Source organism: Octopus sinensis, linkage group LG1, assembly GCF_006345805.1.
Source record: "Octopus sinensis linkage group LG1, ASM634580v1, whole genome shotgun sequence".
Classification (NCBI taxonomy): Eukaryota; Metazoa; Mollusca; class Cephalopoda; order Octopoda; family Octopodidae; genus Octopus; species Octopus sinensis.
The window spans coordinates 200,804,223-200,876,311 of NC_042997.1; the positions used below are offsets into that span (position 1 = coordinate 200,804,223).

At 38.3% G+C, this 72,089-nt stretch overlaps 1 long non-coding RNA gene across 1 annotated transcript; it reads left to right on the forward strand.

Moving 5' to 3' along the window:
* Positions 1-25,737: 25,737 nt before the first annotated feature.
* LOC118766503 lies at positions 25,738-42,639 on the forward strand. Its single transcript, XR_005002442.1, has 3 exons — positions 25,738-25,859; positions 29,590-29,592; positions 42,615-42,639. It is a non-coding gene; the product is annotated as an uncharacterized LOC118766503 (long non-coding RNA).
* The last annotated feature ends 29,450 nt before the right edge of the window (positions 42,640-72,089 follow it).

Below are 72,089 nucleotides of genomic sequence, written 5' to 3' on the forward strand. Positions count from 1 at the left end.
TTATTTTACTTTCTCTTCCCCCTCTTCCCCTTTCTCTCTCATAAACTGCCATTGATCAGACTTGCAGACAGATGGGCCCCCATCCAGTTTAAATTTCCGAGTCAGCTCTATGTTATGGCGGTGTTCCTACAACTCCGTTAGGAGTTGAGAGTCCAAGACAAAGCAATTGCGAAAGGATTTTCTGGTCGCAGACGTGAACAGCTATCGCCGATTTTGCTATCTGTCTGTAAAAATGAGCGGGGCTTTTTTGAGGTGCCATGTGTAGCATTTACCATTTTTGTTTACCGAATTCTAATGATGGTTCATTGCTTCTTTGTTAGAAACAAACATCTTCCTTAAGTGAAGGATTCAAGTAATAAAAAGAAAAACAAATGAATAAAAGAAAGAAAATGGAACAGACGTATGTACATCCCTACTTAGTTGATATCACTTAAATTCCGTTGAAGGAGCTGTTTCTAAATTAGAAATAATATTCATTCTGTTTATTGGAGAGAAATTTGAGACATAAAGTCCCCAAAACATGCATGAATACACAGATGCACACCTACATACAGGCAAAGCATTCCAATATTTAACCTGCTACGCATATATACACGTATCCAGAATCCAGATATAGATATACGGATACAGATTTATATATTGTCATGCATTGCAAATATATGCACACATATACACATGTATATGCATACAAACATACAATAAATACGTATTACATGCGCAGATACGAACATGCCACAACTTACTGGAAGCACACCGCACGTTCAACAAATTCTGGTGGGTTGGCACTGAATTGAATTTGGATTGTGTAGAATTAGCAGAAAATTTGTGAAAAATTCGACAATTTAATAACGTAGACTGACCTACATTAACTTGTATTTCCAGGGAAATAAAAAGTAATGTTTAATTTAACTTGTAATAAATTCAGAAAAAATTATCAAAAATGAATGAAATTTTCTCTCAGTACTTTGTAGGTTCTCCTTGGAGTAAAAATTATGGCTTTCAACCAATTATGTACGAATTTGGTTAAATTACCAATGACAGATTTTTTTTCAGCACTGTAATTGGAGTGATTTTTGATGATCTTGCTAGCAACCTTCTAACGAAATGTTCTCAGATCTGTTGTATTGGATAAAGATCAGGACTTTGAGCAACCGGTTTCAAATGTTTGATTCCATGAGTTCTTTTCCTTTCTTGTAGGATATGGACCTTCATCTTAAAAAAAAAAGACTGGCCTTCTTACCAATTATTACATTGAAATAAACTAGTAATACACTTCTCAAATATTTAACAGTATTCTGAGCCAGTTTAATGATTTTTTCAAGAAGAAAATGAGTTTGATCTGCCTGTAACCCAAACTTGTTCCCTATAACCCATAACCCCAGTTTTACCATGTTTAGCTGTTCCTTACAAGCAACCAGATTCTCATTTTCAGTTGAATTGGAAAATTGGCAGCATTTAATTTACTTTCAACAGATTGTATTATTGACGATCAAAACTTGTTTTTCTAACTGGAGAATACGTTAGCCCAGTCCAACCTTTTGACCTTAATCTCTTTTGAAATCTGACTCCATTCTTACAACTCTTCGTTCATAACCAAAAGGCTTCAATACCAATCTTAAATAACATGGCAGCATATCCATAACATTTACAACGTCTCTAACATTTGCAAGTCAATGTTCAGTAACAAATTTTCTTCAGCATCCCAGATCTTCTCATCACTCAGTAATTAACTTCTTTAATCACCTTCTCCTATTTTAATCACTGGTTGATTGATGATTAACACCAAAAGATTGATCGATTTTTCAATTAAACACTCCCCGTTAATACCAGCCGATGGCTTCTCCAAGTGTAAATTCATCATCACTATCTTTTTCTCATTTGTTTTTATTGTTGGGATTTATCAAATCAAAGTTACGATAAATCCAAAAACACCGCTAGACACTAAATGTATCTGTACAAAAGTGAAACCATATCTATCTATCTATCTATCTATCTATCTATCTATCTATCTATCTATCTATCTATCTATCTATCTATCTATCTATCTATCTATCTATCTATCTACCTATCTATCTATCTTTTTTTTTTTCTTCCTCTCCCCCTTTTTTTTTAACCCCCCTTTTTTTGTCCTCTTTCTCTCCTTTTACGATCCCTTTTGATCGAAACTCCCCTTCCTTTTTTTTCTTTTTTTTTTTTTTTAAACCTTCAAAAGAAAAGCTCTACCTTGTAATTTGTTCTATCTGTGTGCAGCCCTGTGTGGCTAATAAAGAAACATATCTGTCTGTCTGTCTGTCTGTCTGTCTGTCTGTCTGTCTGTCTGTCTATCTATCTATCTCTCTCTCTCTCTCTCTCTCCTCTCTCTCTCTATATATATATATATATTATATATATTATTATATATTGTCATATTCTGTTAGAGGCTGAATCTCCCTGTGAAGTACATTATGGCATGCATATCTGTGGTGTACTCAGCGACTTTTATGAGCAGACTGTTCTGTTAATCAGATAAACAAGAACCTTGTCGTCATAACCGACGGAGTGCCATTTTTTAAACAGAGTGAAAGTAAAGGAAATGTTCCATATCGTAAGGCAAAAATGTCAGGTGTTTAGTATAAGCAGTTAAAGCTAAGACGAAATAATTGCTATTCCGTTGTGTATTTGCCCTCGACTCACACTCAGTTTGATAACAACAACCTGCACATCGGTGTTTATGTGGAAGCTTGGCCTCCAGATATGTGAGACCCACAAATGTCGCTGTTAGGACCAGATTAACACCCATAGTGACCCTAACAACTAAAAAGATTTTCCTGCCCCTATATAGGATCCTTTTTCGTTTTCTTTCGACCACTTGAAGGTTTATCTTGCTCCAGTCCACCCAGCTGGTCAAAATGAGTTGTAGCTGTAATTCAAAGGGGCCTGTCTTGTCATGTTGTATGTGAGGCTGAATCTCCCTGAGAACTACGTTAACGGTATGCATGTCTGTGGAGAACTCAGCCACTTGCGAGTTAATTTTATCTTTGCGTGGTAATAAAAAGTGAAAGTGACCTCCAATATTTGCTGTAGTTATTTGTCTTTGATTTAAAAATGTGTCTAAATATCTATGCATCAACTTCTCTTTTGATCCATGTATCTACTGTCTCTCTCACTTTCTCTCTTTCTCTCTCACTTCCTCTGTGTCCCTCCTCTCTTACGCTTTTAACTTAACAATGTCTGTATATATCTATGTATCAACTTTTCTTTCGATCTATGTATCTACCTAGCTTGCGATGTGATAAACATACAAAGACACAAAATGAATGCCCTCACCACACACTGTCTCATCCACTCTCTCTCTCTTTCGCTCTTTCTCTCCATCTCTCTCTCCCTTCATCTCTCCCTCTCTCTCCCTTAGTCTCTCTTACTTTCTCTCTGTCTTCCTCTCTCTCTCTCTCTCTCACTTTGCCATTCACTTCTTCTTTTGAAGTAATGTGACAGGTACGTACAAAAACAAACAAAACTAAGCGTATTAATATTACTGATAGTAATAGTAATAATAATAATAATAATAATAATAATAATAATAATAATAATAATAATAATAATAATAAGAGAGGAAGACACCGGGGACGTTTAAGAAGGAAGACACCGGGGACGTTTAAGATGTAAGAAGGAAAATACAGAGCTCCGAAATCTATCCACAAACATCGAAAACAAGGACACCCTATGGAGGCAAAGATTTACTAACAAAGAATTGGACTATATCCGAGTAAGTAATGCTAATTGAAATTTATTACTATTTCCGAAACGAAATGATGTATTTTGACTCGATATTATCTCCACCTCTAACACAACACATGTAAACATGCGTGGAACAACACGATCATCCCCGACCTCAAACACCATGTACAAAGGAACTACGAAGAAATTAAATGCCACCGATACTATTCAACCCAAGAATAACAATCGAGCGGTACTTACATTAAACCTACAACAAAAAATGTACGAAAAACTACACGTGCGAAATAATGTGACAACAGAAATAAACGGACCGGTACCCTACGAAAATGACGACCGTCAAAATAATGGGCCGGACGTTGTACCTCATGTCCCGCAAATAAAACCTAAAAGACGTAAATGGACACGTGAGGAATACATTTCTATCTTACACGCATACTTCACAGCAATGCTCTACCCACAAAATGAAAATACAACAACACATACATATAAAATATGGAAGGAAAATAATAGAGATATAGACTTGAATACAGCAATGAACCCTAATAAATTAACTAACGTACGAAGATACATTCTCCAAGCCAAAAAAAATCAGAAATAGAAATAGAACATTTAAAAGAAAAAATACACCAGGAAAATGTAGATAGAAGCCACACAACAATACCCAATAATATAAACACTGAAACTGTAAAACACGAAGACAAACGCAACATTCCCAACAAACACGATGTAAACAACGAAGGGGAGCCTAATGATTATGATAATATAAAAAATAAAATAATCAAAGAACTGAAAACCACAGAGCCCAAAATGGACCACCGACCATACCTCCCAAGAATAAAAATACGCAACAACACACCAATTATAAACAACATAAACCTAGCCGTCACTGAACTAGCCACTGAAACAAAAAAAGTGATATCACTGAACTAAATGACTTGATATATGCAGCAGCCACTGCAGCCACAAAAAGAGCTGGATACTCACCCAAACCCGCCCAAACAGGAGTACCACCACCCAAACAAACCTGTGGATAAATAACATCCAAAACAAAATAAAAAAAATTAGAAAAGACCTTTCGATTCTTAATGAAATCAGCAAACAAGCAACGCTACTAAGCAACAAAAAGAGAACAAAATGCTCCGTAATATACATCACAGAAAAATATTGCCGGAGATAAAAGAAAAGCTGAAGCAAGATATCCTTACCAAAGCTCAAAGGATCCGCCGGTACGAGAAACGCCAACGCTTCTTTGAACAGAACAAAAAGTTCAACTCCACCCCAAAAAGTTCTACCAAGAACTGGGCAAAAATAAAATAAAGTCACTGCAGCACCAACGGCAGAAGAATTGGAAGAATTCTGGAGAGAAATATGGTCGGCGAACGAACAGCCCAAAAAAGGAGTATGAAAATAACAAACTCGGCATCTGAACAACTTTGGACCCCCATAACAACTGAAGAGGTCACCCAGGCACTGCAAAAACTAAGCAACTGGAAGGCACCTGGGCATGACAAGATCCCCAACTTCTGGTTGAAATATCTAACAGGAATGCACAAAAAGCTGGCTGAAAACTTTAACAGCATACTAGCAGAGCCAGAGACAATGCCTGAATGGCTCACGAAGGGGAAAACCATCTTAATTCCTAAATCAAATGAAACAACAAAACCAGAAAACTACAGACCAATAACCTGCCTCCCTACTATGTTCAAGGCATTTACTGCAGTGATATCGCAAAGGCTGAACAAGCACCTGGACGAAAACAAACTGTTCCCAGAAGAGCAGAAAGGATGCCGCAAGGGCTCATATGGCTGTAAAGATCAACTAATGATTAATAAAGCCGTAACTGAAGACAGCCACAGAAAGAAGAAAGGCCTCAGTATGGCCTGGATTGACTACAAAAAGGCGTTTGATAGCATCCCCCCCCACATGGATCCTCGAAACACTAGCCATTAACAAAGTAGCACCAACAATCATAAAATTCATAGAGCACTCTATGAATAAATGGCAAACAGTCCTACACCTCCAAACAAAAGAGGGACTCATGAAAACCAAAGACATCCCCATTAGAAGAGGAATATTCCAGGGAGACACACTCTCTCCACTCCTTTTCTGCTTGGCACTGTCACCTCTATCTGATATGCTAAATAGAACTGGATGCGGATATAAATGTTACGGCAAAACGATCAGCCACCTTTTATATATGGATGACCTAAAACTATACGCTGCAAATGACAAACAGCTGGAAACACTATTAAAGACAGTTCATGGATTTACCACCAAGAAATAGATATGAAATTTGGATTAGAAAAATGCGCCAAAGTAACCATGAAAAGAGGAAAACTAGTTAAGAGTAACAACATCACACTAGATAAAACCAATGAAATAAAAGAATTAGACCAAAGCCAAACTTACAAATACTTAGGAATCCATGAACTAGATAAGACACAACACACACAAATGAAAGAGAAAATAAAAAAAGAATATTATAGACGAGTTAGATCAATACTAAAAACAGAGCTCAATGCTAAAACAAGATAATAGGTATCAACACTTTAGCTGTCCCAGTTATAAGTTACAGCTACAATATCCTTAACTGGACACGAAATGAACTGTCCAAAATAGATAGGAAAACAAGAAAAATACTGACAGGATCTAGGATGCATCACCCAAAATCTGACATAGAAAGACTATATATACAACGTATAGAAGGTGGTAGAGGCCTTATACAGCTGGAAACTACTATAAAATAACACCATAGGACTGCAAAAATACCTACTTCAGAAGGAAGGAAAACTGATCCAGATAGCAGCAAAACACGAGCAAAACAAAAATCTGTTCTCAGTATTTAAGGAAGCTGACAAATACAAACAAGAAATCATACCACCTAATAAACACAAAGAAGAAGAAGAAGATGATGAAGAAACAACAAAAGCTATAAAACAAATGAAATCCAAACTAAAAATAGAACAGCAACGAGCCATGATAAAACGATGGCAAGAAAAGCCCCTTCATGGTAAATACTGCACTAAACTAAACGCAAAAGAATAGACAAAGAAAAATCCCAGCAATGGTTGAGAAGCTCAGGACTCAAAGCAGAAACAGAGGGATTTTTAATTGCAGCACAAGACCAAAGCCTCCCCACCAGAAATTACCAAAAACATGTAATGAAAAGAAATATTACAAGTAACTGCAGAATATGTGGAGATGGACAAGAAACAATAAATCATATTATCTCTAGCTGCCCAGTCCTGGCTAAGAAGGAATATATTCACAGACATGACAGAGTTGGAACCTACATACATTGGAAGCTATGCCAACATTATGGAATAACAACAGAAAAAAATATGGTATAGGCACACACCAGAAAAGGTCACAGAAAACGAGAAGCAACCATACTCTGGGATATGCCGATACACACAGATAGAGAAATTAAGGCCAACAGACCAGATATAGTTGTCAGAGATCATGAAGAAAAAAAATGCTTTCTAATTGATGTATCAATACCGGCAGATGACAACGTGTCTCTAAAAGAAATGGAGAAACTCTCAAAATACAAAGACCTGGAAATAGAGATAACTAGAATGTGGAACCTGAAAACAGAAACAATTCCTATTAGGCATGATAAAAAAATATTCAGACAAATACATAACAAAAACACCAGGACTTACAAACACATATAACATACAGAAAATTGCACTACTAGGCACTGCACACATCCTACGCAGAACACTTTCCATACAATAACCATCAGAGCATCACAACAAATCACAGCGCATACCCAAGGCACACAGAGCTGCGCTCGGTAGTGAATTGAAAGCACGCTATAAAAATAAAACTACTGAATAATAATAATAATAATATAATAATAATAATAATAATAATAATAGTTTGCATGGGAGGCTGAGGGAACAACTTCAGGATTGTCTTAATGTAGGAATAATACCAGATTGGATGCTTTATGTGAGATAAGAGCAAGTGTAATAAAGCTAGCAATTATAGACCAATCACTTGCTTACCATTAGTGTAGAAGCTGTTAACAGGAATGCTTTCAGAATGCGTTTCTGATCACCTTGACAACCAGAATTTATTGCCAGAAGTACAGAAAGGTTGCAGGAAAAGGGTTAGCGGAATGCATGATCTATTATATATAGACAAAGCAGTTCTAAATGAAGTAAAATCTAGAAAGAAAAATCAAACAATAGCAAAAATCTAACAAAAGCTTATGACACGATCCCACACTCATGGATAAGTGAATGTTTGAGTATATTCAATATAGCAGACAATATAAGAGAATTAATTAGCTTTAGCATGAAGAAATGGAAAGTAGATCTCTGTTCAGGTGACACACTGTTAGGGAAAGTTAATATCAAAAGAATTTTCCAATGGGATTCGTTGTCCCCTTTAATATTTGTCTAACGTTTGATCCCTCTCAGTTTAGTATTTAGGAGAGCAAAGGCAGGGATCCATTCAGAAATAGTAAGGAAAAAATTAACCATTTGTTCCACATGGATAAATCTGAATCTTTCTAATAAGAATGAAAAAGAGATAGATTCCTTAATGCAGACTGTAAGACACTTCGGAAAAGATATAGGCATGGAATTAAGCATAGATAAGTGTACGATATTAGTCATGAGAAGGGGACAGGTAGTCAACAGCGAAGGCATCCAATTACCAGATGGCCAGACATTAAAATAATTGAAAGGAGGAGAGAGTTATAAGTGTCTATGAATATTAGAATCTGACAGTGTACTAACTACGGAAATGAAAATGAAAATTGAGAAGGAGTATATCAGAAGGGTGAGGAAACTAATGAACTCAAAGCTAAATGTTTCGAATCTAGTGACGACTGTAAATACATGGGTAGTATCATTACTTAGATACTCAGCAGCTTTTGTAGATTGGACAAAAACTAAATTATCAAAGCTAGATGGAAGAAATATGAGGGAATGCAATGTAAATCGAGGGCTCCACCCAAGTGCAGGAGTAGCAAGATTATACTTACTAGAAAGGAAGGTGGAAGAGGGTTAATATCAGTAAAAGACTGGGTGGTGTTAGCTATAGTAGATATAGGCTCCTATGTAGGTAATAGTGAAGAAAGTTTATTAAAAGCTGCTAGAGTCACAGCAAGACATAGGGAAACCAAAACCCCAAACGAAGTTAAAAACCAGAAAAAAGAACAGAAGTTATCTGACTGGCAGGAGAAGGCATTGCATGGAAGATTCTTAAAGATAGTTGCAGCAAATAGTTGTAGTGAGGCATTGCTATGGTTGCAGAAAGGAATGCTGAAAAGGGAGACAGAGAGTCTGTTAGTAGCAGCACAAGATCAAGAATTAAGGACTAATTGGATAAAAGCCAAGATAGACAAAAATCAAGTGGATTCCCAATGTAGGCTATGCAAATCAAATTAGGAATGAGTAACTAATACAGTAAGTATGCTGGCATAGAAAGAATACAAGAAAAGACATTACAACTTAGGGAGAGCAATCCACTGGGAGCTATGTAGAAAGATAGGATTTGAACATACTGATAAATGGTATGTACATGAACCTAGTAAAGTACTAGAAAGTAAGAAATGCAAGATGATGTAGGTCTTTAACTTTCAGACTGACAGGGCCTGATTTGTTAGTAGTAGATAAAGACAATAGAAAGTGCCAAATAATTGACAGTCCCAAATGATGAAAAAATCAATATGAGAAGTATAGAAAAATAGCAAAGTACCAAGACCTAGCCATTGAATTACAGAGACTATGGGAAGTGGAGGTAAAATGTATCCCAGTAGTTATAGGTGCATTGGGGAACTATCCTTAAAGACCTGAATAGACGGATAGGGGAAATAGGCGTAAAACTCAGTTTAGTACAGCTACAGAAAACAGTATTATTAAGGACCACTAGATACTTAGGAGGGTTCTTGGCATCTAAGGCTACTTGTTGCAGTCTGGTGTCAGGATTTTTTTTTTTTTCCAACAGTCTAGTCTGTTGAGTGTATATGAACAACAACAACAACAAATGCTCTGATGTAATATCAGGCATTGGCTCCCATGGCTTCTGAACTTAACTGATTGGATTATTGTTGAGAGGAATTCTTTGGAGTTTGAATAATTCACCTCTCGAACCATGGGTGTTTTTTGTTCAACATTCTTAAACAACCCTTATCTGTCAAGGTCCTTTTAAGAGGGATGGGCTACTTGAGCTGAAGAAAATTCTAACAGGTCCCCACCTGCAAGGTTAGGTGCTGCTTATCTTGATATGAAATCACCATGATATGAGTTCATACACATATGCTTGTGATGCATGTGCCTGGTGTACCCTTATCAGACAGGCAGTAATGATGAGTATACTAGGCTACGTATATTTTACCCCCAGTGACACTTTGATGGCATGCACTGCTCTCTCACTCAATAATAATAATAATAATAATAATGATAATAATAATAATAATAATAATAATAATAATAAATGCCCTGATGAAGTACCAGGCAGTGGCTCTCATGGCTTCTGATCTTAACTGATTGGAAGTGTTATCATGTACATTGTTTTGTCTTGGTATAAAAGATGGGCTACAGCAAATATTCTGCTCAATACCACAGATTTGCTTGTCAGTTGTTTGACCTTAACCAGTTGAGCATGTTCCTTAGTGGCTGACGATATGTGCATCTCTGATCACGAGCAGAAGTAGTGGGGGAGCATCATAGCCATGTGTTGAGAGGGATTCTTTGGAGTTTGAATAGTTCACCTCTGGAAACATGGGTGGTTCTTTCAACATCCTTAAACAACCCTTATTCAGGGGCCGTTTGAGCGGGATGGGCTACTCAACCTGAAGAAAATTCTAACTGGGCCCCACCTGCAAGGTCATGTGCTGTTTATCTTGATATGAGATCACCATGTCGCGCACATATGGTTGTGATGCATGTGCCTGGTGTACCTTTATCAGACGGGTAGTCATGATGGGTATATTGGGCTTCGTATATTTTACCCCAGTGTCACTTTGATGGCATGAACTGCTCTCTCACTCAATAATAATAATAATAACGAAAAATTTACTGGTGTCTTAAAATTTTTTGTAGGTCACTGTATTTAGAGTAGAGAATACATGAAGTTGATTGCAGTTGTGCTGTAGTCTAAATATAGAGTGAGATAAAGTGGTGAGGAAGAGTCTATTGTATGCACAGATATTTTATTATCTATAAGTGAATGCAAAGTGAAAATACTTATACTGAAGACAAGTGACAATGTTAAACACAAATGACAAATAATCAACGAAATCACTCTTGCAATGGAAAACACAAATTTAATAGAAAGCATCCATGAACATTTTCAATATAAATCTCGTCACTCGGAATGTCGGTATCATTTAGTGAGATGGAAGCACGAGTTTCATATCTTATTCTTGATTGCCTACAGAGATTAAATATAAACTGTCGCTATTTCAGCTTTCCTATTACAGTTAAGTTCAGCTTTTTTTTTCTCTTCCTGTTATAATACGCTTTTGATATCCGGAGATAGCTGGAACCAGAGTGTCATGCCAAAATTTTGTTGGTTACACACAGCTCTTAGCTGTCAATTTGAAGTAATAATTCACTGTGAAAGAAGAGTTCTCTGATGTCATGCCTTCCAGAGAAACGTTGAGACGGGTTAGTTTGGGAATGGTTGAAACAGCAGATAAGCTCTACCTCCAAAAAAAAATAATAAAAAATAAAAAATTAAAACTGGGAAAGATTGTTCAAAATGTTTAAGTCTGTGGTTCTCAACCAATTTTTTATTATTTTTTTTTAAGGGATCACTTTGATTTCTATTTTACTGAGGTGGATATTTAAAAATTCCTGTTATATTTTTAAAATTAAATATTATAAGAAATTGTATTTTAAAATTGTTAAAAAATTTGTGTATTGCAGAAGTATAACCAGTTTATTGCAGATAAATTTTAATGAAAAAAAATCTTATATGGGACCCCAAGGGTTATATGAACCCTAATTGAGAACCACTGTTTTAACCCTTTTGTTACTGCATTTATTTTGAGATGCTCTGTGTTTCTTTCAATTATTTTAAATATAATAAAGAATTTAGTAAAATAACTTAGATATCATTCAGCTAGTGTTAGGAACATAATTTGTAACAAAAGGTTTGGTGGAAGATTTTAATACAAAACTTTTGAAAACAAGACATTTGTACACATAGCCAGAGCCAGTTTCAGCTGGGTTGGTAACAAAAGGGTTAAGTGAGAGAAAACAAGGTGGGAAGAGTGGACTCGGTACAGATTTCAGTCTTTGAATTGCAAATAAATGGATGAATTATGTCTAGATTCCTTAGATGGAATAATGCTAAGATTCAAGGCTAAACAAGCAAAGGACTGTTTTAAGCTGCAATGGAACTTTAAAGAAAAAGAGAGAGAAATAAAGAATATAAAGACAAGCAGTCTGACTATGTTTTTATTTTCTATAAAAACCTGGCACGAAAGAGTTATGTATGGTCTCATATATGAACGCATTGTGTCTTTCCATAAATAATGTGGGTTTTTTTAGATTTCTTTTATTTTTCAAAATTAAGATAAACAAAGAACTTTTTTGATCTAAAATATACTCACCTTCGTTTTCTACAATTTTCTTTCATCTATCCAGTAGACTTGTAAGGCCTCTCTTCCAAAATTCACTTGTCTGTGATGAAAAATACTCCTTCAGTACTGTTCTGACCTTGTCTATAGAATTCATAATTTTTTGTCCATTTTTCGGAATAAATGATAATCAGATGGGGTAATGGTGGGTGGGGCATCATTACCCATTCAAACTGCTCCAGCCTTTGGAATGTCATCCTTGTTGTACGTGGCCAAGTATTATCCTAATGGAAGAAAATCTTTCGTTTTGAAGCCAAAGATGGTCATTTTCTGATGGCATGCAGGTGCTGATGACAGGCTGAATGGGTAAATCCAAGCTTCTCTGCTAGTTTCTCAACAGATACGATATGATTTTGTCCCACCAGGGTTTGCAGGACGTCCTCATCGAGCTCTGCAGATCTTCCAGGATGAGACTCATCTTCTAGGCTGTAGTTTCCGGCTCAGAATTTGTGGCACCACCATTGACACTGGCTTATGCCTATTACCCAATCTCCGTAGACTGCATTAATATTCCTCACACTTATTTCCTTTATTGAACTCACAAAGCAAAATATGCCAAATATGCTCCTTTGTCACTTCCATTATAACTTTAAAAGAATAGCTGTTAAAATCGAACTGCACTCTTCAAAACTTGCACTAAGAATAAGTACAAGGTAAAATCACTACCTACTTTTATAGCAAGTTGATGCAGGTAGTTTATCCCATCTCCCTCCGAATTTTAGTTCATGCGATTGAAAAAACCGCATTATTTATGGGATGAACCAATATTTTATGTCTTTTCGCTTGTTAGAATATAATGATAAATGAATATATTGTTATGGAAAATAATGTTCACCAATTTAACTTTTAATGTGTACTTCTAGTGTGTTGTAAGCACCAAAGGCTTAAAAGGACCAAGTTTAATTTTTATTAGTTTAAAAGCCTAAAAACAATCAATTTTCCAAACAACACATTTTATTCACTGTTTGTTTTTCCTTCTTAATGTAACAACAACAATGCTGTACCTATTTCTTTTTTGCTATGTTTGAAAGGAAAAGTAAGTTTGTTAATTAAACAAAGACACCAAAGAATGCGATTCCGCATCCCGTAATGGAGAATCAATAACGGTTCATGACATACCCCAATTTATAATTAGTACGGTATTACATCTTTTTCATGTCTTTACATCAAACTCAACCAAATAAGATGTCTAAAAGTTAAATTAAGAAACCCTAGATATTTCGTTCTTACTATGATGAATAGTAAAAACAAAACGGGAAATTTCTAGATGCAAAAATTGATACAATTCCTTATTCAAATATCTCTGGCTTTCTCTCTGTCTGTGTGTGTGTGGTGTGTGTGTGTGTGTGTGTGGTGTGTGTGTGTGTGTGTGAATGCGTGTGTGAGTGTGTGTGTGTGTGTGAGTGTCTTTCTCATTCACCCTCTATCTATCTATCTATCTATCTATCTATCTATCTATCTATCTATCTATATATATCTATCTATCTATCTATCTATCTATCTATTTAACTATCTATTTAACTATCTATCTATCTATCTATTTGTCTATCTATCTATCTATCTATCTATCTATCTATCTACCTATTTGTCTATCTATCTATCTATCTATTTATCTATCTATTTAACTATCTATCTATCTATCTATTTGTCTATCTATCTATCTATCTATCTATCTATCTATCTATCTACCTATCTATCTATCTATCTATCTATCTATTTGTCTATCTATCTATCTTCTATCTATCTATCTATTTATCTATCTATCTGTCTACCTTCTATCTATCTATCTATCTATCTATATATATCTATCTATCTATCTATCTATCTATCTATTTAACTATCTATTTAACTATCTATCTATCTATCTATTTGTCTATCTATCTATCTATCTATCTATCTATCTATCTACCTATTTGTCTATCTATCTATCTATCTATTTATCTATCTATTTATCTATCTATCTATCTATCTATTTGTCTATCTATTCTATCTATCTATCTATCTATCTATCTACCTATCTATCTATCTATCTATCTATCTATTTGTCTATCTATCTATCTATCTATCTATCTATCTATTTATCTATCTATCTGTCTACCTTCTATCTATCTATCTATCTATCTATCTATCTATCTATCTATCTATCTATATATATATATATATAATATATATATATATTATATATATATATATATATATTATATATATATATCTTTGTGTAATTAGTTATTAGCCTTAAACATTGAGTTACACACAAACAATGTAAATGAAACGAAATAAATTGCATTAGATAACTGTGTGTGTATGTGTGTGTACTTATATGTATATATATATATACACACACACATAAATACATACACACGTTTATATATACATTTATCTATGTATATATGTATACATATATATGTATGTATGTATGTATGTATGTATGTATGTATGAATGTATGTATGTATGTATGTATGTATGTATGTATGTATGTATGTATGTATGTATGTATGTATGTATGTATGTATGTATGTATGTATGTATGTATGTATGTATGAATGTATGTATGTATGTATGTATGTATGTATGTATGTATGTATGTATGTATGTATGTATGTGTGTGTGTGTGTTGTGTGTGTGTGTGTGTGTATGTATGTATGTATGTGTGTGTGTGTGTGTGTGTGTGTGTGTGTGTGTGTGTATGTATGTATGTATGTATGTATGTATGTATGTATGTATGTATGTATGTATGTATGTATGAATGTATGTATGTATGTATGTATGAATGTATATCTATGTTTGTACATGTGTGTGTGTTTGTACCATAGAAATCTGTCAATTTCATAAAAGTTTTGTGTTTTCTGTTGCCAAGAAATGTTTTTCTTTCCTTCTTCTTCATTTCTCACCATACAACCATTTCAATGGATGTAACTTGTCCATATGAACAATATTTACAACAATGCCATTTTAATTTATGCATTTCCACCATTGTACCAAGTGAGAAACATTTTATTACTAAGTAGACACAGAAAAATGACCAACAAAACAGCTAATACTCTGTATTAGTGCCTGGTTAAGTTGGAAAATATCAGATACAAGAATAGATAATGTTTTGAACTCTAGATTTATAAATGTTGCCATGTAACGTTAATTAAATATTGATTTGTCTCAAAATGCACAGGGCCAAAAATGATTGAATATCGAGCACCATACGATCGTGATCGTTGACAGAGCGGCTAACCGGCTTCCATGCCAGTGGCACATAAAAGGGTGCCATTTGAGCATGATCGTTACCAACATCGCCTTACTGGTACCTGTGCTGGTGGCATGTGTAAAAAGATTCGAGCGAAGTCGTTGCCAGTTCCGCCTGACTGGCCCCTGTGCCAGTGGCACGTAAAAAGCCCCCACTACACTCTCGGAGTGGTTGGCATTAGGAATGGTATCCAGCTGTAGAAACTCTGCCAGATCAAGATTGAAACCTGGTGCAGCCTCCTTGTTTGCCAGTCCTCAGTCAAATCGTCCAACCCATGCTAGCATGGAAAGCGGACGTTAAACGATGATGATGATGATGATGATGATGATCTACCAGTATACAAGGACTTGCTGAAAAGTTCCTGGATTTTGGTAAAAGAAAATACATAGAATAAGTACTAGGCTTGCAAAGAATAAGTCCTGGGGTCGATATGGTCGACTAAAGGTGGTGCTCCAGCATGGCCACAGTCAAATGACTGAAACAAGAAAAAGAGTAAAAAAAGATACAGAATGATCAGTTAACTATGATTTTATTCAACATATTCAAATTTCAAATTTCACACTCTTATCGCAGCGGTCCTTCAGTTTTTCTAATCCCTGTAAACGAACTCCGAAGGTTAGGTCTCCAACCAGGCCCTTCACGTTACCCTTAAAGCCAGGAAACTTTTCAGTACAACCTCGTATGTTTAGTACTCATTAGTCAAGTGGGTTTTGCATTTTACCAGGCAGGTAACCAGGAAGATGGTTAAGACAGATGGCATAGATAGGTGACAGGAACCTCTGTTGCCACAAATATAGCACAATTGTTTCCACTTATGTTGGACAGACTACCTGTTGTAGCAATAGTTTGCCATAAACTCCAAATAGTATCTCTTTCCCAGTATGTAATTATTGTTATTTTTTACCTGTGAAAGGCCAACACAGTTTGTCTTTATGTGCGATAATAAAATCTGTTAAATGCTCGTGAGTGTTGTTCAGTTAATTCTACATGCAACCCAAGAAACGTGTTTGCATCTATAAACTCAGCCAGTCACCACCACAACAGATCAACGACCATAGGCCACAACATTCAAAGTGGTTTTGGTAACTTGGTCTTGGCAAGTTCCAATGAAAAAGGAACCACGTGTGGTGTTTAATCACCTAGAGTTTTGATTCATTTCTTGTGCTTCTGATTCACTGGGTTAGTGCATCATTCATCATCATCATCATCATCGTCGTCGTCATCTTTTAACGTCCACTTTCCATGCTGGCATGGGTTGTATGGTTTGACTGAGGACTGGTGAGCCAGAAGGCTACACCAGATTCCAATCTGATCTGGCAAAGTTTCTACAGCTGGATGTCCTTCTTAATGCCAACCACCTCGAGAGTGTAGCAGGTGCTTTTTACGTGCCACTGGCGTGAGGGCCAGTCAAATAAACCACTACTTGGCTCTCCTGTCAATTGTCTTCTCACCTTATCTTGTTGAAAAATGTTCAGCATATCAGTTTTGTCTTGTAAAACAATTATCAACATTCTGAGTGTCTTGAAAGAGACAGAGTCAACATTTGCATCCGGAATGGATGGCCTGCTTGATAATAAAGAAATACCACGTCTCCAAAGACCTATGAGGGCTGCCAAAACGGTTTGGAAAAATCACTTATGGTGGTGCCAAAAAAAAGCACCCAGTACACCCTGCAAAATAGTTGGTATTAGGAAGAACATCCAGTCATAGAAACAGACGATGAAACCAAGAGCAGCTTCTTGGCCTTGCCAGCACCTCCTGCCAAACTGTCTAACTTGAGCCAGCATGGAAAGCAGATGTTAAATGATGATGATGACGAAGATGATGATGATGATGATGATGATGATGATGATGGCGGTGATGATGATGATGATGATGATGATGATGATGATGACGGTGATGATGATGATGATGATGATGACGGTAATGATGATGATGATGATGATGATGATGACGGTGATAATGATGATGATGATGATGATGATGACGGTGATGATGATGATGATGATGCTGATGATGATGGCGGTGATGATGATGATGATGATGATGATGATGATAACGACTTTTGAAAACAGCTATGACGCAAACTAAAAATGTGAAGAATACCAGCAGCACTCATAAACGCGAATCTACAACCCCGAGAACTATGTAACCTTGTGAACAGAGACTGACTCGGACGAGTTGAATCAGAATCCATGAAGGATATATGGGAAATAAACTTACTCGGGTTTGATGCTTTGAGAGAAGCCAACTCCGTCATAAAGAGATTGTCACATGGGTATGATGATAATTATGATGTTGATGGTGATGGTGATGATGATGGTGATGATGATGATGATGGTGATGATAATAATGATGGTGATAATGATGATGAGGATGATAATGATGAGATTGGTGGTGGTGGGGGTAATGAAGAAAAAAAAAAATAATAATAATAATAATAAAAGTTTGCTACCAAAACAATAAAGTTTGCTTATTGATCGACATGAGCATCCCCTGTGATCATAATATCTCAGCGAAAGAGTTTGACAAGCTCAGAAAATATAAAGACCTACTCATTGAAATTGAGAAAATGTGGCATCTCAAGGCGGTTACAATACCAGTGATCGTAGGAGCACTAGGAATGATCAAGAAGGGAACCGAAAATTATATGAGAATGATCCCTGGCTTACCATCCCTGCAAGAAGTGCAAAAGATTGTCTTATCTGGTACATCACACGTACTCAAGCTTCTTCTCCTTATCTCCTCAAAGACATACAGCACCTCGAAAGAGTCCAGAGGCTGGCTACCCGCATGGTTCATGGTCTCAAAAATTTGTCCTACGAAGTAAGGCTGAGGACGCTCGACCTTTATTCTCTTGAAAAACGCCGCCGCTGTGGTGATCTCATTCTCGCCCACACATCATAAGCGGGAAGTGTAACCTCTCGAAAGAGCTGTTCTTCACTCCTGCTCCGGAGCGTCGGCTGCGGGGTCATTCCGAAAAGCTCTACCTGCGACGATTTCATCTCAATCGAAGGAGAGGAGCTTTCTCCGTCCGGGTTGCGGATCCGTGGAACAAGCTGCCAGACGAGATGGTGAAGATGCCGACGACCGCTTTGTTCAAAGCCTCCCTGGACCTCAAGTGGCCTGAACTCTTTACATGAACACCACCCTGTACTTAACTCCATGTCCCCCTACATGGCCTTGCTATTTGCTTTTGAGCCAAATTAACTAACTAACTAACTATTGAGAAGAGCATTGTCGATGTGAGAATTGTTGCTGCTCATGTATTTTAATTTAACTTAAAAAAAAAAAATTAAAAAAATGAACGAACTATTGAGTTTGGTGTAATGGCCTACCAATGTATACTATGAGTTTCTTTGCCCTAGGAGTCGGGAAGACACTCGGCAAGAAATGGAAGCAAATTTGAAAGAAGAAAGAAAAAAAAAAAATAATAATAATAATAATAATAATAATAATAATAAGAAGAAGAAGAAAAGAAGAAGAAGAAGAAGAAGAGGAAGGAGAAGCAGAAGCAGAAGAAGAAGAAGAAGAAGAAGAAGAAAACGATGTGGTAGATGGATAGATGTACAGTTGAAATGTGTGTTATTCTACATACATATTTATATTTATATAAACACATACATTTATACATACATATACATACATACATATATATAAGTATATATATATATATAATATATATACATCCTTGCTTATATACATACATACATTCATACATGCATATATAAGTATCCATATACACACACACATGTATGTATATATGTGTGTGTGTGTATATACATATATATATATATACATATATATATGTGTGTGTATATACATATATATATATATAAGTATATGCGTGTGTATATATGTGTGTGTGTGTATATGTATATGCAATTTATATGTATATATATATATATATACATACATACATACATATAGGTATAAGCATATACATTATACAAACATATATGTATAACATACACACGCACACACATATATTAGCATGGAAAATGGACATTAAATGATGATGATGATGATGATATATATATATATATATATATATATATATATATATATATATATATATATATATATATATATATGCATATATATATATACAGACACACATACGCACATATACATACATGCACACCTAACACACACACAGCTGCATGCAAGCGAAAATCGTCGTTCCCTCGCCGTGCACGCATTTCTTCTTTCGATTCCAGGCGTGAGGTATAAATCTATTCAGCAGTGTCAATTAGTGGATGCATTGTGAAATGATTCGTTTGCAACCCAAGCTGCATGAAATACTTGACAGCTGAAGTTTTCACGAAAATCTCTAATTATATTCCTATATTACTTTTCAATGCGAAATAGCAGGGAGATATAAGATATATCTAGAATTACCTCATTCTATCTGGGAACCTGTGATTACTTGGAATATTTTTAAATTAGGAAGGAATTTTCGCTTTGAGAAGGATAGATTAAATATTTAGGGAAGTGGTTTGCATATGTCAAGTATAAGAAATTTCTCGATGTTTATAAAAGTTCTAGGAAGATAAATTCATTTTGTTGACCGCTAATGATGAGTTAGAGGATAAAATGTATCTAGAAAGAGTTGAATTTGCTCAATTAGAAATATATAGACGTTTTGGCATGTCATGTTGGGTGCATTAGCTGTTACATTATCAAGAATATTTAAAAAGAATTATCGAATGTTTTAACAATAGATGAACCAAAAGTGGTTGTACATCACGGTTAGCGAAGATTCAAAGAGATCTTTGAAGGCTTTGATGATACAATAAGATTCAGTTCCTGTTAAGAGTTTAAGAATTTGTAATCATCACGAAGGCAGTTACATAAAAAGAACGTTTTATCTTTTTACCAAATTTACCGTGTTACAAAGATATACTTTGTAATTAACTTTGCAGAATGGTTTTTAGAGAAAAATCTTCAGCTTTGATATACATTTTCTAAGTTTGCATTGTTTTTTAGTTATTGTAGTAATACTGGGTTGTCCGGAAAGTTCGTGCCGATTTTTAAAGGAAAGAAAAAGGTCAATAAATACTTGCCATTACATTTTTAATCAACCAAATATGAACCATGCGTCTCCATCTTTTCTTTTACTTGAAAATACTCTCTTCTCAGAATTGAGGTGGTTTCATGGCAAAGAATTCATCAAGATATCTTTTTACGTCATCCAAGGAATTGAAATTTTTACTATTAAGACTATTTTGCAGAGACCTGAATAAGTGGAAATTCGAAGGAGGAGCAACATCTGGTGAATATGGAGGGTGGGGTAACACAACACAGCCGAGCTGCAGCAATTTTGGTCTGGTTCCCAAAGCATCAAGTGCCGAAAATGAACTTTCTTATCTTCCATTTTAAAGGTTTACAGAATTAACACAGTTTAAAGGAACATACACCTTCTTCCACGAAAAGATAGCTTAAACTGTGAGCTAACTGGAGGTGTAGTCAAATCCTATTTTATGGACTCAACCATGTTCTAAAAATAAGTCGAAAGGTAAGCTACTATAAATTGGCACGAACTTTCCGGACAACCCAATACATACCAGTTTACTAATTGCTGGGAGGGACACCGTATTTCGTTGTTCAATCACAATATGCTAGAAGTATATTAAAGGCTTATCAGTCACTGTGTCCTACCTGCATTAGCAGTACAATTCAATCACTTTTAAAGTTATCTACATATTATCAATAGAAACTAGAGTTAGCACTGAATGCTATGTTTTCTATACAAGTACATCATGAGGACAGGAAGTAAGCCACAGATCGGAACAAGTGATAATCCAAGGGAGATATTCTTCTGAAATCCTAACGTGCGGAAACAGTGGATAAAAAAGGGCCAGCTTCCAGAATCTTTTGCCAAACAGGGACACTTTAGACACAACATGATGTTGCATGTCTGATGGAACTATGAGGGGATAATTCACTAGTTCGTTCTGGATGGTCGAACCATTGATGCCAACCTCTACTCCGAACAGTTGGAGCAGATGCATGCCACTGTGTGGCGAAAATATCCGGCATTGGATAAGAGAAAGCGAGCTCTTCAGCAGCAAGACATTGCAAGACCTCACACTGCTCGAACGACCCAGAAAAAATTCCAGGAACTTGAGGGAATTGAACCGATGCCACACCCAACATATAGTCGGGACCTAGCTCCCTCAGATTATTACTTGTTACGATCCATGGCTGGCTTTTTGCGCTCACTATGTTTCATCAAGAGGAACTGCAAGCTTCAGTGAAGGAGTTAATCGCCTTGAAAAAAGACAAGAACTGGTATGAGTATGGAATCAAAGAACAGGCAGAAAGATGGCTTCAGACCATACAACATGGTGGCCCCTACTTTGAATACTAGGTACCATTTATTGTAGCATCACGGATAAAGTAAATAAGTTACCAGAACATTATTTACAGTTGACAGATATTTGTCCTCATCTTATTTGTTGTTAACACAACGTTTCGGCTGATATACCCTCCAGCCTTCATCAGGTGTCTTGGGAAAATTTCGAACCTGGGTTCTCATTCCTAAGGTATTTTTCGATGTAATTATTATTAATTTGCCTTTTATCCTTTCGGGGTCGATAAATTAAGTACCAGTTGCATACTAGGGTCGAACTAATCGACTGCCCCCCTCCTCCAAAATTTCGAGTCTTGTGCCTAGAAGAGAAACGAATAAGTAAAATGATGATGAAGTCAGTCTTCAAAGCAGTGTTTTTTTGTGTTTTTCTCTTAATCTTCAATATATCTAAGTGACTTTTTACTACGACTTTTAAGATCAGATAAGCCTAAGACGATATACTTTATTTATTTATAAATTATCTGTCAATAATTATCAAGATATAAGATAAAGACATACAGCGTATTAGAAATTATTTCACCACAACTTTCTTCCTACTTCTGCCACAAAGCAGAGGAACCATGGGTGTAACCCACTATGGTGTGGTAAACTTTCAGACCCTAGTTTAGATTGCGAATCCTCTGTACACCAGGATGGTTCGGCTCTCCACCCATTAAAAAGCCACTGTTAATGGAATGAAGCTAACAACGTAGCTTTCGCACCCGTGCAACTGCCAGTCTATCGCGTGTGGTGGGTGGATCTTCAAGTTGCCACACACATTCTTAGTAGCTTAGAGTAGGCTCGAATTAGAGATTATTCTTTGTAGGTAATGGCATGAGTCCTGATTGGAAGAAGAACAACAACAACCAGCAACATCGACAACCATAGGAGAGGTGACAGTAGCACTTCAAGTAACAGCGACAACAATACCAGCAGTTACAGCGGTAGAAGCAACACCAAATTTGCAGCCAGAAAGACCAGAATTCCCAGAATCATGCCTAGGAATATCAGCATCAGCAGCGGCACCAGCAACAACAACAGCACCATCAGACCCGGAGTTAACGAAAGCTACATTGGCGGTGGTAGCACATCCATTATACAGATACGAAAATGTCGGTTCAACCGTGTCCTTGTTTAAGTGATGTCTGAACAAGCACAAGTCCTCTTTTAGGATGTCGGAAAAGCACAACATCACGTCCCTGGGCAGCCACGTATGGCACTGGAAAGAAGAAGAAACCTCATACACAATGAAATGGAAGCTCCTTGCACACCCAGAGTCTTCTATAAATGGGTGCCAATGATGTAAATTTTGCCTGGCTGTGAAGACAGGAATCCTAAAAAACTCGCTTGACGTGGGGATCTTTCTCAACTCCAGGAAAGAAGAATTCCATCAATGCCCTCACATAAAACGGTTCCTACTTCAGACTTATTGTTGAAGATTTATGTATCACTATGGCTGGAGTCGAGGTAAGTGGGATAACCCCGTCCTGCTCATCCATGGCATGGACAATTATTCTTTGTTTACAAAACCAACTAACTGCTACGTATATCTTCTTCCAGTTGTAGAGAGGTTGTTCACCTTCAGCCATTTAAGTCTGATGAGCTGGCAATACTATTAAGTACTTTATGGGTCAATGTACGACCTGTCAATCTATTTCTGGTCATAAATTTTAACTTTCCAAAATCTATACACACACACACACCACACACACACACACACACACACACACACACACACACACACACACACACACACACACACACACACATTCATACACAAATCATAAAAACTCCCTAATAAAATAATGTCATGTCATTACTTTTTCCATCATTGTAGAAATATTCAAGAGATTTTCAGATAACACATATTTCTGTTAGAAGCTGTGACAATGCAATCAAAATCAAAGAACAAAATTGGAAATTTGCAACTTTTGAATATTTTGGCAAGGATTTCTGTTGTTTAATAAGATATCTTTGAATATATATTTTTTCTTATTTCAGTTTTCCTTCCTAATTATAATTTTAAATTTCCATTGATTTTCCTCGATTGAAGTTTGGTAGAGAATTAATACCAAAAGTAGAATGAATTGTGATAGGAAGAACTATAAGACAATTATAATAGCAAGGAATCAAAACCAAATACACAAAAATACAGTTAAAACAAACCAAAAAAAAAAACACTAAGAAATTGTCAATAAATAAAAGAAAATGATTGAAAAGACATTAAGATTCTGAACTCTAAAGAAAAATGATTTAATTTGAATTTTTATTAGAATCATGTTATAGGGATTGATAAAATTTAAGACATTGTCAAAAAAATATTGTTTATTTGAAAAAAATTAAAAATGTTTCAATTTGGTAAAATATAACCTGAAGCTTATTGTTCACTATTTTCACCAAGCTGGGGTAATTGTCAGGAATAAGCTTGATGGTTATGAATATTTAATTCTATGTCTGAAATAATGGTAATGATATCAGGTGATATTGCTCTAAAAAAAAAGATATTTTGTGAAAAACCTCATGTATTAAAACCTTTAATAATACTAAACAATACTTGTCTCAACCACAAACATTAAAATTATGGACCCTTTTTTAAACTTCTTTCCGTTGAAACTCACTTTGTGGAAGAAGGCAGCGAGCTGGCAGAATCATAAGCACATTGGATAGAATGCTTAACAGAAATTCTTCCAGCCCTTTACATTCTGGGTTCAATTACTACTGAAGTCAAATTTGCCTCTCACAAGTTTCAAAATGAGATAACTATTTTACTGAATTCTTAATCATTTTTATTTTTTATCTTTTACTTGTTTCAGTCATTAGACTGCGGCCATGCTGGGGCACCATCTTGTGGAATTTTAATTGAATGAATCATCCCCAATACTTAGTTGCTTTTTAAACTTGGTACTTATTCTATCGGCCTCACTTGCTGAACTGCTAAGTTACATGGCTGTAAACACACCATCAAGTAACAGTGGGAGGATAAAAACAGACACAAGGTCACACACATATAATATATACGTGTACACACATATATTATCCTAAGGTGGTGAGCTGGCAGAAATATTAGCATGTCGGATGAAATGCTTAGCAGTATTTCGTCTGCTGTTACGTTCTGAGTTCAAATTCCGCCGAGGTCAACTTTGCCTTTCATCCTTTCAGGGTCGATAAATTATGTACCAGTCATGCACTGGGGTCGATCTAATCGACATAATCCATTTGTCTGTCCTTGTTTGTCCTTTCTGTTTTTAGTCCCTTGTGGGCAATAAAGAAATAAGAAGTTTGCTTCCCAACCACATGGTTCTGGGTTCAGTTCCACTGCATGGCAATTTGGGTGCTTTCTACAATAGCCACAGGCCAATCAAAGCCTTGTGAGTGGATCTGGTAGATAGAAACTAAAAAAAAAGCCCATTGTATATGTGTACACATATATATTTTTTTCTACTCTAGGCACAAGGCCCGAAATTTTGGGGGAGGGGACCAGTTGATTAGATCGACCCCAGTTCACAATTGGTAGGTAATTCATCGATCCTGAAAGGATGAAAAGCAGAGTTGACCTTGGTGGAATTTGAACTCAGAACACAAAGACAGACGAAATACTGCTAAGTGTTTCACCCGGCGTGCTAACGTTTCTGCCAGCTCGCCACCTTAGGACAATATATGTATGTACACGTATATATTATATGTGTGTGTGATCTGGTGTCTGTGTTTATCCTCCCTCTGTTACTTGATGGTGTGCTTACAGCCATGTAACTTAGCAGTTCAGCAAGTCAGACCGATAGAATAAGTACCAAGTTTAAAAGACAAATGACCGAGACCATTGGCATTATGTTGTGCTTGAGAAGAAAACCCATGAAGCTGAACAAAATTGCAGTCATAACAGACACTGGTGTCACGCAAATGGCACCCATGCCAGTGTCACATAAAAGCATCCATTACACTCTTGGTGTTAGGAAGGGCATCTAGCCATAGAAACAATGCTAAGTCAGACTGAAGTCTGGCGCAACTTTCCAGCTTACCAGCCTCAGTCAAACCATCCAACACATGCCAGCATGGACAATGGACATTAAATGATGATGATGATGACGTATATCGAGCTGATAAGCTTAGAATATTGGAAATAATTACCATGAAATGTGATGTTTCAGAAATCAAAACATGAATTTTTTTAAGGAGTAGTCTCTGAAATATACGTCATCATCATCATCATCATTTAATGTCCATACACATGTCATCTTCAGTATTACTTTGACATTACATATTCCCAACTTATTAAATATTGATCTATAGGCACAGGTGCAGCTGTATGGTCAAAGAGCTTGGTTCCTAATCATGTAGTCTTGGGGTAAATCTCACTGATTTATATATCACCGTGACTGACCAGACTATCAGATGTTGCTACACATCGCTGGTCACAATGCGCTTTGCATTGTTTTAGCCTTCAGATGACGCTAAATATACATGTGATGTCTGTAAATATACATCAAATGGTATTGTTTGTTTCCAGTCCTCCATGAAAAGCATGTCTGACCATGGGTAGATTCTGCCTTGTCTGGAAAGCTGTTAGGGTTGGTGACAGGAAGGGCGTCCAGCTGTAGGAAATCTGCCTCAACAAATTGCATCTGACCCATGCAAACGTGAGAAAGTGGATGTTAAATGATTATGATGATGATGATGATGGTGATGATGATGATGATGAGGAGGAGGAGGAGGAGGAGGAGGAGTTGGAGGGGCAGCAGCAAGAGGAGGCGGTGGTTTCTGTTGTGCTTTTTATTTCTGCAACACACAGACATGTCTCCTACTTTGGCAAAACAATTTTTTTTTTCTCTGGAAATATAATAAAACAGTTCTACGAAACGCCTTTTTTTAATTTTTAGCTCCAGTGTATTTCATTCCACATGAAATCAAATACGAGATGAGTTAAACATGCTATGTTTCAAAATGATATTTAAAAGCAGCAGTGCATTGAAATCGAAATACAAGCGATAATCATATATTTAAGAATGAGGACAAACTAATTGGCAACTTGAGACAATTGAAGAACGCAAAGATAAAACGAATGAAAAACAGAATTGTTTTTCTTAATAATTGGAGGATTTCACTTATTCTAAGATAGCCAAGTGATCAAAGGAAAAGGATAACATTTTTTTTAATGTGATTTAAGAAGAACAAGCTTTCAAGAAAGCTTTTGATTTCAGCATGCTGTCTTTTATGGAAGACTAGAAAATTCTAGAATTAAAAGAAAAATAAAAACACTTCAAAAGCTAACATCCTCTTTTTATTTTGTTGTTATTTCACATTGTTATATTTTGTTGTTTTATCTTATATTTCTAAGGCCAACTACAGTTGATTGGAAATTATTTAATTCTCATGTTAGATGAGACAAAATGGCCAAGTTAGTTTATTTGTTTAAGCTTGTTTTTTTTGAATATTTTCTTTCCCATTTCAAGTATCAAAGATAATTTTCCAAACTGAAATGCTGCCTGAACATGAATATACAAAGACACGTATATGAGCATAAAAATCTGTAGTCATGATACGTGCACACATTCAGAAAATTCAAAATGCACATTCTGATGCAAATGGTATTGTTTTTGATGAATACAAAATATGATAAAATACATAAAGAAAACCAACAAAAAAATTTTCTCGAGATCCAGAAAATGCACAAAACTTTTGATTGAATATCTTGGAATTTCTTGTATTTTTAATTCAATTGTTGATATTGCATTTTGCCCTTTACACTTCAAGAACCTTCCTCACACACAGACCTTATCTATAACCTTCATTTGGAATGGAACGGCACCTTTGATAATTTCTTGATACTAATTTCATAAACCTTGAAATGAATATCTAGAGATGATGAGCCTATCACTTAACAGTAACTGAAACAATAGCCCCTAGTCTCAAATAATCAATACTATTGATTATTGGTGAAATGGACATCAAAGACGTTTTGCCCCGTGCCAAAACCGCAGGTGCTGCTTTTTTGTTTGTTTGTTTGTTCAGCGAGGCGGTCTTCGTTCCAGAGGTTGCAAGATTGTGCCTTGGGAGAAGTCCGAAACATGGTCCTTTGCTATTCGTAAGACCCGCAGAAGAGAAAGCAGGTCAACCCCCGAAACCGAGAACATCGACAGATGGATGAATGCGCATCCAGGCTCAGCGGTTGCGTAGGAAGTCGGGGACAAGAAACAGGAAGAAAGAGAGAAAGTTGGAGTGAAAGAGTACAACAGGGGTCGCCCCCCCCCCCTGCCGGAGCCTCATGGAGCTTTAGGTGTTTTTCGCTCAATAAACACACACAACACCTGGTCTGGGAATTGAAACCGTGATCCTCCAACTGCGAGTCCGCTGCCCTAACCACTGGGCCATTGCGCCTCCTGCAGGTGCTGTTCAGTAGCATTATAGGCTCTTTGTCTGAAGTTCCCCACAATATGAGAAACCCTTCTGTATCATCAACAGATATCTTGAGGGTCACAAGCATTTTTGCTTCAAAGCCTGTCTGCTTCACCTAAGTTGGGAAGCAAAGATTGAGGCAGTCTTCATCTTCAGAAGAGTACCACTTGTAGCCTCTTGTCAGCCCACCACCCCTATTTCTTGAGCTGGTTTCAGTTGCCATGTCTACAGTCTTGATGGCTTTCTTCAGCTGTCTGGGTTCCAGACCCAGACCCAGACCAGCTTTCTGCAGCAAATAGCATACAGACCTTGCTGAAAAGCTGCATTTAATCAGCACCAAATTTTCTTTACAATTTTATATCTTCAATATATGGAAATAGCTTTTAACTTCTATTCTATGTATGAATTTATTTTATTTCCTATCAAAAATATTTTGCCAAGATTTACACCAGATATCAAATACTATTTAGTTTGCAGGATTTTGAAAGATTTTGTTTAACCATCTTCTCTCCAAAATATTTTAAAGCTTTTGTCTTTTATCATATATTTAACCTGCTATAATTTTGTTGCCATTAGGTTGTCAAGAAAGTTCTTGTTAATTTTTAATTTTGGTTTTAAATGATGTATTTTCAAATGAATTTTCATTAAATTACTTCAACTTTATATATCATTTTAAAGCCCGCTTTTTGCTCTATCTAATCGTGTTACGCTTTTTCATTTTGAATAATTAGGCCATTTTGTCTGGAACATTGAATACAACATGGACAAAAAGCAAATTCGCACAATTTTCTTATTCCAGTTCAAGCTAGGCCAAAAAGCTGCTGAAACAGCTTGTGATATCAACGATGCATTTGGCCCAGGAACCACTAATGAACGAACAACACAATCGTGGTTCTTGAAGATGATAAACATAGTGGTCGTCCTTTGGATGTTGGCAACAATCAACTAAGAGCCTTAGTCGAAGCCAATCCACTCACAGCTGTTTGAGAGCTTGCTTCTGAATTAGACATAATGTATATGACAATTTCCAACCACTTGAAAGAAATTGGAAAAACAAAAATACTTGAGAAATGGGTGTCACACAAATTGAACGACAACCAAAAATAACGCCATTTTGAAGTGTCGTCTTCCCTTCTTTTATGCAACAAGAATGACACATTTTTCGACTGGATTGTGACCTACAATGAAAAGTGGATTCTTTATGACAACCAGCAATGCTCAGCTCAGTGGTTGGATGCCGACGAAGCTCCACGACCTTCCCGAAGCCAAAGTTGCACCAAAAGAAGGTCATCGCACAACTTACCCTGCAGAAGTTGAATGAATTGGGCTACAAAACTCTGCCTCATCCGCCATATTCACCAGACCTCGCGCCTACCGACTACCACTTTTTCAAGCATCTTGACAACTGCCTGCATGAGAAATGCTTCAAAAACCAAGACAATTCCAAACATGCCTTCAAGGATTTCATTGCCACCAGAATTTTTATGCTACTGGCATAAATAAACTTGTTTCACACTGACAAAAGTGATTCTGATGGTGTTTATTTCGATTAATAAAGTTTTGTTTGAGCCGAAATATGTGCAGCTGAATTTAAAGGTTAAAAACCGCAAGAACCTTCTTGCAACCTAATATAGCTCAAATAGACTGCCTGGCATTAAAACCCAAGATATTAAGTTGAGAAAACCATATGATATGTTTATGATTCTTTTTAAAAGCCAAAAAACTTGAAGTAAAACAGTTGCAGATAACAACTAAGGTGATCCATCCATTCAACTCTTTATGAACATGTTTGCTAATCCACAGTGCATGACAACTGCTGCCATATTAAAAATTTATATTCTGAAAATGAAGTTGAGTTTAAATCTTCTAAGAAATGCAACAATCTTTGCATTTGTTGTAATCTGCAATTTTTTTGTAATTATCACTTTGCCTCTGCCATTGTCATTTCAGATGACTAAACTCAATAATTTTAGAATTATTTTTCGGCATATTAAAGCTGATTCTATTACACCTGGTATTGCATTTCCTGCTACTTGTGTCATGTCAGCATGTCTGATTTAGTCATCAAGACGTTTTACTATTCCAAACTATTTGGTTGTGCCTGTCTCACTGTCAGATACCATCCAATCCATAAAAGATTTTCAAGAACTGAATAACCAAACAGGTTGGACTTTGGCAAAACAGTAAACCAGTGAAATAGTGTCATCTTCCTCTGATTCCTTGATGGTCCCCAACAAGTTAAAGATGCTCTGTGTTGAAATGGTTACTATTTTACTCCTTTATTTGTTTCAGTCATTTGGGTGTGGCTATGCTGGAGCAGTGCCTTTATTCGAACAAATCGACCCCAGGACTTATTGTTTGTTAGCCTAGTACTTATTCTGTCGTGTCTCTTTTGCCAACCCACAAAGTTACGGGGATATAAACACACCAGCAACAGTTGTCAAGCAATGTTGGGGGGACAAAAACACACACACACATAACACACACATATATTTATATATATATATTTATATATATATATATATATATGTATGTAAAATATATATATATATATATATATATATATATATATATATATATAACGGGAAGCTTTATGAAAATAGACAAAAGACGAAGGCAGGTGGAAAACAAACAAACAGTTGTATTAGTATGGCGCTCAGGAAATATAAATAAAACAAGTCTTTAACGTTTCGAGCCTACGCTCTTCAACAGAAAGATACACAGAGAGAAAAAAAACACAGAAAGAGGAGAGAAAAAAATGCGTGCAGTAACTAACGAATCAACATGGCGATCTGATTTCGGCCAGAAGTCAAGTTCAAACATGAGACGCGAGAGCGAAATAAGGGAGATAATAGGGTTGAATGACCACCTATTAGTGCGTAGGAGGGGTCTGGACGTGTGTATGTATAGGGTTGGTGTATATATTAGTATGTATTAGTATGTATAAGGGTGTGTGTGTGTGTGTGTGTATGAGAGAGTATTAGTGCGTAGGATAGGTCTGGACAGGCGTATGTATGGGGTTGGTGTATGTATTAGTATGTATTAGTATGTATTAGTACGTATTGGTATGTATAAGTGTGTGTGTATGAGAGAGTATAAGTGCGTATGAGGGGTCTGGACGTGTGTATGTATAGGGTTGGTGTATGTATTAGTATGTATTAGTATGTTTAGTACGTATTAGTATGTATTAGTATGGCACATCATATATGATGTGATGTGTAAAGTCGTGTGGTGTAGTGAGGAGAAGAGGGGGAGGGGGAGAGGGGGGAGGGGAAGGAGAGGGGAGGAGAGGGGGGAAGAGGAGAGGAGGGGAAGGGGGGAGGAGAGGGGGAAGGGGGGAGGGGGAGGAAGGAGGAAAGAGGGGGAGGGGGAGAGAGAGGGTAGTTGAGGGAGCAGAGGGAAGGAGGGAGGGAGAAAGAGGGAAGAAGGAAGGGGAGTAGGGGTGAAAGGATGAAGGACTGAAGAAGTATGGGTCGGGGGGGAAGGATAGGTGAGGGGGGGGGAGAGGGGGGTTAGATGAGGAGGGGGGGGAGAGTTGAGACCAAATGGCGTATAAGAGCGAAGAGAGAAGATTAATTCCTGTTCACGGCGCAAACGGGAATCCGGATGGCCTCTGTAATATATATATACAGTTAATCCAAACAAGAAAGCACAAAAAAAAACAGAACAACGCGAGGATGTGGAACAAATATAGTATTATTGGATGCTCATCGGAAAATAGGAGAAGGAAAGATCCAGAGAAGGAAAAAAAATTGCCAACGGTACAGACGTGGTCATATATATATATATATATACACACACACACACATATAATATATATATATATATATATATATATATATATATATATATGGGTAAAGACCCCCTTTGGTCATGAATGACCATGGGATTGCACCTAGAAAGTTACCCTCCTAGACACAAGTCCGGGCAAGGTGTTTATGGAAGACCAGCAGTCGCCCATGCATACCAGCCTCCCCTCTCCACGCCACCAGTGGTATCCAAGGGAAAGACAAAGGCCGATACAGCTTGGCACCAGTGACGTCGCAACTCATTTCTACAGCTGAGTGAACTGGAGCAACGTGAAATAAAGTGCCTTGCTCAAGAACACAACACGCAGCCCGGACCGGGATTCAAGTTCACAACCTCACGATCGTAAGCTCGACGCTCTAACCACTGAGCCATATATATATATATTTATATATATATATGACAGGCATCTTTCTGTTTCTATCTACCAAATCCACTCACAAGGCTTTAGTCGGCCCGAGGCTATAGTAGAACACACTTGCCCAAGGTGCCACACAGTGGGACTGAATCCAGAACCATGTGGTTGGTAAGCAAGCTACTTACCACACAGCCACCCTTCTAAAAATAGTTATGACCCATCAAAACACTTCATAACCCTGTGATACTTTCCACCTTTTGTGAAATTTCAACACCTCCTAAGAGGTGTTGCTTCTACCCAGTTCCAGAATAACTGTCTCATATTCTCATCCTTATCTCCCGTTTCCATCTCTATCAGGAAAAACATCTGTTCACTCTCTCTCTCTCTCTCTCTTTCTCTCTCTCTCTCCCCCCATGTTGCATTGTTATCCACACCTTTCTCTCATATTCACCTCATAACCTATTTCTTTACTACCCACAAGGGGCTAAACACAGAAGGGACAAACAAGGACAAACAAACGGATTAAGACGATTATATTGACCCCAGTGTGTAACTGGCACTTATTTAATCGACCCCAAAAGGATGAAAGGCAAAGTCGACCTCGGCGGAATTTGAACTCAGAATGTATCAGCAGACGAAATACCGCTAAGCATTTCGCCTGGCGTGCTAATGTAACCGTGTCCACTACAGACTCATTCTCATCTCTCTCTCTCTCTTTCTATCTCTCTCTCTCGCTCTCTCTCCCCCTCCCCCCTCTCTCTCTTTCATTTCATAGCTATGTAAGCTTCATCATTATGATCAGCCCCTTCTCTCTCTCACTCTCGTTCCCCACCTTCCACTCACACATTCTCTCGTCCTCTTTAATCTCTCCCATCATGTTTATTTTATTACTCGACATATATTCACAGAATCCCTTTATGTAAACATCTCTGATTTTATAAAATATGAAACAGGAAACATAAACAATTTATATTAGCTTTTCCCTTCGGTTGACTATTTGCATTATTATTGAATTAGTCTAAAATTTACATATTTACATATTTGCTAACGTCTCATATATTGAATAGCAATATAGTTCTTATGTAAATTTGGGCAACGTACAGTAGTAGTCAAATATCATCAACATCATCATCATCATCATCATCATCATCATCAACAACAACAACAACATCATCATCACATCATCATCATCATCATCATCATCATCATCATCATCATCATCATCATCATCATCTTCATCGTCATTGTGTCTGCCATCATTATCCTCATCATTATCATCATCGTTGTTGTGTGATGTCCACTCTACTATTCCAAGTTTGCAAGAATTAGATGGAAATTGTTGGAGGCAGATTTTTTTCACAGCCGGATGCCTTTCCTGTCATCAACCTTCACCCGTTTGTCCAACTGGGTAATATTACCTGACGTGCAGAAGGCAGAGAACTGGCAGAAATGCTAGCACACCGGGCAAAATGCTTAGCGGTGTTTCGTCTGTTCTTACGTTCTGAGTTCAAACTCCGCCAAGGTCAACTTTAACCTCCGTCCTTTCAGGGTCGACAAATTAAGTACCAGTTAATGATGATGACAGCAACAATGATGATGATGATGATGACAACGATGATGATGATGAAGATGATGATAATGATGATGACAATGATGATGAAAATGACGACGACAATGACAATAACGATGACGACAACGATTATGATGACGACGACGACGATGACAATGATGATGATGATGATGACAATGATGATGACAGAAATGATGATGACGACCATGATGTTGCTAATAATCATGACGACAATGATGATGATGAAGATGATGATGATGATGTTGATGGTGAGGACGCCACCACCACCACTACTGATGATGCTGTTGACGACAACAATGATGGTGGTGGTGATGATGATAATGGTGATGATGATGATGATGATGATGACCATGAGTTGCCAATTCCCTTGAACATATTTTCACTCATCTCCTCAAGCCAATCTTTTCAGAGGTGATGTCCATATAAAGTTTATAACTAAGAAATTTAATTAGTGATGACAACGTTGTATAAAATTTCGTTATCCTAAATACTTTAAAATCCGTTTATTCTGTATTAATTTGTAAATAATCAGAACAATAAAAAAAAATATAGTAACAAAAATCAGACAGAAAATTTATTGATCAAAGTCACATGACATTCTATGGTATTACAGTCATTTGGGGTGCTGATATTTTTACCTTCAGATAATAGATGCTGATAAATACCATAATGTAATTAATTATATGTTTATAGACTAATTACATTGTAGATATTTGGCAATATTTCAAGTGTGCTTTACTAAAACAAGTGGGGTAGGGAGCTATGATACTGGAACAATTGCATTAGATATTCATTTATATTCTGTCCTCTCCACTCACATTTTACATAGCTCTTGCTCCCCTATGTCACCAAATCATCTTGCCTTCTCTACTAGTATATGTCTCTCTCTCTCTCTCCATGCACTACACCTGCCTCTCTGCTCCAACACCAGGGACCTCTTAACAATATTATTTATCCCTGGGAAAATCAACATACTGGGCCTTACAATATTTATTATCAGCAAGTCACAACATACATAGACCAGAATTGGGCTCCCTAAATCTGTAAGGCCAGTGTGCCCATCTCTTAAGACAACACTACTCCTCACTCTTGCAACTTACCCAACCACTTGCCATCTTCCCCCTCTCTCTCTCTTCCTCTTTCTCTCTCTCTCTCTCATTTCTCTCCTGTCTACTCTATCAGCATTACTTTTCTGCTACTCTTCACATCGATTATAATTGCTCACTCCCTACCACTTACTTACCTGTCATGACATTCACCCCTCAACTGTATCCAATCTCTACAGTTCTCACCTACTTTCCCCTATAACACCTACTTCTCATCCACTCAACATTTGTTCTGCATTCATTCTATTCATCCTCTCACTCACTCCCCAACTCTTACTCTCCCATACAATCTTTCCATTTCCACACCAGTTCTTTTGCCCCTATACACTTCTACATACCTCTGTACTTTGAGGTTCCACTCAGACACCTTCTCTTCTCTTCTAAAATGCAAGAAGCCATGTGGTTGCTCTAGAACAAGAAACCAGTTCTCATTTGGTCTGTCTGTTATATTTTCACTTCTCATCGCCCAAGACAAGACTGTCTTTCATAGGGTTCATAATCTTGGGGTTCATAATCTTTCTTTCTCGGGGTTCATAATTTTGGGGTTCATAATCTTTCTTTCTTGGGTTCATAATCTTGCAAGTTGCATAGTGTCCTCACAATACTAATACCACAAAGAAAGCACCCAGTTCACTCTGTAAAATGGTTGGCATTAAGAAGGGTGTCCAGCTGGAAAAAACCATTCCAAGGCAGACGCTGGAGCATGTTTTTGTACTAGGACCCATTGGATATTGTCAAACCATCAAACCCAGCCAGAATGGAACATGGACATTAAATGATAATAATGAAGATTTTTATATCAAGTCATTTATGTAAAAGCCGATGAAATAACGATGATGAGTGCTTAAATGAATATTCTATATATCTAATATATCATATATCAATATAATAACATTTAATTAATTCAGGTATTACATTTCACAAAGTTCCAAAGTATAATCTTCATGCAATTCTGTAATTTATCTCAAATATTTAAAATCGTTTTGAAAAACATTTCAGAAAAGTATCAGTGTTCATATTGCAAGGAAAGTAATCAAACATTTATGAAGATGATGATTTGGTTGCCAAGTGACAAAATCATTTTGATGGCTAACTTCATCATCTTCCTTGTTTTGGGGTTAAAAATATTAATAGAACAAGAAAAGTTGACATTGGTAAGGATATAACTACCCCCTCACTTAAACATTTGTACGAAATACACTAAGTAAAGCTTTGTGAGTGGAAGAGGTAGAAGGAAACTGAAAGAAGCCTGTCGTGTATGTGTGTCTATGTTTGTGTGCATGCACGGATGTGTGTGCATGTGTGTATATGCTGATGCATGAGGTGCATTCAAACTGTATCCAACTTTATTTTTTTCTGCCAAAACTAATGCCATGTGAGCAAAATCCTTTGGGTGGAAGGTGATGCCACCCTTTCTGTGCATGCTTGAAAATTGTCGTGCTGGAAGACTGTGTCAGTTTCCGGCTGTCATACTTGGAGTACAGATGTGTTATATGCTCTTGTCAGATTGCCGTTTTCATGCAAGATGACCAAATGCATCAAGCAGAGATACTGGGTCAAATTTTGCCAAAATCTCGATGATACTTAAGCTCAAGCCATCCTGTATATTCAGCAGCCCTTTGGCGATGATGCCATGGGCAAAATTTAGATCAAGGAGTGGTAGATGGCCGTACCTCAGTGGAGAGTGAGGCATGCTCAGGCAGGCTACCCACAATCTGAAACAAGGAATTGATTTGAGAAGATTCAGCGAATAGTCATAGAAGACCATCAGGTAATAATCTAGGGGACTATTTATGAAGCAGATTCTGTTTTAAAGAAGGGTTTGCACATGCAGCCAGTGTGGAGAAAAAAATAAAGTCAGGTACTTTTTGAATGCACCTCGTAAGCCAAGCCTTCCTAGTTAAGAACTACACACTGCTTGTTCGACAGGCTGCCTATTCTCCCAATTTGCCACAGAGTGGCTTCTGGCTTTTCCCAGAATTGAAAACCACATTGAAAGGGAAGTGATTTGAGTCACAAGAGGAAATTATGAGAAAAGCAGCGGCAGAACTCCATATCGTTCCAGAGAAGGTGTTTCAGAGGTATTACCAGTTGTGGAAAAACTGCTGGGAGAAATGTGTGAACTCCCAATGGAAGTATCTTGAAGGTGATTAAATAAAATCTGTGAAATGTCACCTTAGTCTGCTGGCTGGGGACAGTTGATACTTTCCATCATACCAGCAAAATAAGCTGTGAGGTTTCATATAATAAGAATATTAGATGGTCAGATAAATAATTTCCTTTTCATGGATGATATAAAGATTTATGTGAAAAATGATAAACAACTTGAAAGTCTTGTACATACAATCCACATTTTCTCAATTGATGTAGGTATGGAATTTGGGATAGAAGAGTGTGCTATATTGAATATGAAATGAGGAAGATTTGACAGAAGCCAAAGAAGTGAAATTCCAAATGGGCAAACAATAAGAACGGTTGAGAAAGCACATGCGTACTTGGGAATGCTGGAAGCAGATGAGATATGAAAAAAGTGAAGAAATGAAACAAATTAGCAGTAGGGAATACAGAAGGAGAGTAAAAAGATTATTGCAGTCAAAGATGACTTCCAAAAATCTTATTGAAATAATAAATTCAAGAGCAGTATTCTTAATCAGACATGGAGTTGAATTATTGACTCGACTAAAAGCAAAATAAAGAAACTTGATGTCAATTGGCTGTACTTGAGGGAGACCCAGGTGGAAGAGGCTTAATAAAAGTAGAAGAATGTATACAAATGGGAAGAAAAAGTCCAGTCGAGTATTTACAGAGCAGCACAGAAAAACTACTAAAGATGGTGAATAAAGAACAGGTGATGAAGTGTGTAATAGGAGGAAAGGTCAAGAATGAAACACAAAGGGAGCATGTCAGACAGATCGGAGAGAAACCCATGCATGGTACATATATGGAACAAAATCCTGGGCTTAGTTAAAAAAAGGAGCAATTAAAAAAGAAATAGAGAGCCTAATTGTAGCTGTCGAAGATCAAATGAAAAAACAAACAATTTGAGAAAAAATATTTATGGAGAGAATGTGTCAGATAAATGTAGAGTCTGAGGAACTTGGATTGAGACAGTGGCACACATTGTGGAAGAATGCCCCAAGTTAGCACAGGAAGAATATAAGAAATGGAGGCCCGACCAAAGTGTGAAGGTTTTACACTGGAAAATGTGCCAGAAATGGGGATTTGAAGCTGGAGTCAGAGACATGTAAGATTTTGTGGGACTTTCTTTATTCAAATGGACAAGAAATAAGAAAATAATAAACCAGACATAACGTTTGTAGATAAGGAAAAGCGAAGTTGCTCATTTATTGACCGATCATGCCTATTTGAGGAAGTAAAACAAAAAAAAAGATAATCCCTTAAAGTTTGAAATAGGAAAAATTTGGAACATGCAAACAGTAAAGGTCATGATTATAATAATTGGTATTTTGGGAACAGTAAGCAAAGATATAGACAAATGGCTGAAGAAGACTGGAATACAATGCTCTGCAGAGCTTCTACAGAAGGTTTGTCCCTTAGGGACAGCAAGGATTATCAGGAGGGTTCTAAGCACTTGAAAGACTGCTGAAAACTTATGGATACCTAAAGTTACAGGTAGTGACATAAATCCCACCAGGAATAAGACCAAACCTGAGCTAAACCAAAATAATAATAATAATAATAATAATAATAATAATATAATAATAATAATAATAATAATAATAACGATGATGATGATGCCATTAAGCATTTTGCCTGGTATGCTAATGTTTCTGCAAGTTTGCTGCCTTCTTAGACAGACAAATATTTATTTCTTTATTGTTCACAGGAGGGTTAACATAGAGGGGGAAAACAATGATAGACCAAGTGATTAAGTCGATTACATCAAGCCCAGTGTGTAACTGGTACTTATTTAATTGACCCTGAAAGGATGAAAAGCAAAGTCAACCTTGTTGGAATTCGAACTCAGAATGTAACGGCAGACGAAATACCACTAAGCATTTCGCCCAGCATGCTAATGACTCTGCCAATTCGCCGCCTTCATAGACAGATATTAAAATCACAATCCATGTACCATGATGAATGTGTATATGCTGCAAAAAGGCTTGATGCTGTGGAATTATCTGAGATAAAATCATTTTATAAACTTGTGTTAAAAATATAAAAACACAATATATATCTGAATGTAAGAGGCACCATTCAAGTGTGATCATTACCAGCATCGCTTTACTGGCACTTGTGCCAGTGGCACGTGAAAAAACATTCGAGTGAAGTCGTTGCCAGTGCCGCTGGACTGGCTCCTGTGCAGGCGGCACCTAAAAACACCATTTGAGAATGGCCGTTGCAAGTACCACCTGACTGGTACTCATGCCGGTGGCATGTAAAAGCACACACTACACTCTTGGAGTGGTTAGCATTAGGAAGGGCATCCAGCTGTAGAAACTCTGCCAGATCAAGATTGGAGCCTGGTGCAGCCATCTGGTTCACCAGCCCTCTGTCATTCTTCCAACCCATGCTAGCATGGAAAGCGATGATGATGATGGTGGTAATGATGCAATGAAGATTGCCACTATAGCAACTCATAAAGTTAAAATGTTTTCTTCTACTATAAGGTGATTATTTAATTTGTTTTTTTTTCCTTTAAAAAAACTTTATTAAATGCTCTATTTTCTTAATCAAATATGTTTTCAGGAACAATTATCAAAATTCCTCTTTGTAATTTTGTTTGAAATGAAATCTCTTAAAAATTCTAGAAAATTATTTTACAAACATCATAATATTTTGATTAAAAAGCTTTAGAAAAATTTGCTTCCCGCTATTGTAGTTTTTGAATTCAGTCTCACTGTACAGCACCTTGAGCAAGTTTCTTTTCTACTATGGCCTTCAGGTCGACCAAACATTTGCCAGTATAGATTTGGTTGATAGAAACTGAAAGAAGCCCATCACATGCATGTATGCATGTGTATGTGAAAGTGTGTGTATATGTGTGTGTATGCATGTGCGGAGTGAAGGCACATGGCTCAGTGGTTAGAGCGTCGAGCTTACTATCGTGAGGTTGTGAGTTCAAATCCCAGACCTGGCTGTGTGTTGTGTTCTTGAGCAAGACACTTTATTTCATGTTACTCCAATTCACTCAGCTGTAGAAATGAGTTGCGGCATCACAGGTGCCAAGCTGTATCGGCCCCTTTACCTTTCCTTTGGATAACACTGGTGATGTGGAGAGGGGAGGCCAGTATGCATGGGCAACTGCTGGTCTTCCATAAATAACCTTGCCCGGACTTGTACCTGAAAGGGTAACTTTCTAGGTGCAATCTGATGGTCAGTCATGACTGAAGAGGGTCTCCCTATGCATGTGTGGGTATATGCATGTGCGTGTGTGTGCACGTGTGTATCTGTGTGTATGTGTGTATGTGTATCCTTGTCTAGATATAATGTGACAGTTGTAAACGAGCATCACTGTCATTCAAGAGATGCTTACTTCCAGTCTTCCATGAAAAACACTTCTGGCCAAACATTAACTTACTCGGAAACAAGTGAAGGTTGGTGACAGGAAGGACATCCAGCCGTAAAAACCTGCCTCAATGAATTCTGTCTGACCTACATGAGCCTGGAAAAATAGACAAGGAAACAATGACGTAGATGTGTTACAGTCAAAACTGAATGCTTGTGTATGTAGGACCTTTCCATGTGGTTTTATTTTTCAGTTTACATCTCACTTATTTATTCTCTGTATTTAGAATCTTTTCAATATATCTGGATTAAAAATTATATATGCAGCCACTTGGTGTTGTTATTGGTATTCTTTGGATTAGCTGTCTCTGTGTCTCAGCACAAGTATTCTTTTATTTGTTTATTTGTTTCAGCCATTTGACTGCAGCCATGCTGGAGCACCACCTTTAGTCGAACAAACCGACCCCCACCAAACTTATTCTTTGTAAGCCTAGTACTAATTCTATCGGTCTCTTTCACCGAACTGCTAAATTTTGGGGGGTGTAAACACATCAACATCAGTTGTCAAGTGATGTTGGGGGGACAAACACAGACACTCGAACACATACACATAGACACACAGACACACAATACACATATACATACGATGGACTTCTTTCAGTTTCCGTCTATCAAATACAGTCACAAAGCTTTGGTCGGCCCGAGGCTATAGTAGAAGACACTTGCCCAAGCTGCCATGCAGTGGGACTGGATCCAAAACCATGTGGTTGGTAAGCAAGCTACTTACGACACAGCCACTTCTACACTTTAGATTAGCCATCTGCATGTCTTATTTAATGTGTATACACCATACATCATGAAAGGCATGATACTGAGGTATTCCTCAGAGAAATTCTTCTCATAGGCATGCTGTGTTAAAAACAGTATATATTAGAGTGAGAAGGACCTTGTCCCAGCAGCAACCCACATGTTTTGGCTCCCTTAATCTTTGTCAGTGATGTGTACTTGCTGGTTACCTGCTTAGGTGAAATCTGTCTCTTATGACATATGGGAAATAGTGAATAATTCATTCACTGATATAGCATATAACGACCGCGTTGAATAAAAACTCAGTGTATGCAATTGAAACAAAATTAAATTAAAATCGCCATTTGTGTATTGTACTTACACAGGTGTGGCTGTTTGGTAAGACATTTACTTCCCAATAACATGCTTCTGGGTTGGGCAATTGTCTTATAGTACAGCCTGGGGTTAACCAAAATCTTCTGAGTGGATTTGATAGATGGAAATTGAAAGAAGCCCCTCATATATATGCATATGTGTGTGTGTGTGTGTGTGTGTGTGTGTGTGTGTGTGTGTGTGTGTGTCTTTGTTCCTCCCACTACCACTTGACTACCAGTGCTGGTGTGTATACGCTCCCATAACTTAGCAGTTTAGCAAAAAGAAACTGATGGAATAAGTACCAGGCTTTAAAAACAATAAGTGCAGGGGTCAATTTGTTTGGCTAAAATTCTTCAGGTGGTGCCCCAGCATGGTCACAGTATAATGAGTGAAACAAATAAAAGATAAGGAAATGTATATACATCATTGACAGAGGCATGATACGGTGGTTTTTGTTCTGAGAGAAAATCACTTAATAAACATGCTGTATTCAAAAAACAATTTATATCTGTGTTTAAGGCTAAGTCCTAATTAAGTAAACCTAAGATCAAAGATATTCTAACCATGGCTATCATATCATTTTACCTATCCATTGGGCAACCCTTCTTCTCCAAAATGAAAAGCACGGATTTTGAGGCAGTCACAACTGCTATTTTTAATTCATCAAACATTCGAGTGAGGTCATTGCCAGTGCCGCTGGACTAGCTCCTGTGCAGGTGACACATAAAAAGCACCATTTGAGTGTAGCCGTTTCCGGTACCACCTGACTGGCCCTCATGCCGGTGGCACATAAAAGCACACACTGCACTCTCGGAGTGGTTGGCATTAGGAAGGGCATCCAGCTGTAGAAACTCTGCCAGATCAAGATTGGAGCCTGGTGCAGCCATGTGGTTTGCCAGTCCTCAGTCAAATCGTCCAACCCATGCCAGCATGGAAAGCAGACGTTAAACGATGATGATGATGATCCCACTGGAACCTCCTTTATTGGATTGCACCATTACATGTTCAAAGTCTGGAATGACTGACGTTCTTGGGAATTAGAAATGCTCTCTGATCTTTACTTGATCTGGCAGAAAGTTACAATATATCTGGCACCTGCTTCGCTACTGACAATTAAATTTACATATCACACCAAAGAACAGAATATAGAACCAGAAACAGGATGCATAATTCTAGTTTAAAACTATGCATTCCATGGCATTAATTCTCTAGATTAGCATAGGAACATCACAAAATTTAGGAATCTCCATAGTCATTTTGTAGAGATTCTGGAACATGCTTAGCACTTACCGCATCCGCTTTGGGAAATTAAAAGGTAAAGTCAATGGTGAATATAGTAACATGAAATTAAATACTCTACAGGATTTAGTTTAGTGTTTCAACATTTCCAGTGCTTCAGTACTTGCATGTATTTCATTAAGTATTCCTGATATAGTATAACAAATATAAAGCCAGATACATCTATCTATCTATCTATCTATCTATCTATCTATCTTTCTATTTATCTTTTTCTCTCTCTTTCTGTCTCTCCACACACACACACATGTATATATATATATTATATATATATATATATATATATATATATGTGTGTGTGTGTGTGTTAGAGTATTGTAGTTTGCTTGAAGCATTGTGTATTGTTTGTAAACAATAATGAAAAGAAAAAAAAAATCCGTTGGAAAACCGATTGTAGCAGTGACTCAATCAATCCCTAGGGATATCTGAAGAAGGAATTTTTACACTCTGAAATATTATATCAGATTATGGATGATTAAACTACACCAGTTATTTTAGTGCATTGGTGTGCCATTCAAAACACATTATTACTATTTTCTATCATTATATATATATAAATTAGTAAAAAAACACCTTTTATCAATTCAAAATGAACAATTAAATAACACCATCTAGAAAATTACATATAACAGAAATATTAAATATAAAATAATAATATACTGATGATAATAATATACCGATGATTAAGTAATGTGCAAAATAATAAATAAAACGTATATATTTGGTAGAATAATATATATATATATATTATATATATATATATATTATATATATATATATATATATATACAAGAGGGTATCCAAAAGAAACTGGTGTCTTGGAATATCATTTTATTCTCTTAGTTTTACATGTTTACACTTTTATCGCCTTCAAATTACTCTCCATTTGAAGCAATGTATCGATCCAGCTGCGCTTTTCACTGTTCGAAGCAGTGCCGGAACTCTTGTGAAATGATGCCTTTTAACAACCCCATTGTTTTTTCCTACACCTTTTCCACATCTGCAAATTCTGTAGCAGAATTTGAGGCCATTTCTGTACTTGAAAAAACATGTCAAGCTAAGTAAAATTACAGGTGCCAGTTACGTGTAAAATGCACTTGTATTGGTGCTGCATGAATGCACCTGTACTGGTGGCATGTAAAAAGCAGCCAGCATACTATGTAAAGCGGTTAGCATTAGGAAGGGCACCCAGCCACAGAAAACATGCTACAGCAGACAATTGGAGTCTGACCAGCTCCTGTCGAACTGTCCAACCTATGCCAGAATGGAAAATGAATGTTAAATGATGATGATGATGATGATGTGTGGATGTGTGGATGTGTGTTGGTGTGTGTTTATATACTATAGATAATTATAAGAACAACACAGGAAGAACAAAGTTTATGAAATATGGGATTAGTTTAATGTTTTAATGAAAGGAGAAAGTTTCTTAACGTTTCAGATGTTAGTTTTTCATCAGAAGTAAGAAGGAAGCATGGCGAAGGAAATGAAGAGAAATTGTCAGTGACCAAAAGAAAGAAAAAAAGAAGAGAAAAAGTATAGAGGTTGTGGAAGATGAAGTGTAGATCAAAGAACAGCAAAGGGATATCCAAAGTAATCTGGGTAGCAACCCAAGGTAGAATTCAAAGTTTGTGAATAGAAGATCGAATTCTGAGAAAACCTATGAAATATTTCCTTATAAAGCAAATAGATATTTTTCATAAGTATTGCTTGAAGACATCAGTGGGTAAAACTGGAAAAGAAACGTTTGTAATGTTGATTATTTTCAAAGAAATGAGTCATTTCAGGCACTGAAGTTTATTTCAGAACATTCAGTGAGTTCATGGCTCATAGGACGGCCTGCTGTGCTAACCATGGATCGTAGAGTGACCCGCTGTTCTTGAGAAGACCTATTGAGTCAAGTATGTTAACACCAACATCAAATGAAAATTGAATGGAAATAGTAGTTAAGACACCCGTGCCGGTGACACGTTAAAAGAAAAGCACCGTCCGAACGTGACAGATGCCAGTGCCACCTGACTGGCGTCCGTGTCGGTGGCACGTAAAAGCACCAACCAATCATGGCTGTTTGCCAGTTTCCTCTGGCCCCTGTGCTGGTGGCACATAAAAAGCACCCACTACACTCATGGAGTGGTTGGCATTAGGAAGGGCATCCAGCTGTAGAAACACTGCCAGATCAACCCATGCTAGCATGGAAAATGGACATTAAACGATGATGATGATGATGATGATGATTCAGAAATCTTAATGTGATATCCTCTGATTTTGTAATTTCTTGATTTATAGTTTAATTAATTTGCTAACGAATGTGTGAAACATTACATAATTGTGAGGAAAAATTACCGACACTCTATAAGTTAGAATTACTAATATGAAATGTAATGTAAACCATTGGCTAATAACGTTTGATCTGATATAGAAAGTAAATTTGACTTCTCTGATAATTCACCAAAATGATTTCCAGATCTTATATCATTAAAGTCATTTCTATCATTGTCACAATAACAATTATGATTAAATGAGTTTATAAGTAGAGTGTTCGTAAGTAATTGTAGATGATGTGTAATTACTGAAGAAGTTGCCAGCAGGGTTGGTACATGTACATGTCGTTGTTTCTTCGTGAGCATACGCAATAAAGACAGTGTTTACATTCATCGTAACATAATATTGAATTCAGTGTTAGGAAGGGAATCCAATGGTAAAAATGATGCCAAAGCTGACATCAGAGCACATCACAGTTTTTCAACTTGTCAGATCCAGTCAAACCATCTCGTCTATGCTAGCAGGGAACACAGACCTTGAACGGTGATCATCAAGAAATTTGTGTGTGTGTGTGTGTGTGTGTTAGAATACCACAGAATATCAGAATACCACTTGCTAGAAAGAGGAGCTAACACTCCAAAACGTATGCTGAATACAATGGATATAATAAAATAAGCTTACCTTGTATAAACTACAAATTAAGAAACAGGTATCTTAGTTAGAAAATTACTATTTTTAGATCTCACAACGAGAGATATTCAGCAACAGTACTTTGGAGTAAAGATTGTTTGCCAACATAACATGGCAGTCCTGGTTTAGGACAAATTTTGCTGTAATGTAGCCCCAGGAGACATCGTCTCCAGCTGGCTATATAGCATTAAAATATAAGGACACAGATCATGTCATATAGCTAACTGGAGATGATGTCTCCTGTACCTAAATTACAGCAGCATTAGTCCTAAACTAGGACTGCCATGTTATGTTTATTATCTCGTTGTGAGATTTAAAAATAGCAATTTTCTAATTTATAGATCAGTAACTAGTTGTCACTTTGAAAACTATATATTTCGAATGGGAATTTAGCTGCACCACCTTGAGCCGAGCAATTATTCTGGGCTGATGAAGGGAAATAACCTGGAAATCCCGATACACAGATATTGATTTGAGCTGAGTGGGGTGCTAGATTCCCTTGTTTGAAAATATAAGGACACAGACCATGTCATATAGCCAGCTGGAGACGATGTCTCCTGGAGCTAAATTACAGTAACATTCATCCTAAACCAGGACTGCCATGTTATGTTGGCAAATAATCTTTACTTCAGGTATCTTGGTAGCAATTGATTTCACCTTTTGTACCTTTGTACTCAAGGATCATCAGCCAAGTTCACTGTATTCATCTATTTTTGAAAATATTCATCACATTACACCATGCATGTTTGTTCATCTGCATGCCCCCAAGACATTCAAAAACTTTATAGGTTAATCTTGCTGAACCGCTAAGTTATGGGTTTGTAAACACATCAACATTGGTTGTCAAGTGATGGTGGGGGAAAAACACAGACGCAAACACACAAATGTATACATACACATTGGAGTGGCTGTGTGGTAAGAAGCTGGCTTCCTAACCACATGGTTCCAGGTTCAATTCCACTGTGTGACCACCTTGGGCAAGTGTCTTCTACTGTAGCCTTGTGAGTAGATTTGGTAGACAGAAACTGAAAGAAGCCAGTGGTATGTATATGTGTGTGTGTGTGTATTTGTGTGTCTCTATTTGTCTCCCCACCATTGCTTGAAACCGATGTTGGTGTGTTTGCATCCCCGTAACTTAGCAGTTCGGCAAAAGTAACATGATAGGATAAGTACTCGGCTTACAAAGAATAAATCCTGGGGTCGATTTGTTCAACTAATGGCGGTGCTCCAGGATGGCTGCAGTCAAATTACTGAAACAAGTAAAAGAATAAAAGAATATATATATATATAAATATATATATATATATATATATATATATATATATATATCAGGTCATCCCATAAGTTCTGTCCGAATATTGAATAAAGAAAACAAGTGATCATATGTTATATTTAATTGAAATGTAATCATCAATGTACTTTCCCTGATTATCTATGACTTCCTTCCATATGTTTACAAGCTTTTTAATCCCATCAATGTAAAACTCTTTTGGTTTCAAAGCAAAGAACTCTGAAATATCAGTTTCAACCTCCTCCTGGCTTGCGAAAGTTATGTCCCCCAAATAATTCTGTAAACTACGAAATAAATGGTAGTCTGAAGGAGCAAGGTTGGGAGAATAAGGTGGATGAGGAATTTTTTCCCAATCAAGCTCTTCGGTCTTTTGTGATGTGATCTTTGCAGTGTGGGGTCACGCATTGTCCTCATGAAACATCACTCCTTTACAATTCACTAAAGCGGGTCTTTTTTTCTTCAAAGCTCGGTTCAAATGCTCTAATTGCTGATAGTAGACTTGAGCATTGATTGTTGCTTTAGGTGGTAACAATTCAAAGTGAATTACTCCTTTGCAATCCCACCAAATAGAGAGAAGAACCTTTTTCCCATGAAGTTCCCTTCTCAGTTGTGGTTGATCAAAGCCTTGTGAGTGGATTTGGTAGACAGAAACTGAAAGAAGTCCGTCGTATATATGTATATGTAGATATATATTTATATGTGTGTGTGTGTCTGTGTTTGTCCTCCCCCAACATCGCTTGACAACCGATGCTGGTGTGTTTACATCCCCGTAACTTAGCAGTTCAGCAAAAGGGACCAATAGAATAAGTACTAAGCTTACAAAGAAAAGTCCTGGGATTGATTTGCTCGACTAAAGGCAGTGCTCCAGCATGGCCACAATCAAATGACAGAAACGAGTAACAAAGTAAAAGAGTATAAAATGACATGTACATTCTGTAATCATCAAGGACCACCTCACAATTTTGATCTCATCTGTCTTATAAAACTGAAATAGAACGCTATTAAAGAGTCCCTTTAATTAATCATCGTGCTGTTAGAATTATATCATTCAAACTTATCTGTGGAATATATATCGTACCAGAAGATTAATAATTAAAGATTTTATTTTTCCTTACTTCTTAATCTCGTCCTGTATTAGCATTCATGATATAATTAGCTGTGTGGTATATTCTGAATCTTATAATTTATCAATTTCCTTTACATTCTGTGTTTATGTTAATAATTTAAATAAACAGTTATTATCATCATCTTCCATTTAAACTAACATCTCGTGAATTTAACAGACAATATTGATGATATTTAATAAGTGGAAACATTTCTATGGTCATCACTTGAGGATATGTTGCCTGACAAAAGATTTGAGGTTTCGGTTTTTAGATCTGATCCCCATTGTTTTATTATTTATTAGCTTGTTCACCCTTCCTTGTATGAAAGATAGATGTTAAATGATGATGATGATGAAGACAGTTGCGGCGTGGTAAGAAGTATGCTTCCCAGAGTCATGGTCCTGAGTTCAGTACCATTGCATAGCACCTTTGGCAAGTGTCTTCTTGGGCCAATCAAAAACTTTGTGATAGTGACCATCTATATCTTGCTGTCTCCCATTCTCTCTCTCTCTCTCTTTCTCTCTTTCTCTCTCTCTTTCCATGTCCTGCACTTCCCTCAGGTTGGGCAACTGTGTATTTCCTTTGTGGTAGCACACCTGTTTCTGTTTCCATTCCCGATCTCTCTCTCTCTTTCTTTCTCTCTCTCTCTCTCTTCTTGGGCCAATCAAACCCTTGTGAGTATATTTAGTAATACAGATCCTGAAAGTTCATCATGCACACACACACACACACACACACACACACACACACACACACACACACACACACACACACACACACCACACACACACACATACACACACACACACACACACACACACACACACACACACACACACACACACACACACACACACACACACACACACACACACACACACACACAGAGGGTGTGGTGAATAAACTGTTGTCTAAATTAAGCAAAAATGAAAATAACACTGATATCTCATTTTAACAGATATATTTACCAAAATTACATAAAAATATCTTGAAATACTAAAGAGCAAATTTATTCAATAAAATCGCTATTTGCTTCGACCACAGCCTCCACATGACTTTGGAATCTCCTGCAACTCTTCTGGACAGTCTCCTTGTTTAAGTTGGTGAATGCTGCCATAATCCTTGCCTTCAGTTCATCTTTGGTGTTACAATGAGTTTTGTTGGTCTCTCACTCAACTGCACCCAACACATAATAATCAAAGGGGTTGCAGTGTAGGGAGTTATGTGGCCAGATGTTAGGGGAGATGTGGTCGCTGATATTGTCTGACAGCCATGACTGGGTTCTCCAGCTTGTGTGGCATGGTGCAGAGTCTTGTTGCAAGAGATAGGGTCTTCCAGCAGCCAGCCTCTTGACCCAGAGCAGCACTACGTCGTCCAGGAACTTGATGTAGGCTTCTGTATTGAGTGTAAAGTCATGTGGGAAGATGAATGGAGGTATAACGTGACCATCACTAATGATCACTCCAAATACTATGATGTTGACTGGATGTTTGATTTTTATCACTCTCAGTACATGTCCTCAGATTGCACTGTCCTCAGATTGACACCCAAACACTCTAAAATGTTTGTATTGGAGCTTCCCGTATGAACATCATGCAGTACAGAATGCTGTTTCCAAATTTCTGGCAGAGTGAATTATGGCATGGTGCTGTTTTTCCTACAGACAGTGCCCAACTGACCCTACTATACTGTGTAGCCAACAAAATCAAAAAGAAACAATATGAAAAATCAAAAATGTAAAATGGCAACAATTTACCCAATGCACCCTGTATACACACATACATACATACATACATACATACATACATACATACATACAAACACACACACACATATGTGTGTGTTTGTTTGTATGTATGTATGTATATGAGTGTGTGCGTTTTTGTGACTGTCTCCCATCACTACATGATAACCAGGGTTGGTTTGTTTACCTCCCCTTAACTTAGTGTTGCCATATGAACCAATCCCCTTGCCTTAGAGGTTGAATAGGCCCTGTAAGTATCATAGGTAAGTTCAAGATAGAAGGAGACTAAAAGAGAAAGCTACAAAAAGACCAATGCCATAGCTTTCTGACGAGAAATTCTGACACTTCAGGCTTTTGAACAGAGGCTCATGCTTGCCAACACCTAATGAAACAGGAATAGAAGAGGAAAGTGGTTTTGGGAGAAAGAAAGAGAAAAGATTGAGGAGGGAAAGAGAGAGAGAGAGAGAGAGAGAAAGAGAGAGGAAGGAGAAAAGGGAGAAAGAGAGGAGTAGAAAAGTAGAAAGATGAGAGAAAAGAAAGAGGGCAAAAGAGAAAGAGAGCAAAAGAGAGAGAGAGAGAGGGAGTAGTCATTGTGACTTTGTGCTATACATGGCTTTCTTTTTGTATTGTTCTCAGTCAATTCTTGGTCTGGAGTTGAAACTAATGGTTTTGTTCATGAAATCAATAAAATATTTAAATTACAATTAAGAATGAAAATTGTACTGAAAATTACTTTCATTGTTACTGTATTAAATAAGAGAATTCTTTGACAACATTTTCTGGAGCTGCAAATTTGTCTAAGTTAGTTCTTTGAGTTTAATTACATCATTATAGTTCTAACTGACATATTCTTGTTTCTTTCTGAATGTTACATAAGGAAGCCGTAAAATGTGTAGAATTTATATATATATATATGCGTATATATATGCGTTCAGTCCCACTGCGTGGCATCTTGGGCAAGTGTCTTCTGCTATAGCCTCGGGCCGACCAAAGCCTTGTGAGTGGATTTGGTAGACGGAAACTGAAAGAAGCCTGTCATATATATGTATATATATATGTATGTGTGTGTATATGTTTGTGCGTTTGTGTTTGTCCCTCTAGCATTGCTTGACAACCGATGCTGGTGTGTTTACGTCCCCGTCACTTAGCGGTTCGGCAAAAGAGACTGATAGAATAAGTACTGGGCTTACAAAGAATAAGTCCCGGGGTTGATTTGCTCGACCAAAGGCAGTGCTCCAGCATGGCCGCAGTCAAATGACTGAAACAAGTAAAAGAGTAAAGAGTAATATATACATATATACATATATATATATATATATATAATATATATATATATATATATATATATATATATATGCGTATATATTTATGTATGTATATACTCTTATATTCTTTTATTCTTTTACTTGTTTCAGTCATTTGACTGCAGCCATGCTGGTGCATCACCTTCAGTTGTACAAATCAATCCAGGACTTATTCCTTGTAAGCCTAGTACTTATTCTGTTGGACTCTTTTGCTGAACCACTAGGTTATGGGGATGTAAATGCACCAACGTCAGTTGTCAAGCGATGGTGGGGAGACAAACACAGACACACTAATAAATACATATATATATATATATATATATATATATATATATATTATATATATATATATGTCTTCTACTTGGCATGGGTTGGCCAAAGCTTTGTGAATTGATTTGGTAGACAGAAACCGAAAACAGCCCATCTTTATCATCATCAGTTAACGTCCATTAAATGATAATGGTGATGATGATAGGTTTGACAAGAACTGGCAAGGCCCGGGGTGGCACCAGATCCCATAGTCTGTTTTGGTATGGTTTCTACAGCTGGATGCTCTTATTTATTCCAACACCTTTACAGAGTCTACTCAGTGCTTTATACATGACACCATTACCAATGCCTTTTGCACAGCAGCTTGATTTTAGTGTGTGTACAGATACGTCTGTGTGTCAGCGTATGCCCCACCCCCATCCCCACCCCCATCCCCACCCCCACCACTGCTTGGCAACTGGTGCTGGTATGTTTATATTTCCATAACTTAGTGGTTCGGCATAAAAGATCAATAGAATGAGCAACAAGTTTTAAGTACTGGGATCGATTCATTCAACTAAAATTTGTCAAGGCAGTGCCCCAGAATGGCCACAGTCCAATGACTGAAACAAGTAAAAAAAATAAATGATAATTTATGCTGAGTTAAGAAACAAGCTTCAGTTGTTTCAAGCAGCCAAGTTAAAGCCATTTGGAAGTAATATCTGATTAATAGATACCGAAACTAGTGTTTTATAGTTTGTATGCTTTATTTACCTCATATCTTAATAACTTATCAACAGTAAAGAAAATGTATCCATATCCTAAGTAAATCCCAAGTTTAGCTCATCTAAAAGTTTATATCTTAAAAGCCATAATAAAAACTCACTTAGACATCCTTAAGGCTAAGAGGAAAAAAAAAAGATTAACTTCGGGAATGTCTCCAACATCTATTGAAATTTCTAAATAAAGTAGCCAAATTTAAGCAATATATTTACTTCATCTTATCCAGAACATTGCCGTTAACTATTTCTATTGACTTCTAAATACAAATTCTGACTCTTGTAATGCAATTTATACTGCCAAATCCAAACACGAAATATCTAGACAACCTAACAACTATTTATGATGCAAAACTTCCAACAAAATTCTTCCTTTTTTTGTCTCTTATTCTTCCTTTCTTTTTTTTTCTTTCCTCTTATTCTAATGGGGAATAAAACTTTTCTATCATTTTATATAAATGATCAGATGATTACCTATCAAACCTAATGCATTTTAGCATTTCCAGCAGGAATATCATTACAAATCAACAGCCTATATGGTATCTAATTTATCATGCTGCTGAAAATATATAGATCTTGATATTAGGAAATATCTGCATTGCTCGGTGATACAGATATGAAACAAAATAATTGGTGTAAAGCAACATGTTGGACGTAAGACATTAGCTCTGGTCACAATTAGATGTCAAAGGATCAAGCAAGTAACATGTGTTGAAGGAGCTTATTACAAAACAGAATGAAAGAATTACAGAATAAAAGGAAGCAGAGAGATGAAAAGAAAAGTCTAAAGGAAGCTGATAAGGTAGCTGTTGACAAGTCAATAGTGTGTGATCAGTTTTGTTACAATAAAAAGTGGGGGTGGGAGAGTGAGGATGTGGATGCTGGATGACACGTGATTAATCAGTTAATTTATTAATAGACGAAACAGGGAATATGATTTACATATAACATCATATTCTAATATTCTTTTCTACTCTTGGCACAAGGCCTGAAATTTGTTGGGAGGGGGGGCCAGTCGATTAGATTGACCCCCGTATGCAACTGGCACTTAGTTTATCGACCCAAAAAGGAGGAAAGGCAAAGTTGACCTCAGCGGAATTTGAACTCAGAACATAAAGACAGACGAAATATTGCTAAGCATTTCCCCCAGCATGTCTTGGGAGAGTCATTATACCAATATCATTAACACACACACACCGGTTCAATTCCACTCCTTTTCAATTTGAAATACAAAAGATGTGGCATCTTAAAACAAGAATTGTTCCTATTATTGTAGGCATGATAAAAAAAAAAGAGATGTCAGAAACATCTATATAAGATCCCAGGAGAATCATGTCTCAGAGAAATCCAATTGGTTAAACATCTAACTAACAAATCAATTATTGGTTAAACAGTAAGTCGTTTGTTTTATTTTTTGTTTTTTTTATTCTTTATTATTTCATCTGCTGAAATGCTTTGTTTTACTTTCTTTAAAGGTTGTCTCTGCTTTGCTTTCATTGTGTTTTGAGGGTCGGTTTATTATATGTATGACTATTTCTATTTTTATTTCCTTCTTTTGTGGAGTCACAAGTGTTTTGTGTGTGATGGTTTCAGTTATGTTTCCATTAGTCTATGTTAAGTTATATTTTTAAATGCATCCAGTTGTTTTGTGTATTTTTTGTGTTTAATATTTCAGAGTTGTTCTATCACATTTTTCAGAATTTCGTTATTATTCATTATAGATGCAAGACTGTTTACATTTCATTAACTCTGTCAAGACATAAAAATTAATTTTGGACCAGTGAAATGTGCCAAAGCTATTATGAAAAGCAAATTGATAATTGATTTTAAAAATGAGGCTATTAAATTAGATATAGACATTGAAATAAGAGAATTAGACTAGAACCAAATTTGCAAGAACTTATAAGTTGGTAAGGCATATAAAATACAATTTTAAAGAAGAAAATTATAATAAAATACAATAGAAGAGACAGACTAATTTTAAAATGTGAACAAAGGCTAGAAATAAAATAATAATTATAAAGAAATTATTATATACAGTGCTCAGGTGCACCACAACTTGTCAAAAGTGCGTATAAAGTATATGCAGTAATGTACAAATGTCTGGAAAGCGAACAGTGTATGAGTCAGATACATGCTTGCATGAGTATGGAGGGGAGAAAATCAGGTGTAGTGTTGGCGAATCTCAGGAAGCATGGAAGGTTTGAAGGATGCAGTGCTCCGACAACTAACAACTGATGCCGGCACTTTGTTCCATGCTTCAGCAACTCTCAGCGTGAAAAAATATTTCCGAAAGTCATGGGAGCTGTGCTGTTTTCTGACTTTGTAAACATGTCCACAGGTGTTAGACAGGTGGAGTTTGAAAAGGTGCTCAGGGTTATTGTTTGTAAGATGGTTAATAATTTTATGGGTGTCTGCCAAGTCAGCTGCCAGACGTCAGAGTTTCAATGTATCCATGCCCGGGGAAGTAAGGTGTTCAGAATATGGCAAATGCCTGATGGAGGGTATTCTTTTATTCTTTTATTTGTTTCAGTCATTTGATTGTGACCATGCTGGAGCACTTCCTTCAGTCGAACAAATCGACCCCAGGACTTATTCTTTGTAAGCCGAGTTCTTGTTCTCTCAGTCTCTTTTGCTGAACCACTAAGTTATGGGGATGTACACCACCCACATCGGTTGTCAAACGATGGTGGGGGTGACAAACACAGATACATAAACATATATATATATATATATATAATATATATATATATTATTATATATATATATATATATATAATATATATGTATATATATATGTGTATACATACATATATATATATATGAGAAAAAATAAGTTCAAAAAGAACAATTCAAACTTCTTGAAGGATCCAAAAAGAGAGAAAAAATATTTTCCAATACAAAATTCATCATATTCAAACAGCCAGAGCAAGTATTAAGAATATGAAAATAACAATTGAAAAAATTCGTTATAGGTATAAAGATACCATAAACAAGTGTAAAAAATGGAGAAAATATGTTAAAATCAAAAATTGAATTTAATATAAAATTGAATTCAATACATATGCCCGTTTCAAAAGACAATACAAATATTTAAGAAATAATGATAATAATAATAATTATTATAATTAGAGTTATGCATGGTCCTTCTTATCAGTGTGAGGAATTTTTAGGAAGAACATTAAAAAAGTTATTAATAAAACTCAATAACGAAAAACAGGTGGGGTAATAGGGAAAAATTAAACCGGATATCTAGAAACATGTTGTAAAAGGGAAAAATAATAATAAGAGAGACGAAAAAGAAAGACATATCAATGTCTTTCTTATGTCTGCAAAATAGGAGCTGCCAACACTTTTTTCTGCAATATAGGGGTAGCTTATCCTGTTCAGAATATATTATTAGCATTATCCTGCGTTTGAGAATTTAAAATCACTTCTTTAACTTTCTAAGACATCTCAACGCTTCTAAAGCAAACTTTGTTTGTTTGTTTACGTTCATCGTAATTTGAAAATATGATAAAATTGAAGACAGAATTCCATAATGTATAAAAGGAATAATCATCATCACCATCATCATCATTTAACATCCGCTTTCCATGCTAGCATGGGTTGGATGATTTGACTGAACACTGGCAAGCCAGATGGCTGCACCAGGCTCCAATCTGATCTGGCAGAGTTTCTACAGCTGGATGCCCTTCCTAATGCCAACCACTCCAAGAGTGAAGTGGGTGCTTTTACGTGCCAACAGCACGAGGGCCAGTTTGGCAGTACGTGCAATGGCCACGCTTGAAATGGTGTTTTTTACGTGCCACCTGCACAGGAGCCAGTCCAGCGACACAGGCAACAACCTCGCTTGAATGTTTTGTTCGCGTGAATGAACTGAAAAAATAATGAATAGAAAAAACACCCCAATCCACAGAGTCAGCATCAATGTTTACTGTGTGCACCTTAAAAGGGTTAGGAAGTGATGCAAATGTTTGCTGAAGAAGATGCATGACAATGATGCAGCCACAGGCATCAAAAGGTTAAATCAAATAATCTATGCAACATTCACTGTAGTCACAAAAAAGAAATAAGGTGAGTTCAACTCAAGTACTGGAACTAAAAAGTCAATACTCAGATAGAGATCTCAATTTCTTATAACTAAAACGTTGCCTGAAGGAGGTGGGGAAACTTAGAAGTTTGGAATTTTGGTAAATTTGATGAAAGCAAAGCCAGATCTATTCGATAGGGTTGCTTCTGATAGGACCCAATGGAAGATGTGCTTGAGGACTCTGCAACACAAACCCTCCCAGGAATAAGAGGGTGAACAAGATGAGATGAAAAAGCAAAGCCAATAACAATTGGAGCATTGTGTATGATAAAGGATAACATGAGCAACAGCATAAAAGTAAAATTTATCAGCTGCAGGATATTATTGAACACAGCTCAGGAACAAGAAGGTGCAGATGGTAGTGAAGTAGAAGCATGCATAAAGTTGCTGGAAATATGATGATAATAACTATTTACATTATTTACATTTGCTGGATATATGTCCTCATCTTGTATGTTGTTAACATAATATTTTGGCTGATGTAATCTCCAGCCTTCATCAGGTGTCCTGGGGGAATTTCACACTTAGGTTCTGATTCCTAAGGTATTTTTCCACCACCACCACAAAATAGATAAAAATATCACAACCTTAAAATATTAATTTCAGTGAATTTGAAACTGTCTTATGGTTGGTAAAAAAAATGGGAGAGATTTAGGGACAGTGACAGGAAATTTAAATTATTGACTGAAGCTGTTAGACATTCCTGATATTTATGAAAAATTTCTTTGTTTGGCACAGTAAGAAGCATAAGAATGGTATGAGATATTTAGTGGTGAAGAATGCAACTTGCTATGTAACAATCATATGATTGTGATCACGAAGGAGAGGGGGAGAAGAGCTGGATGAGGAAGAGGAGAAGAGCTGGATGAGGAGGAGGGGGAGGGGGAGAAGAGCTGGATGAGGAGGAAGAAAAGAGCTGGATGAGAAGGAGGAGAAGAGCTGGATGAGGAGGAGGAGAAGAACTGGATGAGGAGGAAGAGAAGAGCTAGATGAGAAGAGCTGGATGGGGAGGAGGAGAAGATCTGGATGGGGAGGAGGGGAAGAGCTGGATGAAGAGGGGAAGAGCTGGATGAGGAGGAAGAGAAGAGCTGGATGGGGAGGAGGAGAAGATCTGGATGGGGAGGAGGAGAAGAGCTGGATGAGGAGGAGGAGAAGAGCTGGATGAGGAGGGGAAGAGCTGGATGAGGAGGAAGAGAAGAGCTGGATGAGAAGAGCTGGATGGGGAGGAGGAGAAGATCTGGATGGGGAGGAGGAGAAGAGCTGGATGAGGAGGAGGAGAAGAGCTGGATGAGAAGGAGGAGAAGAGCTGGATGAGGAGGAGGAGAAGATCTGGATGAGGAGGAGGAGAAGAGCTGGATGAGAAGAGCTGGATGGGGAGGAGGAGAAGATCTGGATGAGGAGGAGAAGATCTGGATGGGGAGGAGGAGAAGAGCTCGATGAGGAGGAGGAGAAGAGCTGGGTGAGGAGGAGGAGAAGAGCTGGATGAGGAGGAGAAGAGCTGGATGAGAAGAGCTGGATGTGGAGGAGGAGAAGATCTGGATGGGGAGGAGGAGAAGAGCTGGATGAGAAGGAGAAGAAGAGCTGGGTGAGGAGGAGGAGAAGAGCTGGATGAGAAGGAGGAGAAGAGCTGGATGGGGAGGGGGAGAAGAGCTGGATGAGGAGGAGGAGAAGAGCTGGATGAGGAGGGGAGAAGAGCTGGATGAGGAGGAAGAGAAGAGATGGATGAGGAGGAGGAGAAGAGCTGAATGAGGAGGAGGAGAAGAGCTGGATGAGGAATGGAGAAGAGCTGGATGAGGAGGAGGAGAAGAGCTGGATGAGGAGGAGGAGAAGAGCTGGATGAGGAGAAGGAGAAGATCTGGATGGGGAGGAGGAGAAGAGCTGGATGGGGAGGAGGAGAAGAGCTGGATGGGGAGGAGGAGAAGAGCTGGATGAGGAGGAGGAGAAGAGCTGGATGAGGAGGAGGAGAAGAGCTGGATGAGGAGGGGGAGAAGAGCTGGATGAGGAGGAGGAGAAGAGCTGGATGAGGAGGAGGAGAAGAGCTGGATGAGGAATGGGGAAGAGCTGGATGAGGAGGAGGAGAAGAGCTGGATGAGGAGGGGGAGAAGAGCTGGATGAGGAGGAAGAGAAGAGCTGGATGAGGAGGAGGAGGAAGAGCTGGATGAGGAGGAGAAGATCTGGATGAGGAGGAGGAGAAGAGCTGGATGAGGAGGAGAAGATCTGGATGAGGTGGAGGAGAAGAGCTGGATGAGGAGGAGGAGAAGATCTGGATGGGGAGGAGGAGAAGGGCTGGATGGGGAGGAGGAGAAGAGATGGATGGGGAGGAGGAGAAGAGCTGGATGAGAAGAGCTGGATGAGGAGGAGAAGAGTTTGATGAGAAGAGCTGGAGGAGGAGGAGAAGAGCTTGATGAGGAGGAGGAGAAGAGCTTGATGAGGAAGAGGAGAAGAGCTGGATGGGAGGGGGAGAAGAGCTGGATGAGGAGGAGGAGAAGAGCTGGATGAGGAGGAGGAGAAGAGCTGGATGAGGAGGGGGAGAAGAGCTGGATGAGGGGGGGGAAGAAGAGCTGGATGGGGAGGGGGAGAAGAGCTGGATGGGGGGAAGGGGAGAAGAGCTGGATGAGGAGGAGGAGAAGAGCTTGATGAGGAGGAGAAGAGCTTGATGAGGAGGAGAAGAGCTGGATGAGGAGGAGGAGAAGAGCTGGATGGGGAGGAGGAGAAGAGCTGGATGAGGAGGGGGAGAAGAGCTGGATGAGGAGGAGGAGAAGAGCTGGATGAGGAGGAGGAGAAGAGCTGGATGAGGAGGGGGAGAAGAGCTGGATGAGGAGGAGGAGAAGAGCTGGATGAGGAGGAAGAGAAAAGCTGGATGAGGAGGAGGAGAAGAGCTGGATGAGGAGGAGAAGAGCTGGATGGGGAGGAGGAGAAGATCTCGATGAGGAGGAGGAGAAGAGCTGGATGAGGAGGAGGAGAAGATCTGGATGGGGAGGAGAAGAACTGGATGGGGAGGAGGAGAAGAGATGGATGGGGAGGAGGAGAAGAGCTGGATGGGGAGGAGGAGAAGATCTGGATGAGGAGGAGGAGAAGAGCTGGATGAGAAGAGCTGGATGAGGAGGAGGAGAAGATCTGGATGGGGAGGAGAAGAACTGGATGGGGAGGAGGAGAAGAGATGGATGGGGAGGAGGAGAAGAGCTGGATGAGGAGAAGAGCTGGATGAGGAGGAGGAGAAGAGCTGGATGAGAAGGAGGAGAAGAGCTGGATGGGGAGGAGGAGAAGAGCTGGATGAGGAGGGGGAGAAGAGCTGGATTAGGGAGGGAGGAGAAGAGCTGGATGAGGAGGAGGAGAAAGAGCGGAGGAGAGATGGGAGAGAGGGGAGAAGAGTGGATGAGGAGAGGAGAAAGTGGATGCGGAGAGGAAGAGAGGAAGAGAAAAGCTGGATGAGGAGGAGGAGAAGAGCTGGATGAGGAGGAGAAGAGCTGGATGGGGAGGAGGAGAAGATCTGGATGAGGAGGAGGAGAAGAGCTGGATGAGAAGATCTGGATGAGGAGGAGGAGAAGATCTGGATGGGGAGGAGGAAAACTGGATGGGGAGGAGGAGAAGAGATGGATGGGGAGGAGGAGAAGAGCTGGATGGGGAGGAGGAGAAGATCTGGATGAGGAGAAGAAGAGCTGGATGAGAAGAGCTGGATGAGGAGGAGGAGAAGATCTGGATGGGGAGGAGAAGAACTGGATGGGGAGGAGAGAGACGAGATGGGGGGAGGAGGAGAAGAGCTGGATTGAGGAGAAGAGCTGGATGAGGAGGAGGAGAAGAGCTGGATGAGGAGGAGGAGAAGAGCTGGATGAGGAGGAGGAGAAGAGCTGTATGAGGAGGGGGAGAAGAGCTGGATGAGGAGGAGGAGAAGAGCTGGATGAGGAGGGGGAGAAGAGCTGGATGGGGAGGAGGAGAAGAGCTGGATGGGGAGGAGGAGAAGAGCTGGATGAGGAGGAGGAGAAGAGCTGGATGGGGAGGAGGAGGAGAAGAAGGAAGGGAGGCAGAAGAAATATATTTTGGGTTGAATAACAACATGGATGATCAAATATGTAATGTAAAAAGGAAAGAAAAAAATTACTCAATAGCATAACCAAATTCAGGAGCGAAATCAACACACCACGGAGATAAGTTGATCGTGATGATTTTTGAATCCTCACTATATACATCTAATGCTTTTATCGTGTTTTCCTGATATTGATTACACATAAAATACTGTTTACAATAACAAATAATCATATCAATAACTCAATGTGATTGTATCAATCATGTAACAATGGGACAAACGAACGAAGAGAAAAATAAAACAAGACAAACTCAAAACAAAAACTCACAACTTACAATGAGTTAACAATACAAACAGTAATAGAATCAATAGACCTGACAGGCCAGTGTTTATAAGTAACACTGACTGTGACCATGTTAAGAAGCATATAAAACATAAGGGTCAAAAGTGTTGCCCCCTTATAAATATTATTAAAACCTGCCTCCTGAGAGAAGAAAAAAATGCATCCATTTGCCCCATTTCCCTCCTTCTCTCTGTCATTATGTCACCAAAATAAAACAAAAAGGAAATGATAAACTCAAGAACGATGTCTGAAGAGGAAACATGCAGATATTTCATTGCATTTTCTGCCCAATACACACAGACATGAATGTTTTTACATTATTTACATTCGACGGATATTTGTCCTCATTTTGTTTGTTGTTAACAGAATGTTTCGGCTGATATACTCTCCAGCCTTCATCAGGTATCTTGGGGAAATTTCAAACAGTTCACAACAGAAAAGGGAAAAGACATTCAGCTTGCTTTCCTGAACATATTAATAACATGCACCAAATATGGATTCAGGACATCTGTATACCACAAGCTGACCTTCACTGGACAATACCTCAACTTCAATTCCCACCATCCATACAGTGTAAAGAGAGGGATTGCTCAGTGCCTAAAACATCATGCAAAGAATATAAGTAGCGATCATGATACACACCACAAAGAAATGATCAAGCTCAATAACAATCTATTAAGCAACATCTAACCCCAAAACATACTATCCACTCCAATTATGAAGAAAAGAGCGGATAAAACCAATAAACTGTCCACAGTCTGTCTACCCTATGTGAAAGGCCTCTCCGAAAAGATACAAAAGATATGCAGCCCATATGATATCAGGACAGTATTCAAGAGTAATACAACACTTTGCAAATATCTCCTTTGAGAAAAAATCACCAATAGAAGAGAATATGACTAAGAACTGTGTGTACTCCATCCCATGCAGCTGTGGTAGGTTTATACAAAGGCGAAACATGCTGCCACTCAAAATAAGGGTAGATGAACATTGCAAGGCTGTGGCATGAAAAGATATTGATAAATCAGGTATAGTTGATCATGTATGGAAAAATGGAGATCACCTCCCTCTGTGGGATGAAGTTAAAGTAATGGACAGAGAACACCAATGGAAAAATATGGAAACTAAAAGAAGCAATGTATATGCTAGGACACAACAACCTCCTAAGCAGACTATGAGTAGAATATGGGAATTGGTATTAAGGAAGGATAGGAAAATATTAGACTTATAAGCCCTAAAATTCACTCCATAATTGCCCACGGGCATATGGCGTAGTGGTTAAGAGCGCAGGCTTCTAACCCCAACATCCTGATTTCAATTCCAGCAAGTGACCTGAATATTAATAATAATAATAACATTGAAAAATACCTTAGGAATGAGAACTAAGGTTCGAAATTTCGCGAAGACACCTGATGAAGGCTGGATGGTATATCAGCCAAAACATTGTGTTAACAACAAAAAAGATGAGGACAAATATCCGTCAAATGTAAATAATGTAAATAGTGTACATAATTCCTTATCTCTTAAATATAAAACTATAAATGTTTTTGATTTCAGGGACAAGGCCAATAATCGTAAGTAGAAGGGTTAGTCAAGGTCATTGACCCTAGTATTCAACTGGTATTTATTGTATTGACACTGGAAAGATAAAAGGTAAGGTTGACTTCCATGGGATTTGAAAACAGAATATAAAGAGCCAGAAGTACTGTATGACATCTTGTTGAATGCTCTAAGGATTCTGCCAGGTCATTGGTCTGACACATGCTAGCATGATACATAGGAATAAAGAGAGTGTGTGACAGGCGGAGAATCCTTATAAATATTGCACTGAAGTCAATGAGAGAGCCTCTATGTTGTTATGTGGCCTGCTGGAAATATTAGACAAACTTCCTGTCAAATAACTTTGCTAAACACAAAGCAATGTGTAGAAGCTTCCGGTGCAAAACTGAAAATAAAGAGTAAAATCATAGCTGTGATAGTTTGCTCAAACCTGACCTCAATGTAAAAGTAAAGAAGAAAGGAAAACCTAGAAACTCTGATAGCTATTTAAATATCTTATGACCAAACGATTCCCTGGATCCACGTCAAAATGCTGTCAAATGACAAGGACCTGAAAATAGAAATGTTATTAATCACTATTTGGGCATTGCAATTGTAAGGTTGGTGGGGCTGGAAGTATAGGGTCAGTGACATCAAGTGAATGGTTGAGGGGCCTTGCCAGAAGGATAGGATCAAGGGAGGTCATCTGAGCAAAAGGATGACTAGCATGAGTCTCTTTTGCTTTGGGGCTGGTGCTTGTGATGGATGTGAGGGCCATGTGGGTTCAGAAGATTTGCCACTTGGTTCTGGCCAGAAGTCAGGAGGGTAGAAAACTCTTGGATATATTCCTTCTGGAAAAGATCGACATTATGAGAGGACCCATGAGGTCAGTAAGATACATTTTTCCCTATCAAAAACCTGAATATCAAACTGTCTCACAGCTTTATAAGTGCAGGAGTGTCTGTGTGGTAAGTAGCTTGCTTACCAACCACATGGTCCCGGGTTCAGTCCCACTGCATGGCACCTTGGGCAAGTGTTTTCTACTATAGCCTCGGGCCGACCAAAGCCTTGTGAGCGGATTTGGTAGACAAAAACTGAAAGAAGCCCATCGTATGCATGTACATGTATATATATATATATATATGTGTGTGTGTTTGTGTGTCTGTGTTTGTCCCCCCAACATCGCTTGACAACCGCTGCTGGTGTGTTTACATCTCCGTAACTTAGCAGTTCGGCAAAAGAGACTGATAGAATAAGTTCTAGGCTTAAGTCATGGGATTGATTTGCTTGACTAAAGGCAGTGCTCCAGCATAGCCACAGTCAAGTGACTGAAACAAATGAAAGAATCCAAAATATAGGCATACAATACAAAACCCATGTTCTTAAGAAGTCACTTTCAATTCAGCAGCACATTTTACAAAGCACATTTGTATGCACTTACCTCTCTATACAATAAACTAGACCAACACTAAAGCTAAAATTGTGGTATAATGAACATAGACTCAGACACAGGGGGTGCACAGGTGCCAGTACAACCCCTCAAATTTTGGGTGGGTAATGAAACTGCCTTTGGAAATCCTCCTGAAAATCTGCGTTTTCACCCCCTAAGCAAATTCCATTCTTACAATTATTACTAATAAAATATGGCAAGATATTGAAATGAATGTCAACAGTACCAGGACAAACCAAAATGTGTATTTGCAGCAAAGTGTATTCTTCCTCTGGTCTTTTCGTATAGGAATACCAAAGTCTAACGAAACAATGAAAGAAACAAAGAAAGAGAAGACAAGAGTAAATCAATGAAATTTATAATGAAAACATATAAGTGAAGGAAGATAAAACAGACAAATAATGTAAAAATATAGCAAAACAAAAAAAATTCTCTGAATCAAAGAACACATGAAATGAAAGAACCTCACAAAATTGCAAAGAATCTGCCATTTTGAAAATCAGCAATGTTTCTTTGAAGAAAATGAGGAGCTGGATTCCAACCAATAATGGTTTTGTCAAGAACTTGATAAAAATAAAGGAGAAATCAATGCAATATCAACGACATGTGATGTAGAGGAGTTCTGGGAAGAATTAGAAAAAGGTAAGGGATTGTTATGAATAGCTTTATTGAAACAAAAGAAATGCAACATCGAAGGAGGATCATAACATTACTAAATTAGAAATAACTGGTATAAGAAGGAAATTATAAAATCCTCGATTTCTGTGGGAAATATTAAACAAACCACTCATATAGATGTGGTAACTTTGATAGGTTTTGGCCATTATAGGCCCAGGTCATGTCTGACTTAATAGCACCACCTGGTGAAGTCTTTTAATCATATACGGGATACCATGGCCCACTTTAGCAAAGAGCAATCATTGTTGGAGACATATCCAGTTGTAGGAATTTGTTCCAGGATTTTTTTACGTATTTTGGTATGGTATTAAAGAGAGCTGAACCAGTTGAGTTAAAGTTGTGACATAATGTTGTTATGTGAAGCACGACCTTCGAACTCTAGGTCTCACCAAGGAAATGACCAGAGACCGAGACCTATGGAAGTATGCTGTGCGTGAGAAGACCCGGCAAGACCAGTGAGAACAATCAAAATCAAATCATATATCAGAAAGCAGGGGTTAAGTGACCCATCTGTTCGTGTCCGCTGTCAGCCTCGTCTGGCACCCGTGCCGGTGATACGTAAAAGCACCATTCGCTCATGGCCGTTTGCCAGCTCTGCCTGGCCCCGTGTGGTGGCACGTAAAAGCACCATCCGTTCGTGTTCGTTGCCAGCCTCGCCTGGCCCCGTGCCAGTGACACGTAAAAGCACCGTCCGTTCGTGGCCGTTGGCCAGCTCTGTCTGGCCCCGTGTCGGTGGCACGTAAAAGCACCATCCGTTCGTGGCCATTTGCCAGCTCTGTCTGGCCCCGTGTCGGTGGCACGTAAAAGCACCATCCGTCCGTGTCCGTTGCCAGCCTCGGCTGGCCCCCGTGCCGGTGACACGTAAAAGCACCGTCCGCTCGTGGCCGTTTGCCAGCTCTGTCTGGCAACCGTGTCGGTGGCACGTAAAAGCACCATCTGTTCGCGTCCGTTGCCAGCCTCGGCTGGCCCCCGTGCCGGTGACACGTAAAAGCACCATCCGTTCATGGCCGTTTGCCAGCTCTGTCTGGCCCCGTGTCGGTGGCACGTAAAAGCACCATCCATCCATGTCCGTTGCCAGCCTCGGCTGGCCCCCGTGCCGGTGACACGTAAAAGCACCGTCCGCTCGTGGCCGTTTGCCAGCTCTGTCTGGCAACCGTGTCGGTGACACGTGAAAGCACCGTCCGTTCGTGGCCGGTTGCCAGCTCTGTCTGGCCCCGTGTCGGTGGCACGTAAAAGCACCATCCGTTCGTGTCCGTTGCCAGCATCACCTGGCCCCGTGCCGGTGACACGTAAAAGCACCATCCGTTCGTGGCCGTTCACCAGCTCTGTCTGGCACCTGTGCAGGTGGCACGTAAAAAACACCTACTACACTCGCGGAGTGGTTGGCGTTAGGAAGGGCATCCAGCCGTAGAAACACTGCCAGATCTGACTGGGCCTGACGAAGCCTTCCAGCTTCACAGACCCCAGTTGACCCGTCCAACCCATGCTAGCATGGAAAACGGACGCTAAACGATGATGATGATGATGATGATGATGTGTCCTGAGTTCGATTTTTGAAATAGGCGGATAGCATGGGGGGGGGGGAGTCTTGAATGTATTTTAAAATTGATGCCAGCATCATTTGTGCAATATTGATGAAATATTTTCCACATCACACAAATGATGTAACACTCTTGGCACCATTGGAGAGAGTAGAGATTGAGTTTTTTTTAGTCAACCCCAATAGTCAATGCCTCTCATGCAGTCTATCTTTCTTGTTATTGACCTATTGAGTGCTTCCACTTTCATAATGAGTTGCTTCATTTGGGGAGACCACAGTGGGTAATAGTACTTAACGTGGGGTCGAGCAAATCCATTTGAATTCTTAAAACTAAAGAAACAGCAAGTCGTAAAATCCATGAACACATATCATACCTAACTGCTTTGAAATACTTCAATATTCTTGTGATGAATGTCGGGATGGTGGAACTATCAGAATAAGTAGAGCATCAGACAAAATGTATTATGATATTTCTTCCAATTTTTTACGTTCTGAATTCAAATCCTAAGATTGACAGAGAGAAAGGCTGCTAGCTGGTAGAATTGTTTATGCACGGGGCAAAATGCATAGTAGCATTTCTCCATTCTCTTTATATTCAAATTCCATCCTTTTGGGATCAATAAAATAAGTACTAGTTTAACACTGGGGTTAATTACATTGACTTTATGGTCCCTAAATTGTTGACCATGGGCTAAAAAAGTTGAAACCAATATTCTTGCAATGGATTAATAAACACCTGAAAAAGTCATTTGCAGAAGAATAGAAGTGATGCTGCAAAGGTTCCTATGGCTGTAAAGACAAGTTATTGATGCTAGGAAACAGGAAGTTGACCAATGACTGCAAATGGCATGCTTTTGATAGAGTCTCTCGCATGTGGGCCCTGGAAACAGCCATGTATAAGATATCATCAATAATCCTTTTTATTGGTGGCAGAAGGCTTCAAATTTGTGGAGAGGAGACTAGTTGATTACATTGGCCCCACTGGTACTTAATTTATCGACCCTGAAAGGATGAAAGGTAAAGTTGACCTAGGCAGAATTTGAAATCAGAATGTAGCAAAATACTGCAAAGCATTTTGTCCAGTGTGCTAACGATTCTACCAGCTTGCCGCCTCAAAGATAACACACGTAAAAAGCACCATTTGGGTGTGGCCGTTGCCAGTACCACCAAACTGACTCTCGTGCTGGTGGCACGTAAAAGCACCCACTACACTCTCGGAGTGGTTGGTGTTAGGAAGGGCATCCAGCTGTAGAAACTCTGCCAGATCAGATTGGAGTCTGGTTCGCCAGTCCTCAGTCAAACCGTCCAACCCATACTAGCATGGAAAGCGGACATTAAATGATGATGATGATGATGATGATGATGATGAGGATGATGATGATATATATATATAGTAGAAATATATATATGATGGTGCTAAGAGCACCATCCGAGCGTGATCATTGCCAGAGTGGCTAACTGGCTTCTATGCTGGTGGCACGTAAAAAGCACCATTCAAGTGTGATCGTTACCAGCATCACCCTATTGGCACCTGTGCTGGTGGCATGAGAAAAAATATTCGAGCGAGTTTGTTGCCAGTGCCGCCGGATTGGATCATGTGCAGGTGGCACGTAAAAAACACCATTTGAGCATGGCCGTTGCCAGTACTGCCTGACTGGCCCTCATGCCGGTTGCATGTAAAAGCACCCACTACACTCTCAGAGTGGTTGGCGCTAGGAAGGGCATCCAGCTGTAGAAACTCTACTAGATCAAGATTGGAGCCTGGTGCAGCCATCTGGTTCACCAGTCCTCAGCCAAATTGTCCAACCCATGCTAGTATGGAAAGCAGACATTAAACGATGATGATGATGATGATATATATATATATGCATGTATGTATATATATATAGAGATTATTTATTTCTCTTACACGATTAAACATTTTGTATGAGATTTTTATTCATCTCACACTCTTCTTGCCTTCCTGATCTTTCTGCTTCCCACTTTTACCTCTCTTTCTTTTACCTGGCTATAACTTTGCACACACTTCTATCACACCCACACATTTCTTCCTGTGTCTTTTTTTCAGTAAGTTTATCTTACAACATAATAACAGGCGTGTTTTTTAAGGACATCCCTGAAGTACAAATTTTAAATTAAGACTGAAGTTTGAAAATATAAAAAAACACTTTTAATAGAAATATATGAATAAATCTAACATTATTGCATCGTATAAAATGATAATCATTTACATCAATTTTTACACCTATTTTCTCTGTTCTCATAGGTAAACTGTTTCTCTGAGATGCTGTTGTACAGCCAGATGCCCTTCCAGTTGCCAACCCTTAGTTGTCTCTTATGACACACAAGGGTGTTGTGGACTTATTTCAAAACTAGGATACACTTGGTATATTCTTTCACTTGTTTACTCTTTTATTTGTTTCAGTCATTTGACTGCAGCCATGCTGGAGCACTGTCTTAAGTCAAACAAATCAACCCCAGGATTTATTTTTTGTAAGACTAGTACTTATTCTATTGGATCTCTTTTGTCAAACTGCTAAGTTATGGGAACATAAACATACCAGCATCAGTTGTCAAGTGGACAAACACAGATGCACAAACACAAACACACACAGACATATATATATTCTTTTATTATTTTACCTCTTTCAGCCATTTGACTGTGGCCATCTGGAGCAGTCTTAAGTTGAACAAATCGACCCCAGTACTTATTCTTTGTAAGAATACTAGTTATTCTATCAGTGTCTTTTGCCAAACCGCTAAGTTATGGGGACATAAACACACCAGCATCAGTTGTCAAGTGATGGTGGGGGAACAAGCACAGACACATCGACATACACACAAACAAACACACACACACACACACACACACACACACATATCATCATCATCATCATCATCGTTTAGCGTCCATTTTCCATGCTAGCATGCATTGGATGGAAAGAGTCAGCAGAAGTTCGCCATTACTTTCTACCGGAGCCGCGTAGGTGTTTTCGCTCATAAACACACACATCGCCTGGTCCTAGATTCGAACCACGATCCCTCGACCGCGAATCCGCTGTTCTAACCACTAGGCCATACAACAGGCTTCTTTCAGTTTCCATCTATCAAATCCACTCACAAGGCTTTGGTCGGCCTGAGGCTATAGTAGAAGACACTTTCCCAAGGTACCACACAGTGGGTCTGAACCCAGTGCCACCTGACTGGCCCCTGTACCAGTGGTAGGTAAAAAGCACCCACTACACTCTCGGAGTGGTTGGCATTAGGAAGGGCATCCAGCTGTAGAAACTCTGCCAGATCGAGACTGGAGCCTGGTGCAGCCATCTGGTTGGCCAGCCCTCAGTCAAATTGTCCAACCCATGCTAGCCTCGAAAGTGGACGTTAAACGATGATGATGATGATGATGATGATTTATTCTTTTTGAGTGTTGGGCCACACAGAGGCAAAGTGGCTGAGTTCCTTTTGAGTGTTGGGCCTCACAGAGGAATGGGCAAGACCTTTGGCATTATGTCATGCTTGAGAAGAAGACCCACCAAGTGGTGTCATGTAAAAGCACTCATTACACTCCTGGAGTGGTTGACATTATGAAAGGCATCCCGCCATAGAAACCATGCCAAGTCAGACTGAAGTCTGGTGCAGCCTTCCAGCTTACCAGCCCTGGTCAAGCCGTCCAACCCATGCCAGCATGGACAATGGACGTTAAATGAGGATGATGATGATGATTTAAATATGCATGTTTCATACATACTCCCATACAATATTGAAAACCAGTGGTTCCCAAAGTGAGCAGAACTGCCCTTTTAAGGGCAGTGGGAAGATCCAGGGAGGTGTTGAAGAAAAGTGGGTTGATTATGGGGTGGCCAAAATGGGGTAACAGATGTAAAAAAGAAAACAATATTAATAGGTTGACTAGGTTTAAGTTTTATTTATGAAGTACAATTGTTTTAAATTTGTGATGAGGAGAGTGAGGGGGAGGCTAGGAATATGACCCGGGTGCCAAGGGGGTGGCAGCCTGAAAATGTTTGGGAACCACTGTTGGAAACTACTTCAAGTATGTTTACATTTTTTGTCTTTTATCGCTTACTTGTTTCAGTTATAAATACGTACATACATACATATATATATGTAGTCAGTCCACCTGTGCATATATATACGTAGTCAGTCCACCTGTGCATACCTTCCTTCTTGTGACACTTGTGAAGACCTGTTGAGGCAAGTGAAAATCAAAATCAAAATCAAAATCAAAACAAATTAAAATAGATGAACATCAATGGAATTTGTATCTTTGTGGTACCAGTGCCGGTGGCACACAAGAAAACCATCCGAACGTGGCCGTAGCCAGTACCGCATCGACTGGCCTCCGTACTGTGGGAACGTAACAAACACCATCCGATAGTGGCCGTTCGCCAGCCTCATCTGGCACCTGTGTCGGTGGCACATAAAAAACACCATCTGAGCGTGGCCGTTCGCCAGCCTCGTCTGGCACCTGTGTCGGTGGCACATAAAAACACCATCCGAGCGTGGCCGTCTGCCAGCCTCGTCTGGCACCTGTGTCGGTGGCACATAAAAAACACCATCTGAGCGTGGCCGTTCGCCAGCCTCGTCTGGCACCTGTGTCGGTGGCACATAAAATCACCCACTACACTCTCGGAGTGGTTGGCGTTAGGAAGGGCATCCAGCTGTAGAAACACTGCCAGATCTGACTGGCCTGGTGCAGCCTTCGGGCTCCCCAGACCCCAGTTGAACCGTCCAACCCATGCTAGCATGGAAAGCGGACGTTAAATGATGATGATGATGATGATGATGATATATAATGATAATAATAATAATAATAATAATTTTAATATTTCTATAATATTTCTATTATATGTAATTTTCTAGATGGTGTAATTTCATTTTTTATTTTGAATTGATAAAAGTTGTTCTTTTAAATTTATATATATATATATATATATATATATATATATATATATATATGAATGTATGTATGTATGTATGTATGTATGTATGTATGTATGTATCATCATCATCATCATTTAACATCCGCTTTCCATGCTAGCATGAGATGGATGATTTTAACTGAGGGCTGGCGAACCAGATGGCTGCACCAGGCTCTGATTCTTGATGTGGCAGAGTTTCTACAGCTGGATGCCCTTCCTAACGCCAACCACTCCGAGAGTGTAGTGGGTGTTTTTTACGAGCCACTGGCACGGGGGCCAATTAGGCGGTACTGGCAACGACCTCACTTGAATCTTTTTACACATACCACCAGTACAGGTGCCAGTAAGGCAACGTTGGTAATGATCACGCTTGAATGGTGCCCTTTTACATGCCACTGGCATGCAAGCCAGTTGGCTGCTCTGGCAACGATCACACTCAAATGGTGCCCTTTAAGTGCCACTGGCACGGAAACTCCTATTCTAGTTTTATTATTAGATATTATTAGGAATTGTATTTAAAAAAATTAAGATATTTGGAGTATTGTAAAAACATAAGCAGTTTATTTCTCATAAATTTTAACAAAGAATTTTCTTATATTGGACCCCCAAGGGCCATGTGGATCTTGGTTGAGAACCACTGGATTAAAGAATGGTAAAGGGATAGGAATAGGTGTCTTGCTGAAGAGGAGATTCATGGCTTCTCCAACTGGAGAGCACGAGAAAAGAAATGGTGAGGGTGAACTTATACAACAACAATTACTAATACCAGCCAAATGGTTTACATTAAAAAATTGTTGTTTTTTTTTAATTTACTTCTAAAGTTTCAAAATCTACAGGGCAACATTATTTTGATCGTATATATAGTAATAGGTAAGTGTAATCCAGGCATCCAAGTGTAGGAAGTCAGTAAGCTTTGAGCATGTATGCACCAAGTGTAGATGGCAAAAACTGGACAATACACAA